This window comes from Quercus lobata, chromosome 1 (assembly GCF_001633185.2).
Source record: "Quercus lobata isolate SW786 chromosome 1, ValleyOak3.0 Primary Assembly, whole genome shotgun sequence".
Taxonomy (NCBI): Eukaryota; Viridiplantae; Streptophyta; class Magnoliopsida; order Fagales; family Fagaceae; genus Quercus; species Quercus lobata.
The window spans coordinates 53,276,899-53,344,570 of record NC_044904.1 but is presented as its reverse complement, the minus strand read 5'-3'; the positions used below and the strand labels follow the sequence as shown (position 1 = coordinate 53,344,570).

The 67,672-nt window shown below is 37.6% G+C and overlaps 1 protein-coding gene and 1 long non-coding RNA gene across 5 annotated transcripts; both read left to right on the top strand.

Moving 5' to 3' along the window:
* The first annotated feature begins 7,322 nt into the window (after positions 1 to 7,322).
* LOC115992267 lies at positions 7,323 to 12,243 on the top strand. 4 transcript variants are annotated; one of them, XR_004092463.1, is made up of 4 exons: positions 7,323 to 7,621; positions 8,043 to 8,092; positions 8,644 to 8,717; positions 11,930 to 12,243. It is a non-coding gene; the product is annotated as an uncharacterized LOC115992267 (long non-coding RNA). The 4 variants fall into 4 exon arrangements; XR_004092461.1 differs by having other exon boundaries at positions 7,323 to 7,633; XR_004092462.1 differs by having other exon boundaries at positions 7,323 to 7,633; positions 8,022 to 8,092.
* A 17,275-nt stretch (positions 12,244 to 29,518) lies between these two features.
* LOC115992260 lies at positions 29,519 to 37,912 on the top strand. The gene is made up of 3 exons (XM_031116361.1): positions 29,519 to 29,647; positions 36,669 to 36,986; positions 37,089 to 37,912. Exons 2-3 carry the CDS (start codon positions 36,675 to 36,677, stop codon positions 37,668 to 37,670), a joined length of 894 nt encoding a protein of 297 aa, XP_030972221.1. The 5' UTR covers positions 29,519 to 29,647; positions 36,669 to 36,674; the 3' UTR covers positions 37,671 to 37,912.
* The last annotated feature ends 29,760 nt before the right edge of the window (positions 37,913 to 67,672 follow it).

Genomic DNA, 67,672 nt, shown 5'->3' with positions numbered 1-67,672 from the left:
CATTGACCCAAAATATTTCTTGCCAATTCTTAGCCTTGACCGAATTCTTCTAGAACTTGAAAGGTGACAATTTTTTGTTGCCCACGTGGATCATGCTCAATGGGCTTCCACGAATTTGCTTGAGCCCATAACTCTTGGATGTGTCCGTTAAGTATATCATTGAACTTCTTTGCTCGTGCTCTTGTAACTGGTCCAAATGGTACTTGAACGAGATCCTTCGAAGCGATGCCTTGATCTCCATCATTCCCTTCCTCTTGAAAAGGATTTTCCCTCAAATCATCACCTACATCAAAAGGACTCAAATCAGTAACATTAAAAGTGGCACTTACATCACACTTACCAAGTAAATTTAGCTTGTAAGCGTTGTCATTGATACGCTCGAGGACTTGGAAAGGACCATCTCCTCTTAGGAGAAATTTGGAACACCTTTTCACCTGGAATCTTTCTTTTCTCATATGCAGCCAAACCCAATCTCCGGGCTTAAAAACCAGTTTATGTCGTCCTTTCTTGGCTTGTGTGGCATATTGCTCCGTTCTTCGCTCAATGTTGAGTCTTGCTTTCTCATGAATCTGCTTCACAAAGTCAGCTTTCTTTTTGCCATCTAAATTAACGTGCTCCATCAAAGGTAAAGGAGATAAATCCTATGGAGTTAAAGGATTAAACCCATACACAATTTCAAATGGCGAAAATTTGGTAGCAGAATGAACAGCTCTATTATATGCAAACTCAATATGTGGTAAACATTCTTCCCATGTTTTGATGTTCTTTCTAATGATTGCCCTCAATAGAGTAGACAAAGTCCTATTTACTATTTCAATTTGACCATCAGTTTGTGGATGACAAGTAGTGAAAAACAATAGCTTAGTACCTAGCTTATACCATAAAGTCTTCCAAAAATAACTCAAAAACTTAGCATCTCTATCCAAAACAATTGTCCTAGGCAATCCTAACACAAAATCCATTGAAATATCAATCCAAGGCTCACTAGGAATTGGTAAAGGAGTATACAAACCGTTGGGCTGCACTTTGGATTTAGCTTGCCTACATGTGACATATCTACCACAAATCCGTTCGACATCTCGTTTCATGTGAGGCCAATAGAAGTGTTACTGCAAAATAGCTAAAGTCTTTGCAACTCCAAAATGTCCCATTAATCCCCCACCATGTGATTCCTGCACTAATAACTCTCTCATAGAACAATTAGGCACGCATAACTTATTTTCTTGAAATAGGAATCCATTAAGGTTAAAGAACTTACCAGAGGCGATTTTCTCACAAGCTCGATATTCCTCACAAAATTCATGGTCTTCAGCATATAATTCTTTAATGTGTTCAAAACCAAGCAATTTTGCATCAAGTGTGGAGAGTAAGGCATACCTGCGGGAAAGTGCATCGATGACTACATTCTCCTTACCTTGCTTGTACCGAATGACGTATAGAAACATCTCTATGAATTCCATCCATCGCGCATGCCTTTTGTTTAGCTTGTGTTGGCCCTTCAAGTGTTTCAAGGACTCATGATCGGTGTGAATCATGAACTCCTTAGGCCATAGGTAGTGCTACCACGTCTCTAAAGCCTAAATCAATGCATACAACTCCTTGTCATAAGTTGGGTAATTTAAGGCTGCCCTGCTGAGTTTCTCGCTGAAGTAAGCAATTGGTCATCCTTCTTACATAAGAACGGCTTCTATACCAATACCTGAAGCATCACATTCAATTTCAAACGTTTTAGAAAAGTTGGGCAAAGACAACAAAGGTGCGTTAGTCAACTTCTCTTTGATTAATTGAAATGCCTTCTCTTGTTCTTCTCCCCATCGAAATCCAACGTTCTTTTTGATCACTTCAGTAAGCGGTCTGGCTAAGCTACTGAAGTCTTTCACGAACAGCCGGTAGAAACTAGCAAGTCCATGAAAACTACGAACATTACCTACATTTGTGGGGCTCGACCAATCTTGGATTGCACGTACCTTCTCTTCATCAACCTATATACCTTGTGCACTAACAACAAATCCCAAAAATATAAGCTTATCGGTGAAAAAAGTGCACTTCTTTAAATTAGCAAACAACCTTTCTTTTCTTAGCACATTTAAAACGGATTTCAAATGTACTACATGATCATCTATATTTTCGCTATAAATGAATATATCATCAAAATAGACAACAACAAATCTGCCTATAAATGCACGTAAAACATGGTTTATAAGTCTCATAAAGGTGCTCGGAGCATTAGTCAAACCAAAAGGCATAACTAACCATTCATACAAACCATATTTTGTTTTAAAGGTGGTTTTCTATTCATCTCCTTTTTTAATCCTAATTTGATGATAACCATTTTTTAAATCAATCTTAGAAAATATGCAAGAACCATGCAGCTCATCTAACATATCATCTAAGCATGGGATAGGATGATAATACTTTACCGTTATGTTGTTGATAGCTCGACAATCAACACAGATTCTCCATGTCCCATCCTTCTTTCGTACAAGTAAGACCGGAACTACACATGGGCTCATGCTCTCCCTCACGTGCCCTTTCTCCAACAATTCACTTACCCACCATTGAAGCTCTTTTGTCTCATCGGGATTGCTCATATAATCTGGTTGGTTTGGAATGGTTGCACCGGAAACAAAATCAATTTGATGTTCAATCCCTCAGATTGGAGGTAACCCATATGGTGTTTCCTCGGGGAAGACATCCTCGTACTCCTACAAAAGAGAAACAATAGAACTAGGCAAAGCAAGGTCAAGTTCATTAGTGTTTAAAAGTGCCTCTTTGTACAAAAGTACAATCATCGGCTTATTTGAAAACATTGCTCGCATAATCTCACTCACTTTTGCATAGAAATTCTTTTGTTTTCTCTCTAATTTTCTCTCAAGGGCCAAACTTTGATTTTCTTTTTCTCCCTCATTTTTCTCGGCCTCTCTCTGATTTTCACTCTTTTTCTTTTACTCACTCTCTTTCTTTTGATCACTCTCCTTTTGTAATCTTACTTGATCCTCATATATTTGTTATGGTGTCAATGGTACAAGAGTGATTGATCATTGATTAAGTACAAAAGAGTACTTGTTTGTAAAGCCATCACGCTTCACTTGCCTATCAAACTGTCATGGACGCCCTAGCAGTAAGTGTCCCGCTTGCATCAGTACTACATCACACAACACTTCATCTTCGTATTTACCGATTCGAGATGCAACTAACACTTGCTTGTTCACCCTGATCTCACCACTATCATTTAGCCATTGCAACTTGTACGGTCTAGGGTGCTTTACCATGGGCAATCCCAATTTATCCACCATAATTGTGCTTGCAACATTAGTACAACTACCACCATCAATAATCACACTACATACCTTGTCTTTAATGTAACACCTAGTGTGAAAGATGTTCTCCCGCTGTATTTCATCAACTCCTTTTGCTTGCAAGCTCAATGCTCTCCTCGCTACTAATGTCAATGTGCCAGGGGCTAAATACTCCTCCTCGGAAATATCCTCTAATGGTGGCATGTCGTCAGAGTCAGAATCTTCATCATCGATCACAATTTTACCATTGGCTTGCAACACCATGACTTGCTTGTTTGGACATTGACTTGCTATGTGGCCCTTGCCTTGATATCTAAAACATTTAATATGATGATTCCTAGAGGTAAAGGCTTCGGTTTTACCTTGAGTAACGTGGGTGGTGGACGAGGACTTGGGCTCGAGTTTGGGCATTTGTGACTTGTCTAGCGGCTTCGTATGACTCGATTTCCAAGAGGTAGAACTAGAGTTATGGCCTGCACTTGCTCCATTCCCTCTCTTCAGTTGTTGCTCCACTTTGATAGCCATATGCACCATATCTTCCAATTCCACATAATGCTGCATCTCTACCTTATCATGGATCTCCTGGTTTAAGCCAAGCAAAAATCTAGCCATTGTAGCCTCCCGATCCTCCTCTACATTAGCGCGGATCATAGCAATCTCCATCTCCTTGTAATAGTCCTCTATGCTTCGACTCCCTTATCTAAGACCTTGTAGCTTTTTGTACAACTCTCGGTAGTAGTAACTTGGAACGAATCACTTTCTCATTACTACTTTTATCTCCTCCCATGTGTGTATTATGTGTTTTCTATTCCGCCTCCTGTTTATCACAAGCTGATCCCACCAAGTAATAGCATATTCAGAAAATTCAATCACGGCTAATTTTACCTTCTTTGTCTCGGAGTAATTGTGGTAATCAAACACGAACTCCATCTTCTTCTCCCACTCAATATATGCCTCAGGATTAGACCTACCTTGAAAGGATGGAATCTTCATCTTAATACCACCCAAGTTGTTATCTTCGTAATTCCTAGCTTCTCTAAATCTTCCTCCAGGTATCCTATTACTAACAATGGAATCCCGATCTTCTTCTTCGTCAAAACTAGACCCATAACGCTCTTCATCCTCTTCCTTCGGTGGAACTCTTTCCCTTCTACGCAAATTATGACCGTTTTGTGGTTGCTCCTCACATCTATTCTCCATCTGATCTATCCTTTTGAGAACCTGTGCCATCTCCATCTTCATCACACGCCTCATCTCACTCATCATGGCCTCCAAAGACACTTTCGAATCAGCCAATTTTGTATCATCTTCGACAATGCTCTTACCACTATCATGAGACATGATTGCTGCAAAACAAAGGTTAGAAGAAAAAAAAAAAAAAACCTCACGAATCACTCCCTTACGTGTTTACACTCAAGAATGTGAATCACTCTCCACTCGTGTTTCACTCAAAATAATATGGCTTTTACCCTCTGATGTTCTCACCACTCTTGCCTTTTTCTACTCGATAATTCTCTTTCAGTTCTTTTGAAACTAAACAAACAACCCAAAATTTCCAGCAACAATTCACCAAGAACTAATCAAGGAATCTCAAATTTGAACGTAAGGAATATGGAAATTTTCAAATTAGAATTAGAAGGAATATGGTAGTTTTGGAATTTTGGAAGCACAGAATAGTGAATTTTTTTTTTTTTTTTTCGGACTCCTTTCTGTCTTCTTTTTTGAGTCTCTTTTTCTTTTTTCTTTTTTTTTTCTTTTTTTTTTCCTTTTTTTATTTTTTTTATTTTTTATGATCAGCAACTAGCTTTTGAGAATAATGAAATAAGATTTCAAAATAACTAAGAGATGTGAGACCAGACCAATAGTTTAGACATCAACAAGACAAACAAAGATTGAATAGATAGGGTAAAAGAAATTCGGCTAAGAAGAGATAAATATGTTAAAGGATAGGCAAACCTGAACTAGAAACCTGCTCTAATACCAAATGATGTGAACCCCGTCAAGAATAACGAGACCCAACAACAAAAGGGAACTCAAGATTGTTCTATGGACAGATTCAAATGGGAGACCTCGACCCGTTGTTTATGACAAATAAGAACCTCGGTATAAGGAAGACGCCACAAACGTTGGTGAAAACTCCGTTTGATAAGTCGAGATGAACGCCACGAGAATTCCCGATAAGTTCGAGTAGTTCTTCAAAGAACCAAAGAGAATAAACTTCACAAGTTTTATCAATAAAATCTCTAAAAAAACGTTTACAGACTTAGATGACTATTTAAGGGCTCCTTAAAACTTGACAAATAATAAAATATATTCTAAAATAACTCCTAATTGATACCTAACTATATTAGGAATAAAGTTTGACCTAAAAAGCATTAAATGCACCTAAAAACAAGGAAATAAATCACCTAAACCTAAAATAACGTTTTTTTACATTGACCCAAAATATTTCTTGTCAATTCTTAGCCTTGACCATATCCTTCTAGAACTTGAATCAAGGTGACGATTTTTTGTTACCCACGTGGATCATGCTCAATGGGTCTCCACGAATTTGCTTGAGCCCATAACTCTTGGATGAGTCCGTTAAGTACATCCTTGAACTTCTTTGCTCGTGCTCTTGTAACCGGCCCAATTGGTACTTGAACGAGACCCTTTGAAGCGGTGCCTTGATCTCCATCACTAAATTTCTACACACACATACAGAGATCGACGGAGAGAATGGAGAATCAAACTCAAACTCAACCTCAACCTCATATCCTAGTACTTCCTTATCCTATCCAAGGTCACATAAACCCAATGCTCCAATTCTCAAAGCGCCTGGCCTCAAAGGGTGCTAGAGTCACATTAGTAGCTACCACCTCTATTAGTGAGTCAGTGAAAGCCATAGCCAGCCACACTATCAACGTAGAAATCATCTCTGATGGCTCTACAGAAAGTAAAACTTTTGACTCCAGTGACAGTGATGAATACTTTGAATACTTCATAGTGACAGTCTCTCAAAGCATGACAAAGCTGATTGAAACCCAATAAAGTTCCAAACACCCACCCAAATTTGTTGTGTATGACTCAGTCATGCCATGGGCTCTAAACATAGCTCGGGAACAAGGCTTAGATGGTGCTCTATTTTTCACTCAGTCTGGTGCTGTTAATGCAATCTATTATCATGGATATAAAGGAACACTAAAGCTGCCCTTAGAAGAGCCTACGGTATCACTGCCCTCGATGCCATTACTAGGAGCCAATGATCTACCTTCTTTCATGGCTGATACTGGCACGTACCGAGCTTTATTTAGCAAGATATTGAATCAATTATCGAATATTGATGAAGCAAATTGGATCTTTTGTAACACCGTCTATGAGTTGGAAAATGAGGTAGGCTAAGAAATTCCTTTCATATTGATACATAATTGCTTAAGTTTCTCCAATAAGCCTGCACGAACACAAATATATAGGCTCAAATTATGTACATATGATGAAAACTTAAACACATAACAAAAAAGTCATTAAAAAGTTATTTGATTATGGTATTATGGTAGCACCAATTATATTTCTGACATCAATTAATAAATTCTTCTTCATCTTCTTCTCAAAAAAAAGTTAATAAATTTTCTATAGCAAAATTAGTAATAGTATCTTCAACATTTTTCTTTCCATTTTTAGCTTTACTTAATTTACAGAGCACATTCCTTACGTATTCTCTTTCAATATCCTAGATTTCATCCTATAATTGCTATCTTCTCTATCTTTACTAATTTACAAGCTTTTATAATTGAAAGTTGATTTTGTTGTTGTTATTATCTATATATCTAATCTAATCTAATACTATATATAATAGCAGAAGCCTTTAACCACGTGCTGCCACGTTAGGAAAAATGGCTGTCTAAAATTCTGACACGTATGACTTAAAAAAGCGATACATTATATTGTTTGGTAACGCTACAACACCGTTTAAAAGCCTCACATTATAAGTAAAAAATAAAAATTAACCGGTTAAACTTAAATGTACACCACGATAGAGACAGAGAGAGGCGATGAGTACATGGAGACAGAAGCAAAGAAAGAGAGAGGCGATGAAATCAAAAGCCTAGGCAGAACGGTAAAAGGCACGGAGTGGGGACTGGGGAGAGAGTAAATCTGCCACCATCATCCGTTTTTCTTCACGCTGCCACTCTCTAATACGCAAACCCAAATCGTGAGATAGAGTTCGTAAGAGGGATAATCGTTTCGGTACAAATCAAAAGAAAAAAGACTGGGATAGAGAGAGGGAGTTCACTAAGCCGTATGCCCGCAAAAGTCCGATCTTCCACCACCATCAGACTCCTGTAACTCCACAGGTAAATTTTTTTTTTTTTTCATTGTTAAAATTTATGGATTAATTATTATTTAGATTTGATTATTTTGGTCGGATTGATATCGATTTAGGTGTTTGGATTAAATTTGATTTTGATTAAGGTATCTGGGTAAGAATGCTTTAGTTTGGGGTATTGGAGTTAAATTAGGGATTGGGTTTTTATTTTTATTTTTTTCCTCTTTTTCTTTTCTTAGGTCTAAACGTGGGAATTGGAGTCTATTTTTTGGGTGGGAGTGTAGAATTGTGGCAGTGTGGGAGTGCTTTTTTTTGTTTAAAAATAAATTCTAAACGTGTTAGTGTTTTGATATAATTATATTCCATCTTCCCAATTAAATTTTTCGTTTCTCTTCCATCTTTTTCTCCAATAGCAGAATACTATTTTTTTGTGCCAGATAAAACCGTTGGGTCTTCTGCAAAAAGAATTACTCAATCAAGGTTTAAGGTTTGGCCACCTATTACCCTAATTTCCCTTTTTTTTTTTTTCAAATTCTTGAGTTATGTTTTGTCAACTATTGTATTGGTTAGATTTTGTTTTTGTTTGGAAGATTTTTGTTAGATTTGTACTTTTTTGTTTGCCCCTGAAATTTGAATTGATTTATGTTTTATTGATTTTTGTATTTAGGTTACATTTGATTTTTATTTGGCATTTTTTTTGTTAGATTTGTATTTCTTTTTTTGCTTTCCCCTGAATTTTGAATTCATAGGAAAAAACATAGAAATTCTTTTTTCGCTTTCCTACAATTAATGATGTTGTGACACATAGGAAAAAACACCGATCTAAAAATTTGTCATGTTCACAATTAAAAAGTGAAACATTAATTAAAAAAATTCCAAATTAAAATTTTTTTTTTTGGTTGATGAATGGCTTTGATTATCCGTTAAAGCATAGAGGGTCACCACACGTTCAATTCCATTGCTAAGGACAGCTTAGTGGTTCAACATTCCCTGGTGGTTAGTCAGCTAACTTTTTCTTGACCTGTCTATATTTGATAGATGATGGTAACTTGGTAAAGAAGTGGACTACTAAGGAAAATCTCTACCCAATCCGCAAGCTTGATCAGTCTAAAGTAAGTATTGATAGTGTATTATTATTATTATTATTACTACTACTACTATGAGAAAGGGACTACTTTTTATTGTTTGAAATTTCCCCTTCTCTAAAATCTTTCTCATGTGGTTTTTTTAGCTCACATTAGAAGAAAAGAACTCTGACAGGGTTTTAGTGGTTATAAGTAATGAAGATTCAAGTGATTGTATGAACTTTTCTAAAAAGTGATTTGGGTTTTGAAAGATTGGATCTTGAGGGCAAAGAGTAGCTGGAATCAGATCTTTAAGTTGCAGGACTAAATTTAATGGTTGGTGTTTGATAGTTATTTGGACTGCAGTTTAATTATATATTGGAGGGTTTAATTTGAGAGATTATATAAGTTTACCACAATATTTATGTTTATTGTGCGTGAGTTCATATTAGTAGGTTTTTAAAATTTTGCTCAAGTTTTATTGACAAAAAAGTATTAAAACTATTGATTTTCATATACATATTTTGTGGCCTTTGGTGAACTTGCATTGGGTTAGTGATGTGAAATTAAGTTAAATAAGACCATTTGGTGTCAAAGCATATGAGAAAGTTGATTATTGATATATGGATGCATTTACAATTTCTTATAGCATTATTCTTGACAAATCAAAAGTAATCTATTACTCCTTTATGCAAAGCTTTTTTGTGCAATTGGCCTTATACTATTAGAATGGTAAGCTTTGATTTAGAACCATTAGATTTTCCCCATGAGGATCTTCACTTGGAAATCAGATTGAATTGCATATTTGAGGTTTGAACTTGAAGTTACAAAATTAGTCAAGATTGATAGATAAGTTTTGAAGACAAGATAAAAATCAGATTATAGACAGATGTGCTCTAGGATTTCCGAATTTTTTTATTTGCTAGCCTTGCATTGGATTGGTTTTTTTGGGATAGTGCTTTGAGATTCCTTTACATAGTGGTTTGTGGAAAATGAGCTTCCACAGCTTTTAGGGTAGTTTTAGGAAACTTCAGTAAGTGTCAATCAAGTTGCAAAACTTTGGCTTTCTAGGTATTTTAAAATAAATATTAAAAATGCTTTGTGTTTTCTTTCCCTTTTTATTTTGCTTTTCTATTCATCAACTCTATGTGTGTATATATATATATATATATCAAACCATGGAATTTTGAGTTTTAGTTCACAATTTTACATTTTTTTAAAAAACCTAATGAGAAAGCTAATGAAACAAGCCGGACTGCTCTCAGCTTTTTTTCTGGAGCCAAAACCACATAAACCTTAAACTAGAGAGAGAGAGAGAGAAAATAAGAATAGGAGGTTGTGGGTTATTACTTATTAGCAAAAAATAACATTGAAGTTATGCCTGAATTTGTATGCAGGAACTCACACTGTTTTTAATTGTCCATGATTGGTTTTTGTTTTTGGTTGAAGAAGCATTGGAAACGTGAATTGCAGAATTTTGTCACCACAAAAGACAAATTTGGATTTGGATCTTATTGTCATACAATATTTGTTTAGTTAAGGAGAAAAAAGTGGATTCAGTTTTAAAGTTCAAAGTAAAGTTTATTTCCCTGTAACATTGAATTGTTCATATTGTAATTTGATTCACTTTGTCAATTTGGTGATGCCCAAGAAACTTGAGGAGATTGCATTTGGATGTCTCATACCTAATTACTCAGGAGGCAAGTAATCTCTTCACTTATTATGACAGGAAAAGTCCACAGCAACCGCGAGGGTCAAATAGCCAAATTGTTTTCCTTCCCTAAATGTGCTACTCTTTCGTCAGACTCTTCTTTTACATGAAACCTTCATCTCTTGGTTTCATGACCACCACATCAGACCCTTTCTCCCTTCTATTCCTAAATTTGCAACCCCTCTGATCCTTATATTTCTTATGATTCTTGAAGATTACAAACCTCTCCAACACTGTAACTATTTAGTCAAAACCTCTCTAATTTGTGACATTATAATATAATCTCAAGTATTTGTTTTGCTATGACCCAATTACAATGTCGTAAACACTCTGCTTATATATGTAAGGAGGTCAGTTTTTTTTTTTGGGTATTTTCTGATTATTTTTGAGAGTTTTTTCTACATATGATTGTGTAGATTGGATTTCTATGTGGGTTATGTTCTGTGTAAGTTTGTCCTTCTTGGGAAATTTCAGTTCCTTTTTTTTTCCTTAAACTTGTCTTTGCGATTTATCAGTTTTGAAAGATTTAAGTTTTGAAGACAAGCAATGAGTTTCACATTTTAAAAAAATATTTAATTTTGACCAAAACGTTGAAGCAAACAGAATTTGTACTGCTTTATTTAATTAATTGGGTTGGTAGAGGAATTCTGTTGATGGGCTTTGTTGGTGATAGAATGAGATATTTGAAAGATCATTTTGAACAATTTAGAAACTACAAGATGGGAACAACCTAGATTTTGTGGTTTTGTCTATTTTAGAAGCTATGCCTAGAGCACTGTGACTCATGAGTATTTGTAATCTATGTAGTTAATTTAGGAAAAAGTTTGTTTATTGATTTATTTTTTGTTTATGGGTAAAAGGAAATACTTTACTAATAGGAAAGACGTTTACTAATTTATTTATATATTTCACTTCTGTAGAGAACAGAAAATTGAGGCTTTAAAATAGGTAGATGTCCATGTTCATCAGTTTGATTAGTAATACTAATGCCAAATATTTACCCTTTTTTCTCCTTTATTCTCTATTGTCTTTTTCTGCATCATTATTGGTAGTATGTCTTGAGAAAGAATAAACTCTTTCAAACAATCCTGTGACCCTTTCACTTTGAGAGAGATAAATGTACACACATGGAAATGAATATTTCATTTTTTATGTTTTCTAGCAAACATAGTTTTAACTTTTAATGAGCATTTTGCCTCATAAAACTTTTGTTTTTCATGTAGGCACTAAATACCGAATATTAAATTTGATGTTTGTGATGTTCTTTCGTGATCAGATTTGTATTCTAGAAGGGTCATTTTTTAGTGTATGTTTCTTGAAGTTGTTCTCTTTGAATTTTGGAACTGTCTTTGTATTTAATTTAGTTTAGTGTAGTTGTTCATCTTTTCTTTGCGGGATCTCTTATTGTCACTCTCATATATAACAAATTTTTGGAGATAACATCATTGTCTGATCCTTTAAGCAAAAATATAGATACTAATATAAAAGTGATTTGCACAATGAATGCACCATTGTCATCTTTTATTCATGATGAGTTTCACTTTCACAGTTACAGAACCTATTCACAATTATGGGGTGCTAATGCTGGATGGCACAATGGCAAAACAATAAGCCACATAGAGCAAACGGACGGAAGTCTATATACTTGAGGGTGGCCGATGCAATAATAGATTTGCCACAAGTGTTCATAAAAGAAATGTTCAACCTGTGTTGATGCAAAGGATAACTTCCACTCGCAAAATTTTATGTATTACTTTTGTGATCTATTGCCTTTATGAAATTGTAGATATGTTTCTGCAAATATTGTGGTTTAAAATGTGACAAAATGTATTGTTTTAAATGTTGTAAACTAAACAAAAAATGAGAAACCTTTAAATATTTGAATCCTTATTTTCAAATATGCCTTAGTGTTTTGCAAAAAAGTCCTACGCTTCTTTATAATAAAGGCGTTCTCTTTGTTGGTGTAAAAGTAAAGCCTTTTTGGTTGCTATGCTAATCCAAAAGTATGCATTTATAGTCTTTCAATTGCTATTAAAAGTGTGAGGAAAATTATTAAAATATAACAAGATGCTAACTTTTGTTTTTTGCTTCACTTTGTGATTCATTAGATGGATTAGAAAAGCTTTAAGAAATTAAAAAGATTTTGTTGGTTTTTGAAGTGGTGCTTCAATTTTATTTGTGTCTACATAATTTCAAAATCATACAATTATGATACAATTTTGTCTCTGTTTTGATGAAATAACTTAAATTGAAGTATTTCACTATAGGTGCTAGAAAGCCATCTTCACATGGAATTGAAGTTGGTATTGTTATTGCAATTTTATCATGTTCTATAATGTCTGATACTTTGTACCTGTTGGATGACATTTGGTGAGTTTGGATGGTTGTTTATGACGCAATCTAATGTTAAAAAATTTTGAGGAACTACCACACATTATATTTTTATCTTAGTATTAAAATTGAATTTTTAAATTCTAATTCAGATCTCAAACTTCAGAGAATACACTTGAATTAATTTTATTTTTACACCAAATTTCATGATTTTAACGTATTTAGCACACCCACTCCTATTCTTGCGTTTGTTTTTTTTCTTCTTGGTATTTAATTTTACTATTATTTCTCTTTTGATTTATGGCTCTGATTTATTGGAATGCTTTTTTTTTTTCCTCTTGATATTTAATTAAAAATTGTTCTATTAGACTTGGTATCTATTAATTTTTGTACTGCTCAGGCTATTAGGTTTATTTTATTGGCAAGGTTTTTAAATATGTTGTTGTTGTTGTTAGCTTTGCTTATTTTGTTTATTCATTTGTTTTTTATTGTGTATGTCACATTCTTAGTATTAAACAGAGGCAAACCAGGTCATATGGTGCCAATGTTGTTGAATAGTAGTTAACCTCCTAACTTCTAAAATTCTTATTCCTTTTAAGTTTGACATTAATTATGATTGAATTATAGTCAAAGCTGACAGTATTTTTTTTTTTTTTAATAAATAGTTGCATTTTCTATTGATTTAGGAATTACTACTATTCTGACAAGTAATAACGTAATAACTCAATTGTTACACAAACACATAAAAAAGAAAAAAGAAAAAAAAAAGAGACTATTGTGAAAAATATGTTATAGATGATGAATGATTTATTTATTGTGAAAAAGAGACTATTCATTCTAAATAAACAAATGGATTACTTTACTTTAACTTGGTTGATTCAAGCAAATTTAAAAATTGATCATCCTTATGTTTAGTTTATTGCTTTACCATCAACCTACAATTCTTTCATATGACTTCTAATTTTACTTCATATCATGAACTTTCGAATTTTATATATGCAGTTATAGAATACAATTTTTGTGATCTGCACAATTACTTACTTTAATAATGATATCTTGATTGTGGATGCAAGCTAATGATAATTTGGTATTGCATGCTTTCTTGACATTTGGTACCATGATAGCCTTTTTTCTCATAGCAAGGAAGTACACACAAGAAGTGATTTGAAGAAACAAATTTTTAGTTGGTTATAATATTGAAACTTCACTCTAGACATTAGTTTTGGTGAATGACTTTCATAAACCTGTAGCCACTATTTCCATTTAAACATTTTTGGTTGTAATTTAGTTCGGTCTGATTCATTGGGGTTCCTAGGAATAGTAGATTTGCTATTGGAAATTGTCATGTAAGTTCTAATTGCTTAAAGTTAGATTTTTTTTTTTTTTTGTTTAGTCTTTCATGGCAGGGAAGTTCACACAAGAAGCGATTTGGAGAAACTAATTTTTAAAATTTTGTAAATTTTGACTTTTAACCACAATAGATAAGGACAAAATCCCTAATGTTACCAAAAATTAAAGAAGACAAAGGGATAATTTGAAACCAAAGCATCCAAAGAAGGGGATCAACCCATCTATTTTTTTTAAAAGGGGTAAAAGAACAACCCTAGAAAATTATGCAAGGGGAACTACCAGTTTTGAATTCAAAATTGAAGATTTAAGATTCTAATTTGAATAGAGAAGGCAATGGTGAGAAGTTTCAATCTGTCTTCTAAACAACAAAACAGTATTTGAAGAGGAAAGGAGTATGCTAACCTTCAGTACAAAAAAACAGAGACTATACCGGTGGAGGCTAAGAAAACTTACTTTGTTTTGTATAACCAAATTTGTAGTCCAACTTGCAATAGATTTTGATTGCAAGGAGATATGGGTACACTTTTTACAAATTTCATATTCTGCCCTGCTGTTACAACTACCCATACACTTTCAATAATACAATGAAAATAAAAAAAAAAAAAAAAATTGGTGTACTGTTTATTGTAGATTATGATCAAACTTTGTGATTTATATGCATTTATGATTTTTTTTTTTTAATTGTATAGTTTCTTATCAAGCTTCTAAGATACATTTACTTTGTGCAATATATAAATGTTGGGGTTGAACAGAATCTGCGTAGATCTATATTTATTCCTCACAAAAAGGACATGATAGGCGGAAAATAAGAAGGGGAAACGATATTTGGTCGATTGGAAAGGAGCAAGAACAAAAAGGACAACTGAGATATGAAATGAACATTAAGCACATAACCACACAAAAAGCAATGCAGAGGCACATTGGAATTCAAAAGAAAAAAAAGTTAGCTGATGCTGAATCATCATCTTCAAATTGTTTTAGATTTAGATATTTGAGTTAGATTTGATTTTAATTATTGTATTGGGTTTAAAATAAATTTTGTTTTAAGTATTTTGTATTAGATTTGGGTTAAATTAGCTTTTGGTATCTACCTATGGTGTTTCTAATTAGATTTGTAAATGGAGATGTGTGTTGGGTGTTTAGTATGTTGGAAAAGTGTATTTAAATATTATTAAAAAAAAATTCTTTCTAATAAATATAAATAAAAGGTTCCCGCACATAGTGCGGGTTAAAAAGCTAGTTGTGATAATTACAAAATTTAAAGGATTAGACAACCCCACCTCAAACAGTTTTTACCTCACAAGACCTTTGTTTTGCTCACTATAATTGAGGAACACAATATATCCATCATATCCAAATTCAATTCAACATAATTCAGTAAAATCTGTCACAAATTCATGAGTAATTAAACTACACCCAATCAACTAAAACTAACAGTACAAATTCACGAATGAAACTAATAATAAGCTACGGAGAATTTGGTATTAGCTTAAAAATCACACTCAAAATACCCTCAAATTTCAAACAGCAAGCAAGATAAGATTCAATTTGGTTGCTGTGAAGCCCTACGGAAAACCACAACAAATTATTAATATATAGAGTTGGCAGATTTGTTAGATTTTTTTAACCCTCCTGTTTAATCTTCCGACACTTTCCCGGCAACCAAACGGAGTGTTAAGAAAAATGGAAATCGACTGGGTTGTGAATCAAAACAAATTTACAACAGCAACAGATTTTGAGGAAACCCTTCTACATTTCAATGCAGTATGGCATGTATATTTGGATTGTAAATCAACTATTCTCTCAACAGCAAACAAAGAACTGGAAAAATGGGTTTTCCCGATTGGTGAGGAAAAACAAGGGAGAAAACCCAAAAACAAAAAACACAAACAAGTGGACACATCTGAGTGAGGAAGGGAATATTCAATCTTTACACAAAAACCCATTGAGAAGCAAGGTGAAAGAGATTCGAACCTGGATCTTCGAGTGATGGGTCGGCGGCGACAAAAGCTCGATCTCGGGCTCGATCTTCGAATGTTGACGGTGGAGATGAGATACGACGACCGTGAAGCCCAGCCGTGGATCTTCTTTGGCGTCAATGGAGATGAGAGGGCGTGGGTTTGGCTTTTTCGTGGAGATGAGACGGCGTGGGTTTGCTATTTGGGAACCCCTGAGCTCTGAGGAAAGACTGAAGAGAAAGGGGTAAAGACGGAAAGATATTGGATAAAGCAGGGATAAAAATGGGATTACAAGTTGTTATTTAATACGGGTCAGCTTTTTTTTATCAAACAAAACATACATACCAAACACATATTTTACATTTTTTGAACATTGAAAAACATTGTTTAAACTATAATACCAAACACATTTTTTTGTTTTATTCACACTAAAAACACGTTGTTCAACAACACTTTTTAAACCACAATTTTCACATCTTTTTAAACAACAATTTTTGAAAACTATAACCAAACGGGCCCTAAATCTCCTCATTTCTTTTAAAAATAAATGGTTGAAGTAGTTACATATCATCAACCCATTAATGCACTCTTAAATTTGTCTTTCTAAAGGTAAAAGAAAGTACTACTATCAATGTAGGATTACTAAACGAGTCTAATCAAATCTCCATCTTTTTTCATTTATTTATTTTTATTTAAATCATCAAACACAAAAGCTCTCATACAGCCTACCTGAATCGAGGGCAAAATCAAATCATCCACGTATGTTTATTGGAAGAGCAAATAAACCATATGACTATATAAGTAAAAATCAAATCATTCATGGCTGTTGGTCAAAACAGCAAAGAAACCCATATGTGGGGGCTCTTGATTCATTTTCCCTTCTCTTGAAATCAAGAGATGGACCGGTAACCGTAATATTTTTTTTTTTTTTTTTTAAAGGTTGATTCTTGAGAGCCAGGTTCATCAAAGCAACAATTGCTTTACAACTATCCACGTACGATTTAATTTTGAAGAGAAACTTTGATGAATCAGGATTCAAGGAGTGCTTAAGCGTTGATGAATTTTGAGTTTTTGCGGCACTTTAATAGGAGTTTTTTTTTTTTTTGAGAAATGATATGTCTACAACATTTTTATAACAAATCTTAAGTGGCAGGTTGTTATTATTAGGGCAAAAAAGTAATCTTAGTGTTAGTTTCAAATTTGAACCAATAACAACTAACCATCTGTAATTTGTTGTAAAAATGTTGTAGACGTAGTATTTTTTTTTCCTTCTTGAAAAATAAATTTAGAGATTTATTAATGAGTTAATGGTGTGGCAACATCATAGCTATTTATTTTTAAAAGAATGGTGGAGATTTAAAAAACTCTACTTGAGTACTCTAGAAGATCTGAGTCTACCAAAACTCACAAACACACATTATGCCCGAGTTATATATTTTTAAATTGAGATAATCTATGATGATCTCTTTTTGAGAGACTATCATCTTTAATTAAATAACATTATATTATGGGTCGCCAGCATCTTTTAATTCTTGTGGACCCATGATTGCATCTGAATTATTGTTTCACATTTAAGTGGGAATTCGTGATTTCGGATTAAGGAAACTATTTAGGGATTAATGGAAATTAAATTATATAGTGGTTCAAGAAACAAAAGAAAAAATCTTTTGCAAGAAAAGCCAAAAAAAAAAAAATTATGTTAAATTTTGTTCCATAATGTCCGGAGGTCTTCTTGGCGAAGAATTTTGAACGGAATATATTGCATTAATTTGTTTGAAAATGCCCCCAGGATTTGCTAGCTAAGAATTTTTTTCAGAACACAATGTTGATGTTTTTTCACGAAAACTTGTAGATAAATTTGTTGAGTTGACACGAAAACCTGTAGATAAACTTGTAGAGTTAAGAACAGGATGTTGTGGTTGGTCAACTGTTCTCCAACCCTTGCACCAACCTTAACATTCTCAACATCTTCCTCTTCATCATTTTCAACATTTTCTTTTTCCTCCAATACAACTTCATCATAATCACTCTTCAAATATATTTCATTCACCCCTCCATCACCATCTGCATTACAACCTATTTCTGCCACTACCCCTCCATCACCACCTACTCCATCAGGATGCTCAACTGTCAGTGGCTTCGCATCTATGTTAGTATAGATTATGATTTTATCAGCTGACCATGCCATATGAAGGGTAGTCATGTTCACCACATATAGCACATACAAAACCAGATTCCCAACAAATTCATGAGGACCACACTACCCACAGTTCACAAACAAGTGTAATCATTGACAAATAAATTTGATTCTTTCAAGGGTATGCACTATATAAACAACCATGGTAATACATTAGCTACATCAAAAGCGATTCTACATATAAATAGCAAAATGCACATTTAACATACACCAATTTTGAGAAAATTTTACAAACCATAACTACGTGGGTGGGTTGCGATATAAAAATGCCATCAAGAACCCAAATGCAGATCAACAGCAGTCACACATACCTTCCCTAGCTTCTATGTTGCGAAACTTGTGTTTTCTCTCCCTCCAGACACTCCAAACCACGAAGAACACGTTGATCTTACCACAGGTCTCTCTTTTGAAAAGTTTCCGAGTTTTGGATGTTTTGATTCGCATTATGTTGTTTTTAGGGGTTAAGAGATGTTTTTGTAACAGCTAGGCTTGAGGTGGGTTACGGAGATTAACGGAAACATACCACAGGTGGGTTAAGTAACAATTTTCAAACCACGGATAGATAAAGTGATTTTCGCCCAAACCATAGATGAGTTATGTATAATTACCCCCAAAAAGAAAAGAAAGAAGAGTGTATAGGAATCCATTGAATCCAAGTAGACATAACTAAAATTCTCATTAGATTGATTAATAGCCAAATAATTAATTAATTCTTTTTATCCCAATGTAAAATTTAAAACAAATGGTCCTTAAAAAAAAAAAATATTCTAACTCTCACATTCTGTACTTCTTTGAAAACTTTCTAAGAAGCACTAAAAATCGTAGGGAACTTCTCTAAAATAGTTGTATTTAGAACGTAATTAAATATGGTTGTGTCCTAGGGATAAATTTGCAGTAATATTTTAGCAACTCCTGTGTGGGTGCATATAGTGTCTAAGGATAACGTTTGGTTGTGGTTCCAAATTGTCAAGTGTTTTGTTTAATTATTAAATCACTATAATTTTTAATAATTTTTGGAGGTGGAAATTTGATAAGTAGTTACCTTCTTTTTTTTTATAAATGTGATAGGTGTAACCTCCTCTTTGGTAGAAGTAATCTAAAAGAAACCGTGGCGGTGAAATTAGTTCCCCGCACTCTTGTCTCAGCTAATGGACACCAATTTGATAGCAATGCCTTTAGGGAATATTGTTCAGAACTGGGTATAAGAAACAGGTATTCCACTCCAGCTTATCCTCAAGGCAATGGGCAGGCTGAAGCTGTTAACAAAGTAATAGTCAATGGGCTTAAGAAGAGACTGGATGACGCGAAAGGAAAGTGGGTGGAAGAATTGCCACATGTTCTATGGACATATCGGACAACACCCCGACGTTCAATGGGGGAAACTCCCTTTTCCATGACATATGGGGCCGAGGCCGTCATCCCCCTGGAAACTGGATTCCCAACGTTAAGGACCAATACATTCTCTTCGGATAGTAACGATGCGATGTTGGAGAAAAGTTTGGACCTGATTGAAGAGTGAAGGGAGAGCGCGATGGTTCAACTAGCTTACTACCAACATAAACTCAAGCAGGGCTATGATAGTAATGTGAAGATGAGGCCGTTAGCCGTAGGAGATCTGATGCTGAGGAAAGTTCTGGGGGCCACCAAGAATCCAAATTGGGAAGGGCCATATCGGATCACTTTTGTAGCGGGAATAGGAGCCTATTATCTAGAAGACCTAGATGAAAAAGCTGTACTTCATCCTTGGAATGTAAATAATCTCAAGAGGTATTATTATTAATAAAAGTATTTCAATTCAAATATTTCTTTTAATTTACGTCAGCCATACATCCTGTGCTCCTGCGTCCTATGATATATATTGAAATGTTAAACAGAAACTAAGTTATGTCAGGTTTTCGGATCGCAAACTTGGTGGAAATTAACGTCCTATGATGTATATTGGAATGTTAAACAGAAACTAAGTTATGTCAGGTCCTCGGATCGCAAACTTGGTGGAAATTAACGTCCTATGGTGTATATTGGAATGTTAAACAGAAACTAAGTTATGTCAGGTCCTCGGATCGCAAACTTAGTGGAAATTAACGTCCAATGATGTATATTGAAATGTTAAATAGAAACTAAGTTATGTCAGATCCTCGGATCGCAAACTTAGTGGAAATTAACGTCCTATGATGTGTATTGAAATGTTAAACAGAAACTAAGTTATGTCAGGTCCTCAGATCGCAAACTTAGTGGAAATTAACGTCCTATGATTTATGTTGAAATGTTAAACAGGAGCTAAGTTGTGTCAGGTCCTCAGACCACGAACCTAGTGGAAATTAATACTCTATGATGTGTATTGAAGTATTGAACAGGAATTGAGTTGTGATAGATCTTCTGATCACAAACTTAATTGGAATTAATGCCCCATAACACTTATTGGAGAATTAGAGAGAAATCTATGGACGTCACTTGGCGTACAATCAAGGTACTGAAGGCATAATTTTATTTAGTTTATGAACTTTCAAAAAGAATTGCAATTGATTGGAAAGAATACGTGCATATCTAAAACGTCTCCCTAAGACCCCGTTGTATTAATGCTTATTGCCTATTGCTAATTATCAATTGACGATGTGTGTAAGCAGAATTGCCCCATACAAACAAAAGATAGTTGAAATGAACCTATCCAAGTTACAATAACTCAGTGAACGAGTACAGAAATAACATAAAACAGTAAGAGCGGTAAGAAAATGAGCAAGGGGGTCCCCTACTAAATGCCTAGTTACACTACAAAACAAGTTCTACTTTTTCAATTTCAATTGGATCTTTGGGTTCTGGCCGGCAGATATGTCTGCCTCCGAAGTGGTGATTCCCTCTTTGGCTTTAGTAACGCCCCCAGTTGGTAAGATTGTGGAGGCCAAATCCTATTGAAAACCTTGGGAAGCCGTCTCTGCCTCCGAAGCGGTGGTAGTCTTGTCTGGGGAAGCTCCTGGAGGAGCAAGTCCCCCTTTAGCTGATTCCGACTGGCCAAGGGGAGGAAAACTGTGAGGCGAAACCTCCTCGTTGAGGTTAATGACTGAAGAAGGAGCATCTGCCTGATGGGGTAGAAGAACTGAGGGGCGGATTGCCTCAGGATAGAATATGTTCTTTGGCTTACGTAACTCAGATGAAGCTTCAACCCCCGCACGGTTAAGGGCCTCATTCCAAGTTTTTGCGCAGTAGATACGGCACACTGCCGGAACCTCGGCTCTCAAAACCTTCTCAGTTTCAGCTATACCAACCTCGTAGCCTCTCTGCTCAGCTTCATTCATTGCCCATTCGGCATCGATTTTTGCTTTCTCGGCTTGCTCCCTGGACTTTTCAGCTCGCTCCTTTAGCTTTTGAGTTTCCTCCAAATGCTTCCTAAGAACTAGGACTTGTTCCTGAGCCTTCTTCAATTCGGCATTTGCCTCACGCAGACGGTTCCCTTGGTCCTCGGCCTGCTTTTTGGTAGCCCTCTAATGCCGACTCGGCGCTCTTGCGAGCTTGCTCTTCGACCTATAACTTTTTCCTTACATCGGCCAAGTCCTGTTCAAATTTGGACAAGGTCTGTACAGCCGTTGTCCGTCTTTTCCTTTCATCGTCTAGCTGATCGAAACAAGCATTGAGCATCTCATCTAGCTTGAAAGTATTTTGGATGATCTGTAGGAAAAAGGTTAACACTATAGTCAGTGAAAAGTGCATATTGGTAAGTAATAATCATAGAATGAAAAAGACAAAGTGTTAGCTCCTTACCATGCCCAAGTATTGTTTATTGTCGAGGACGAGTTCATTCTTCCTCATATTCTTTATTTCGGCCATATCTTTCGGGAGCAATAAGGCTTCCTCTATGGCCGAGGCTACATGACACCCTATGCCGCCGTTGAAGTCCCTTATAGATGCATCATCTCGCAGGGGCTCCCCACCGTGCATAGGTGCTGGCAACCATGCTTGTGGTTCAGAATGTTGGGAATCAGATCTCCCTTGGCCCCGCACGATTTGGTGCTTGGTTTTCTGTTGCTTTGCAACTCATTGGGCATCCTCCTCGCGAGTAGAATGAGACTTGCTCGTGTCTGCCACCTTCTTGCCCTTCTGTTCCCTGCGCCTTTTTAGCTCGGCAGCATTAGGAAGCGCTGGCTGTGATGATGGCCGAGGAGGTTGACGAGGAGCAGGAGGAGGAGACCTAGCGGGAAGAGATGAAGCCTGGGATGGTGTTGATTTTGCAGGCGCACTCTTTCCCGGCTGACCTTCCATCAGCTCCAGCAAACTTCTCTGGGGTTTTCTTTGTATCCCCATCTCGTCAGGATTTTCCCCGAGGTTTATGGGTTGATAAAAAATCCCAAAGTCGTCCGAGGACTCAGAGACCTCTACAACCTCTTCCTTGTCTTTCTCCTCTTCTTTTCTCCCTTTTATTTCCTTTTCCCTGAGGGTAGGTAGGGATGAAGAAGTTCCTGTCGAGACGCTGGCTACGAAAAGAGGCTTTGTGCAAGATGTGTACTGGGGAAGCGGAATGCCCTCTGGAACAATGAACCCTTCGTAGGCAACACTGATACGGTGAAGCCGAGGGTCGCGGGCTCTAATCACGCACTTCGGTGCCTGAAAAGCAAAAGACAGGAGGGTATAGCTGAGAATTAAGTGTGCTGCCCGGAGCTGACCGTCAGCTTCGTTCACGTATATCTCGGCTTTCAGTAACTTATCCAAGTTCGCCTTATTAACTAACTTAAGATTGGGCTTTGTATAGCATCTATCTGCAAAATCGTTGAGTCGAAAATGAAAATTGTTAGAGATAAAAAGAATTAAAAAAAAAAAAGAGAAAAAGTAAATAAAATGTGCTTGCAAACTAAATATTATAGATCTATGACTACGCTCCCACCTGGTGTTCCCTCTACTGTCGGGCAAGGCAGACCATCATGCCATTCCCCAGAAAGAATAAGGAAATCCTCCTTCAGGTTCTTGTTTGAAGTGGGAAGGCACTGAATCAGCCTTACCTCAGGATATCTCGACTTGAGATAATACCCCTGACCGGTTAAGTGATGGAGGTTGTACACCCAATTCACATCATGATGAGTTAACTTTAGGTCCATTCTCTTATTCAAAGCATCTATACTTCCCAGGACCCTAAATATATTTGGAGCACACTGGGTGGGGGATAGCCTAAAGAAGTTGAGGTAACTCCTAGTGATACTACCCATGGGGATAGTCATCCCGCCTTCTATAAAGGCAATCTTGGGCATAACTACTTCCTCAGTTTGTTTAGCATTAACCCATTTCCCTTGGGCTGCGTACCTCGTCCCCACCGTTGAGGGGATTTTATACTTAGAGCAAAAGTTTCTAATACCTTCCTCGGATTCAACTAGACATCGAAATGGATTCTTTTGTTTCCCCATTTTTCTAAAAGACTTAGCAGAAAAATTGTTGGGTTTAAAATAAAAGTGGTAAAAACTTCGAGAAGACTTACAGGTTTAAAGGAAGGACCTCGGACAAAGTACGATTATTTGTAGTCACCAGGAAAATAACGAAAATAGAGAAAGACAGGTTCAATGTATGAGCTCTGGAACCACGTAATCATCGAAGGTAAGATACATAGTTAATTTGAGAACGCCTGTATAGTCATATGAGGATTGTGAGCGGTAAAGTTCTCGCTCACAAAACAAGGGAGGCCCTCTGCCGTCTGATTTACATCTCACCGTCGAACGTGGGAGACAAGGGTGTTGCCAAAATTTAATGTTGCCAAAATCGGGATGTTGAAGCGTCAGGGGCATGCTTCAAAACACACATAGGTACGGGCTTATGACGTCAAAATCCACCTTCTCTCCCGAGGAGTCGAAAAGCAGGATTTTGAGGGGCTATTGTGGGGGCCCGTCAATCAACAGACCCATTAAGGTCAAGATCGTTGGGCCTACGGCCCATCCAAGGATGCAAATCCGTCCGAGGAGGCTCAAGTCAGGTCGTAAGGGTAACCACCGAGGGGGGGGGGGGGTAGTCAATATCACGAAAATAGAGTTCCGTATTCATCCGAGGACACCATACTCCTCGGCAGAATGAGTCCGAGGACGATCAGGACGCGGTCTTGTTACAATCGGACCTCAGAACTACGTTACCACTGAAGAGGGAATAATAGACCAAGGGTAAGAAAAAAAAGGCAAACAAATATCTATAACTACAGCTGCCTCCGCATTAATTGCCTCTCAACCAACTCTCTGGCCGCATTAATGTGGAGGTGATACCTGAACAGTAATGAAGCAGCCTTACAGTTGCCCATAGGAGGTTCCAGGAGGTTCCAGAAAGAAATCCCTCGAACCCAACCTACACGTGTGTGGTGAGGATGGAACACAGAGGGTGGTATATAATTTGAAAGAAGAACATGCAAAAGGGGGGGGGTATCAGAACAGAAAAAAAAAGAGAAAAAAGAAAAGTAAAGACTCAAGAAGAAAAACGTGAAAAACAAAAAAACTGTATCTATTTCAACGAAAAACCGATTGTTGTGCCAGCTCTGAACCTTCAATAAACGTGAGGGTGAATCTTTTCCTTCTACGAAAATTAATCTAGTTCTTAATACACACGCTCTACAAATTATATTGTTTGGGCATTTTTACGTGCGAACCCAATATCATTTTGGGTCGTTAAAAATTGAGTCCTTACAATAATAATAATAAAAAAACAATTTAAATTGAATTAAATTTGTTAAAAATATTTTTTTTTAAACTAAGTTTCACCCAGATGTTGTTGTCGCGTGAGAGAGGGGAAAAAAAAAAAAAAGAATGAATGAAGAAGCTATAGGATGTGGTAGAGATAAAAAAAAAAATGGTAAAAATGGTTGAAAGGGTATTTAAGTAAAAGTAAACAATACTTGCTCTTTTCTATGCTCTGACAGTGACAAGCATCAATAAAGTGGTGTTATTTTTCTTCATTTTCGAATTAAAGAGGGCTATTTTTGTGAACAGCTAAACTTCTTGTTTTTTTTTTACACGGTTTAGCTGTTTTATTTTTTACACGGCCCATGTACCTTGCCCATAGCCAACAGGACATCCTCGAACCGCTTTGAACGCCTAAACGAACTAAACTTTTTTTTTTTTTTTTGTGAGAAGGAGCTAAACTAACTATACTAAGTCTGTTTTACTTACATTTTACTAGTCACGTCAGTCATGGTATCTGGCTTCGATACCTGTCTCACTTTTTCAGTACTGTCCCACTCCCAGTTCTGCCTAGGGCTGTCCACGGGTCGGTCCGGGTCGGGTTTGTGCCCAACCCGGAACCGACCCGCCGGAATCGGGTGAACGACTTAACGACCCGCTGCCGACCGTCGACGACCTCAGGTCGAGTCGGATCGGTCTCTGGTGGACAACGGTCGGGTCGGTCGGCTTCGGTCTGAGTTTGAATCACCGGATCTTCACCGGATCAAGCTCCAAATCACCACAAAAATCACCGGATCTAAGCAAAAATCACCGAATCTAAGCAAAAATCAAAGAAAAACCACAACATCAAGCTCAGATTTGAGCGAAAATCACCCGATCTAAACAAAAATCGAAGCAAAAATCCCCACATCAAGTTCAGATTTGAGCAAAAATTTCTTCTCATCGCCGGATCTAAGAAAAATCGAAGCAAAAGCACGCGCAAATCCGAGCAAAATCTTCATCTCACTGCCGGATCTTAGCAAGAAAACCTAGATCTTCACCGGATCTAACCAAAAACTACCAAACCTTCACCGGAATACTGATGAATCTGAACGGATCTAGGAACTCTGGCCTTCTCTCATGGGTTTCGTCGGTCGGATCGGGTATATCGGGTTTTGATGAAGAAAACCCGCCATCCGACCTGCCTAAGTCGGTTTTTGGTGACGGAGACCCGTTTCCGACCGTCACCGACGTCGGGTCGGCCAGTTTTCGGGTCGGCCCGGGCGGTTTGGACGGGTGGGTCGGTTCCCGGGTCCCCGTGGACACCCCTAGTTCTGCCTATATATGGTGCCAAACTTCACCTTATCAGCACCGCCATATATTCAGCAAACAAAAAAAAGAGAAAGACACAGCTACATAAAATTTTCGAAAATTCTCAGTGAAAATGGAAACAGCACTGCCAATTTCATCGAAAGTGAGCTTGAAGCTCTTTATGCATAAAAGCACTAACCGAGTGCTATTCGCAGAAGCCGGCAAAGATTTCGTCGACTTCTTCGTCAACATTCTCCGCATACCCGTTGGAAATCTCATTACGATTCTCAAGCCGGACATAATGCTTGGTAGCTTAGTAAAGATTCACGACAGCATTATAAATTTAAGTCCATCGATTGGGTCTCTTATGCATTCCGGACTGCACTGCCACCCATCCAATGGAGTGAAAGAAGCTCCATACTTGGTGATGGATGATCTGGAGGTGAAACCCCTGTCCACAGTTTCTCTATTAACGCTGTTTAACGAGTTTCATGTCAAAGACAGGGATCTTGAGGAGAAAGTAGTCGAGATGGGCAGGGATGAGGCATATATATTTGTAAAATTATAGTTATGAAAAATAGGGAAGAGCACCGTACATAAAAAAATAAAGTATGAAGTTTTTCTCCTTTATTTTTCGTCTTCTATTATCTTCAAAAGAAGGAAAAGAAATAAAGTTATTGGAAATTTGAAATTGTGATTTTTTTTCTTCCAGATAGTGGTAAAATAACTATTTTTTCTCCTGTGTCTGGTTTATTGTTAGGGTTTGAAGCTGCTCAAGGCTTCTCTGCTGTCGAAAGATGTGCTGACTCAAGTTTTCCTGCCGACGGTGAAAGAGGAAGTTTAGATGAAGTACTGCTAATTTGGTTTATAGTTTTGTTTTGTGGCAAATAAGCCCAAGTCGGGCTTGACAATGTATTTGACAATTTGCTAACACTTCTCTCTTCTAAACTGTCTGTGTACGTGTGTTTTTGCTAATTTTCACTTTATAATAGCTGGCTTTAAAAGTAGCATCATTTTTCTTCTAGAGATATGACTCCGTAGTCCGTATGAGAAAAAATTGCATTTGCTTTTATTTACTTGAATTAAAAAAAAAAAAAAATTAACGTGTCAGGAGTCAAAAGAACGTGTCAGGAGGAATAGTTACATCACTGAGTGTCTTGCCTAGTAACTCTAGTTTTGCCATATGGGTTACAGTCTTGCAACTTGTGTCTTTCGAAGAAAAAAATAATGCCGTATAAAAAAAATGTTTAAAAAAATAGATACTTGAAGTCTTTTTTAAGTAACTGTAGTCTGTCGTAGAAGTCCTCTAAGCCTTTATTTGAAGTGTTTTTAAGCCTGATGTAGATACTTTTTATTATATAAATGGGAAGCTACATAACCTACTAAAACCCATAAAAAATTGATAAGTTGATAACAATACAAAACTCTAAAAGCTAGTATCGGCTTTACAACTTATATAAGGCTGGACAAAAATCTGAATGAAAGGTAAAAGTCGTTGGACTCGGATTCAAATTTTTTAGAGTTTTAAGGTGACTCTGTCAAGGAAGAGTATTTTTTTTTTTTTTTTTGAGAATCCGCCCCGAAAGATGGGGGGAGGAGAAAATAGTTACACATCATCAATCCATGAATGCACTCTTAAATTTGTCTATCTAAAGGAAAAAAAAAAGTACTACTATCAATGTAGGATTACTAAACGAGTCTAATCAAATCTCCATCTTTTTTCATTTATTTATTTTTATTTAAATCATCAAACACAAAAGCTCTCCTGCAGTCCTACCTGAATCGAGGGCAAAATCAAATCATCCACGTATGTTTATTGGAAGATCCCAAAATTTGCTACTTGTAATGAATCTCTCTATATTTGTTCACAACATCTACCAACCTAAAATCGAAGTTAAACTTCTTATCCCATCCCTTCTTAAGATATTTAAACCCCCTTTCTTGATTCTCGCGCACCCAACCACAACCACAATCTCCAGGTCTGGGTTTTTAGAGCATTTGTAGCAGTGGAGCTAAAAAGCTATAATGCTATTTTAGCTCCACTAATATAGCAAAAGAGGCTTGCAGCAGTGGAGCCATACCCAAAAAATTTAGCTGATTTGCTACAGTGCACATCTATCTATAGATGTGCACTGTAGCACTCATCTATAAAAAAAAATAATTTTTTAATTCAACACCGGATTAAAATAATAAAAACACACTTTACTTCTCTCTTCAGGCACTCTGTTTTTCATTCTCTCTCCAGGCACTCTGTTTTCTCAAGCTCTCATCTCTCTCAAGCTCTCATCTCCCAGCCAACTCTACGCCATCGCCGTCGCCGTCTTAGCCGAGCCTACGCCGTCGAAGTCTCAACCCACGCCGTCGCCGTCGCTCCTTACCAGCCTCACGAAATGCCTATCCTCCTTCACCAGCCTCTCGTTCACGTCCTCGCCTCCGGCGAACGACACCAAAGGGCACCGCAGGAACACGAACCGGCTAAACGGCGTCGGACTGGTGAAGAAAATCCACTCCCCGACATCGGAATCGCCTCGATGTCTCAGCCGATCCTTGGAGTGGCGGTGGAGAGCGAAAGCGCCGGAGCGATGAATCCAAGGAATTGACGGAAGGGAACCGAGAAACTAGGGATTGGAAGAGGTCTTCGAACTCGAACTGGGAACAACGGAGGAGCGAACTATCATCGTTTGCTTGAGCCTTGATTTGGGGTTTTTTTTTTTTTTTTTTTTTTTTTTTTTTTTTTTTTTTTTTTATCTGCTGTGTACTGCTGCTGCTGTTGGTGGTGGTTGAGGGTGTTTGTGTTGAGTGGTGGTGGTGGAGGATGTTTGTGCTGTATCGTCGTTTGCTTGAGCCTTGATTTGGGTTTGTTTTGTTTTTTTTTTTTTTTTTTTTTTTTTTTATCTGCTGTGGACTGCTGGTGGTGGTGGTGGTGGTGGTGGCGGTGGTGGTGGTGGTGGTGGTGGTCGAGGATGTTTGTGTTGAGTGGTGGTGGTGGAGGATGTTTGTGCTGTGTGATGGTGGTGATATGTTATTTTATTATTGTAAAAATATTATTATTTTATTAGAGTAGAAATATTATTTTATTGTGATGAATATATTATTTTATTACGTTGAAAGCTAAAATAGATCCACTGCTGTAGTATATGTGTAGATAAAATAGATAAAGTACCTTTTGGTGGAGCTAAATTGCTAAAAATTTAGCTCCACTGCTGTGGATTCATATTGTTATTCAAAAACAATTCAAGAGAAAAAAAGAAAAAAACAGTCAGATATTTTAAAGAGCCACGTGTGACCCCACCAACCCCACTCCACTCAACCACACATCTCACAAGAATCCTCACTCTCTTGGCCGGCCACTCATTTGCTTCTTTCCTTTTTGATTTATTTATCATTTTCTCTCCATACATCAAACACTCTCTGTCACTCTCTCATCTCCTTCCACGGTTCCCACTTCATAGCACCACCTCCATCATCATTTTTCGGCAAGGATCACCGGAAAACTCTAGAGAAAAAAGGTAAGGCTCACTAATCTCTGAAGGAGTTTATTTCAGATCGGGATGATTCACCTATTATTTTCTGTGTTTGTCATTTCACCAGAAAACTCCTCTCTATCACTCTCTCATCTCCTATTATTTTCGGTGCTTGGCATTTCAGTTTTTAGTGTATTTTGTGGTTAGTGGGATGAGGGTAATTTGGCTCATTCCTTGCATTTCCAACGGTAATATTGATCAAAATTGCTTTTGCTTTTGCAAAAGCTCGAGAAACCTATCTACACGTTTTGGATGAATTAATTCATCCAAAACATTACCAAATGTCTGATTTATTTTTTTGGTTTCAAAAAGTGCTTTTTGCCGTCTGAAAGCTGAAACAAACGGGCACGTTATTCTGTTTTGGCTTTGCTTTGGCTTTTTGTTGTTCTATTCGGAGATGTTGAGACGTGCACATTTACAAGAAGATATATTGAACTTGTAAGGACACGATTCCTGCGCGGCCCAGTGACATTTTTGGGTTCACGCGGGAGAGATCCCTCACAATACAATTTGTAGAGAGTGGGCTTGAAAAGCTTGGGCTTGGTCACGGGACGATGGTCCGGTCTGGATTTCAGAGAGGTCCCTGTGGAAAGTGGACTGGGCCTAAACGTTTAAAGCCCCGCCGTGCTGCCACTTCTGAGAATGGGCTCCTCGGACTTGATCCGAGGACCCTTGTGGTCCTTTCCGGCTGTCCAACGGAGGACCTTCTCTATTCTCTGCATGGATCGTTCCGGCGATCTTATTCATGAAGTCTTTCTCTTTTCCCCCCCCCCACTAGATTCACTTACTTCTCCTTTTATACTAGCGTGCGTTCGATGTCCTTCGTCCACGTGTAGGGTCAGTCTTTACAAATACTGACATTGGTCCCATCAGTCTAATCCCGGAATTGTTGGGGATGACTTGATAAAGCTGCAGAGTACGGTTCTGTCAGGCATTGGGCCTTATCCAGAAGGGTATTTAGGGTAATCGCCCCAAGGTATTTTGGATTTCCTCCCGAATTTGTCCCTTTATTCTGGGGGATTATGGGCCTGCCGAGGACTAGACTGTCCTCGGCTGCCTCCCAAAATTGGTCTGTGCTCTGCGTCATGGAGCTTGGGCTACAATTCTCCTCGGATTGGGCCCTCGGACTCTCTAAGGGTGAATGGGCCTGGTCCACGAATTGTTGGGCCCCACAATAGCCCCTCAAAACCCTTCTATCCGAATTCCGGATTGGAAAGGAGGGTTTTGGCAAACCCGGGCCCTTAATATGGCCCATTTAGCTTGATCCCGCATTTATGTGAGCGGTTTCCCAGGAAGTTAGGCGGTTTTTGAGGGATTCCTTTTAATCCGCTCGGAATCTGCTCCTGCCGCTTGGATGTCCCAGACGCGCCCTTAATGAATCCCCTTAACGAGGCTCATTTATATCCGGCGGCTCATTTGATAAGGTGGAGAAGTGAAACAGACGCCTCTTTTTTCTTCAGATTCTTTGGGAAAGTTGAATACATTTAATGCCATCCGTTCTGCTCTTCCTATAAGTAGGCAAGCAGGAGGCCATCACTTTCGTACTAACCCCCTTCCCTTCTTATGAGATCACGACAAATGATGAAGAAATCATGCCCCTCCTCTAGACACCATATTCTGATAAAACTTGAAATGGCTCGATCAGGGCAAGGGTGGCGCAGACTTAAGATCCGTCCCGCCTCTCTTTTAGCCAAAATCCGAAGCAGGGGCTCATCACGCCGAACTCTTGGCGTGACTGAGTCGAGAATACCCAATATCAGCACCACCCGGCTCCTCATGAGCGTACCTAATATGGCACCAACGTGTTAGGAGTCAGGGCTGAGGCAGGGGCTAAGTGCTTCTGCTTCTCCCTCTTTTGCTCCTCGGTGCCCTCCTCCACCTTCTTCTTATAGTCTTCCCAGCACCAGTTCCGTCTTGGTGCCTTCCCTTTTCCCTCTTTTGTTCCTTTTCTTTCTTTTCATCCCTACTCTCTTCTTCTCCTCCTTCTTTACTCATGTCCTCCATCTTCCTCATTCATCTCCTCCATCTTCTTCAATTCTTCTTCCTTCTCCTTCAATTCTTCTTCCTTCTCCTTCAGTTCTTCTCCCTTGTTCTTCATCCTTTTCCGAAGGAGGTTCTTGTCACGATATGAGCAATGTTGAGACAGAGACTGAAGAGACCTTGAAGATGAGTTTAGAAGAAGCCTGACTGTTTACTTCTCTGTACTGCGAGTGTTATCGTTGCTTTAGCAGTTCTTCTTTTGTATAGGCTTGTTTGAGCCCTTTTTCGTACATTTTAATAATCTCTTATATTAATAAAAGTGTTTACTATTTCATTTTGCATATTCCGTTTATGTTTTTGTATATTGGTAAACGCTGCTCGGCTCAATGAGAAAGTATCTAAAACCGATGACAACTAAGACCAAAATACTTGATAATAAAAAGATGTTGCCATAACTTTAATATAAGTGTTTGGCCCAATAAGGCCGACCAGTGAAAAGTAATAATTACCATGCTGGCCGAGGAGAGAACTGGAGGTTTGATGCCGTGTTTGGGTCCGAGGACCATGCAAGGCCTTGACTCTATCCAAAACTCGTAATAATAATAGTTTTTATACTTGGTTTCCCCATAGGCTTGAGTCCGAGGACCATGCAAGGCCTTGGTTCAGTCCAAAACTCGTAATAATAATAGTTTTTATACTTGGTTTCCCCATAGGCTTGAGTCCGAGGACCATGCAAGGCCTTGGTTCAGTCCAAAACTTATAATAATAATAGTTTTTATACTTGGTTTCCCCATAGGCTTGAGTCCGAGGACCATGCAAGGCCTTGGTTCAGTCCAAAACTTGTAATAATAATAGTTTTTATACTTGGTTTCCCCATAGGCTTGAGTCCGAGGACCATGCAAGGCCTTGGTTCTGTTTCATTCCCTCTCCTTAGGTACCCCGTACGCAGCCGGGCAGGAGGTTGTCCCTGGCATTAGTTATTACCCGGCGTGGGCCGTAGTCCGTGGGCTATCATGTAGCAGGGGCATGGGCCGCGAATTTTCTAGGCCCACAGATCAGGAGATATTTCCATAGTCTTTGGCCACGCGGCACTTTTGGGTGTCCCGATGTTCGAGGTGCACCTCCACGAGGCTCCTTTAGTCTTGTCGTTGCAGAGGTTTGTTGGAAGTCGAGCTGGAGACGTTTTGTCTGTAGCGTTCCTTGGGAAGCTGCGCTAATTAAATGCCACCACCCTATCTCCTCAAATAAATAAGAGAGCAAGTTTCTTTGCCTAGGCACCAGCTCCTTAGTCTCCTCCTTCAGCTCCCTTCCGCAGTAAGTCATGTTTGAGACGAGGGTCGGGGAAGAAAAACTCTCTCCGCCGCAAAGGCGCCACGTTCTCCTAAGGCTCAGAAGAGTGATATACGGGCAACGAAGGCGTAGATTCAAAGAGATATTCCCTTATGACAGAGGGGAGAGGGTGTTTCCCACGCTTTTAGTCAAAATCCGAAGCAGGTTCTGGTCATGCCAGATTTTTGGTATGTCCGAAGAAGGAATTTCCACCATCAGCACTGTCTACCTTGTAGCCGGCAAATTTCTGCGGGGGCTCCCCAACTTCCGGCTCCCTGCACCTTCTTTGTAGATGGTGTTAGCCTGAGGTCAGGTTCTTTTGCTGCCTGAGTTTCGGGCACGTGAAAGCGTAGAGGATGAAACGAGGTCTTGAGGCAGTAGCCAACCTCTCCTCTGTGCTACCTGCATCCTCCCACTGCGGCGTGAGGCTCAAGTTGGGCTCCTTTGCTGCCGGAGCTATGGGCATGCGAAAGCATGGGGGAAGGGACAAGGCCTCGAAGCAGTAGCCAACCTCTCGTCTGTGCTACCTCCTCGGCCTTCTCTTGCTTTCTTGCAACTTTCCTTTCTATCATGTAGCAAGTTTTATCACAAGTTGATTTCAGCTTCTGTTGTATGCTGTACTGTTTCTTTGTTTTAATAAAAAAGGAAATTTTGCCTACTTATTTTGAATACTGCTCTTTTGGCAACATTATTTTGTGGAAGGGTGTGCTCCCTGTGTTTGTTTCTTCAATGATACTTAGAGCAGGAAGTTTTGAAACATAATCCAATCAATTCTAATGTACCAACACTACCAAACATTACGGCAATAATTCATAGCAAGTTTAACTCAGGAAACTAGCAAAGATAACAATTGAATATTCTGTGATAAATATGAGTACCGTCCGAGGAGTTGACGGAGGGTAAAGAACTCAAATCGTTTCTCAGAGGACGTATTGCCCTACGTCGCGTCGATTCCCTTGGTGCTGCAGATATAAGAGCAGACTTGCGAATCCCCGCAATTTGGGAACTGACCCAATGGCGAGTGGAGAGCTTTCCTCAGATGAATCCAAATTCTACGTAATGTAGTTTTTCCTTACGAGTAGTTGGTTTTCCCATAGGTTTGAGTCCGAAGACCATACAAGACCTTGGTTCTGTCCACAACTCGTGATATTTATCTCTTGCACTTGGTTTCCCCATAGGTTTGAGTCCGAGGACCATGCAAGACCTTGGTTCTGTCCAGAGTTTATGAGATTTGTTTTTCGTGTTTGGTTTCCCCACAGGCTTGAGTCCGTGGACCATGCAAGGCCTTGGTTCTGTCCAAAACTTTTGATATTGATCTCTTGTACTTGGTTTCCCCATAGGTTTGAGTCCGAGGACCATGCAAGACCTTGGTTCTGTCCAAAGTTTATGAGATTTGTTTTTCGTGTTTGGTTTCCCCACAGGCTTGAGTCCGTGGACCATGCAAGGCCTTGGTTCTGTCCAAAACTTTTGATATTGATCTCTTGTACTTGGTTTCCCCATAGGTTTGAGTCCGAGGACCATGCAAGACCTTGGTTCTGTCCAAAGTTTGAGATTTGTTTTTCGTGTTTGGTTTCCCACAGGCTTGAGTCCGTGGACCATGCAAGGCCTTGGTTCTGTCCAAAACTTTGATATTGATCTCTTGTACTTGGTTTCCCCATAGGTTTGAGTCCGAGGACCATGCAAGACCTTGGTTCTGTCCAAATTTTGAGATTTGTTTTTCGTGTTTGGTTTCCCCACAGGCTTGAGTCCGTGGACCATGCAAGGCCTTGGTTCTGTCCAAAACTTTTGATATTGATCTCTTGTACTTGGTTTCCCCATAGGTTTGAGTCCGAGGACCATGCAAGACCTTGGTTCTGTCCAAAGTTTGAGATTTGTTTTCGTGTTTGGTTTCCCCACAGGCTTGAGTCCGTGGACCATGCAAGGCCTTGGTTCTGTCCAAAACTTTTGATATTGATTTTGTACTTGGTTTCCCCATAGGTTTGAGTCCGAGGACCATTGGTTCTGTCCAAAGTTTGAGATTTGTTTTTTGTGTTTGGTTTCCCCACAGGCTTGAGTCCGTGGACCATGCAAGGCCTTGGTTCTGTCCAAAACTTTTGATATTGATCTCTTGTACTTGGTTTCCCCATAGGTTTGAGTCCGAGGACCATGCAAGACCTTGGTTCTGTCCAAAGTTTGAGATTTGTTTTTTGTGTTTGGTTTCCCCACAGGCTTGAGTCCGTGGACCATGCAAGGCCTTGGTTCTGTCCAAAACTTTTGATATTGATCTCTTGTACTTGGTTTCCCCATAGGTTTGAGTCCGAGGACCATGCAAGACCTTGGTTCTGTCCAAAGTTTGAGATTTGTTTTTTGTATTTGTTTGTTTTTCGGATGTAAGCCCCTAGATCAGGGCGGGGAGAGCCGGCTTGAGGCCAAGAGCCCCTAGGGCGGCCTACGCCATGGGCGCTGCAAGGAGTAGCCCCTAGCAGAAGTTTATGTCGGAACAACAGCTGCACGTCAAAAGAGACGGCGGAAGCTCCGTGAATTTTTGCTTAGTAGAGAGTTGACTCCACCGCCACCTGCGCCAAGCGCGCATGCTTCCCCACAGACGGCGCCAATTGTAAGGACACGATTCCTGCGCGGCCCAGTGACATTTTTGGGTTCACGCGGGAGAGATCCCTCACAATACAATTTGTAGAGAGTGGGCTTGAAAAGCTTGGGCTTGGTCACGGGACGATGGTCCGGTCTGGATTTCAGAGAGGTCCCTGTGGAAAGTGGACTGGGCCTAAACGTTTAAAGCCCCGCCGTGCTGCCACTTCTGAGAATGGGCTCCTCGGACTTGATCCGAGGACCCTTGTGGTCCTTTCCGGCTGTCCAACGGAGGACCTTCTCTATTCTCTGCATGGATCGTTCCGGCGATCTTATTCATGAAGTCTTTCTCTTTTCCCCCCCCCACTAGATTCACTTACTTCTCCTTTTATACTAGCGTGCGTTCGATGTCCTTCGTCCACGTGTAGGGTCAGTCTTTACAAATACTGACATTGGTCCCATCAGTCTAATCCCGGAATTGTTGGGGATGACTTGATAAAGCTGCAGAGTACGGTTCTGTCAGGCATTGGGCCTTATCCAGAAGGGTATTTAGGGTAATCGCCCCAAGGTATTTTGGATTTCCTCCCGAATTTGTCCCTTTATTCTGGGGGGATTATGGGCCTGCCGAGGACTAGACTGTCCTCGGCTGCCTCCCAAAATTGGTCTGTGCTCTGCGTCATGGAGCTTGGGCTACAATTCTCCTCGGATTGGGCCCTCGGACTCTCTAAGGGTGAATGGGCCTGGTCCACGAATTGTTGGGCCCCACAGAACTAGTAGCTTTTCACTCTTTTTTTGCTGAAACTAGTAGCTTTTAATTATTCTGATTACAATAACTCATTACCCTGATTACAATATAATTTATCCTGATTACTATCTCATTTATTTTATTCCTTATTTATAAATTTCCATACTTATTCGCAAAAACACTCTCTGTCTACCCTGCTTCATCTGCTCCTTTCTTATTTTTGGCTAATTAATCTAATCTTATGGATTCCAAAGTATGTTGACTACCAACTTTCTTATTATTAAAATCTAGATTACTACACTTCAATTTACGCTATGATCATGTTATTAGTGCACTTTTTGTTAGGACAGAGATAATATATTCTATTTTTGTTTTTTTTCCGTCTAGCAAAATATGGATAATGGTAAACGACCCCAGATGGAAGAAGCCGATTTGACTAATCCGGAAATCTTGAAATATTATTTTTTGTTGTGCAATGAAATATTCCCAGACGCCAAAAAAATGGGTATACAGGAGTTTAAATGTATTAAGAAGGAACTGAATGAGAGATTTAACTTGGATTTTAGGATAGTAGATGTTGTGAACAAATATAGAGATATTTATTACAAGTGGCAAATTTGGGAAAATTTTGTTAATAATAAGGAATTCGTCTTAGCCCACGCCTCCTGTACAGCGGACGTATCATGGCTGCAAAGTAAGTCCGAGGTAAGTATGAGTTGAGAGAGTCAAGAGTGTTGCTTTTATTCCAGTTCCAGCGGACGTATAATTTCTAACTGTTGTACGTTTTCTATTAATTCATATATATAGGAATGTCTTGATACAATTTCTGTAGACAAAGAAGGTCAGCCAAGTATAGGCCTCTTGAAATTTGTATTTGGAAGCTCAGCAAATGGCAGCAAAGGAAGTGATTCTTTGAAGCCAACGGCAACAGTACATGAGCATGTTGGGGACTCTTCAAGGGACTTGGAATTCCATGAGCCAAAAACCAACTCCTCCAATGACCGCCACAATATTTCTGAAAGTAGCAAATGTGTAAGATTAGGCGGCTACTGTCCAAAGAGAATAAAAATGAATGGTAGTCGTTGGACACGGACTGCTTTAGAGGATGACGTGTTTCAGGTGAGAAAAACAATGAGGTTGGTCTCAAAAACTTGTGGCTTGATGTCAAATAAACATTTCTATTTGTTCACGGGGAGATTATTGATGAATCCACGTGAAAGATCGTGGTTTTATTTTGTCAAGCCCTCATTGCGTTTGAGATATCTAGAAAAACAGTTTAAAAAGTTTAGTGCAGACAGAGTGATACCAGAGCCGACCCAACCGACCGGCGCCGACCCTACCGTACAGCCTCTGGCTCCGACCGAGGCCAGCGGCCAAGAACTCAAATGAGTGATTGAAAGTAAGGGTGTGCATGCATGGGTAGGGTTGGAAATTTACTTCAGAATATGCAGGATTGAACAAAAGTTCAGAAGTATGTTGGAATACTCAAAATTAGACGAGTCCCAATGGTGTGAATTTTAAAGCGCACCACCCTGTTAAAATCCATCCACTTGAGTATGTAAGTATTTCAGACCCACTTGCAAGAGAGTCTATGTATGAATTGAATAAAGTTTGAGCAAACATTCGATTTACATGTGTAAGCACATCAAATCTTTATATATTAACATACTTTAAACACTTAAAATGTAATTAGTTATTATTTACTACCTCATTCCACCCACAAGATTATATAAATCCATTGGATTGCCTCTCAAGGCCATAGATGTTGCAATGCATTAACACCAAATTTTCATATAAATTATATAGCCTCCCCAAATCTCACGCCCGTCCACCATTTAAATACGGATTTGAAATCCATAACTAAATGGGAAGATACAGATTAAATACATATATATTTTCTTTTGGTTCGAAGGAAATTATATTTAACTAAATACCCAAAGTATTAGCACTGCCACGGCAAAGCCTAAAGTACACATAATTAGAAGCATCCTGAGCAAGTAAGGATAAAACATAAACAGATGGGTTATCTAAAACAACAAAACCATCCTCCATCTTTGCTCCACAACTAGCTAGCGCATCAGCGACACTATTAGCTTCCCTGTAGCAATGCTTGACTTGGTGATGGAGAATCCTGTTGAGCAAAGCCCTACAATCATCAACCAAAGGCGATAAATGTCTAGCAAAAGAATAATTCCCAGAAAGCATATTGACAATCAAAAGAGCTTCTAATTCTCAATGATTTGGCATGAAAACTTGTAGATAGCATATATAGAGGTCCAAGAAACAAATGGAAAAATCTTTAGAAAGAAAAAAAAAAAATTAGGGTAAATTTTGTTTGAAAATGCCCCTAGGTCTTATTGGTCAATAATTTTGACCGAAATACAGTGAAGACATTTTTTGCATGAAAACATGTAGATAGTATATGTAGTGGTCCAAGAAACAAATGGAAAAATCTTTTGCAAGAAAAAAAAACTCGGGTAAATTTTGTTCAAAAATGCCCCTAGGTCTTATTGGCCAAGAATTTTGACCGGAATACAATTTCAGCATTCTTGCACAAAAACTTGTAGATAGCATATTTAGTGGTTCGAGAAACAAATGGATCAGAAAAATATTTTGCAAGAAAAAAAATACTCGGTTAAATTTTGTTCAATAATGCTTCTAGGTCCTACTAGCCAAGAATTTTGATGGAATACAATTTCGACATTTTTGCACGAAAACTTGTAGATGGCATATATAGTGGTCTGAGAAACAAATGGAAAAATCTTTGGTAAGAAAAAAAAAAACGCCGTTAAATTTTGTTTTGTAATGCCTCGAGGTACTTCTGGCCAAGAATTTTTACTGGAATACAATGTTGGCATTTTTGCACGAAAACTTGTAGATAGCATATATAGAGGTCCAAGAAAGAAAGAAAAAAAAGAAAAAAAAAACCTTGGGTAAATTTTGTTTGAAAATGCCCCTAGGTTCCACTAGTCAAGAATTTCGACCAGAATACAATTCTGGTGTTCTTGCACGAAAACTTGTAGATAGCATATATAGTGTTTCGAGAAATAAATGGAAAAACCTTTTGCAAGAAAATAAAAAACTCGGTTAAATTTTGTTCAATAATGCCCCTAGGTCCAACTGGCCAAGAATTTTGACTAGAATACAATTTCGGTGTTTTTGCACGAAAACTTGTAGGTGGCATATGCAGTGGTTTGAGAAATAAATGGAAAAGCCTTTGGCAAGAAAAAAAAAACTTGGTTAAATTTTGTTCCGTAATGCCCTAAGGTACTGTAATAATCCAAGGAAAAGCGCTAGCTATATCTGCGCTATACCTCAAAAGGATTAGTCATAATTGAGATTCCTTGTAGTTGTTAATAAAGCCCAGGTCTATTCAGTGAATACTCAATGTGGGACTCATCATACACCTACACACATCACACAATCAATCATATTGGGGCATCACAATCTCCCTTACTTAAATCCCTAACGTCCTCGATAAGGCCCATTTTGTGGGGTAATGTTTTCGAACTCATACAAGGTTACTGGGCCGGCTCTGATACCAATACTCTCATGACCCAAATCCATGGAATATGAATTTAGATGCATGACTAACTTGCTGAATTTATATAACTCCATAAACAGAACTAATTCGAAATAAATTAAAACTCCAAAGATACAATACTCTTAAAAAAAACCTCTTACAAAAATCTAAACTCTACAAATTGGAAATAATCTCCACTATATAAAATATGAATTACAAAATAAGGGTAACTAAAATTCTACAAGTCTTCAAGTAATACTGAAGTTGCCTACAACTTCCACACTCTACCTTGCCCCTTACAAAGCGATTCAATGGTTCTATATTCCCAACTACACTTTAATCTGAAAACAGCAATTGATGGGGTGAGCCACACATCTAGTAAGTAATTATACAGAATACACAACGGAATAGAGTCAAGCAAAGCACGAGTTTGATTTCACAATTTCACTCAAAATATCAAAAATAGTTTTCCAAACATATAAAGAACCACTTAATACATATATAATCAAATCTTAAAGTCATTTGAAAACACATATAGATAATTGATCAGAGCACAGTATCACATATACACATCACATATTCTCATATACAATCCTGTGAGTGGATATCAACATCTAACCCTTGCTGGTGAGGGATCAACACATATTCTCACATACAATCCTGTGAGCGGATTTACACATATATCTAATCAATTCTAAAAACACTCATTTTGAGTCACATATCACAAAACAAAATGTATACAAAATAGAATAATTTTCTTAATTTTAATAATTATTCCAACAATAAAGGCATATCAAATATCACAACATCAAATTGAAACATAAATCAAAAGATGCTTAACTCTCTTAGGGAACGAATAGGAACTAAGGAGTTTATATAAATATTTTTACAATTCTTGAGTAAGTTTGAAAACCCAATTTGCTAAAAGAAACATCTTAAATACCATTTGAAAAATAAGAATATGACTTTGAAATCATTTGGTTTTAAACAAACTTAAAGAACAAGAACCTTTTTAGAAAACTTACTTTGAAACTCAATTATTTTCTGAAAAATAGTTTAGTTTAGAAACCATCTTTTAATTGAGGTTCGGGCATTTAAAACGTTATTTAAAATTCGAAGTTTCTCTTTCAATGATGTAAAAATACTTTCAATAAACTTTAGAAAACGTAAGCTTAAAAATATGACTTTTGAAAACCTTTGACATCTAAGAACCTAAATGACAAAACTTGTGTATATTATACATAATTACTTACCTCTCTTGCTAATACTTTTGAACACAGCTGAACACTTTAATCTTCCCTAAGCTCTTGAACAAATTGTTTGTATCTTCAATTGTATTGTTCTAAACTCCAAGGGAAAAGTACACCTCCTAGTCTCCTAAGTGATAAAACTCTTTCTATGAAAAACCCTAATTTATCTTTTCATCTACCTTATATTTGACGCATCAAAGATGTGGGCTTAGTGGGGTAGTGGGCTGTAGATTAAAACCCACTTAAACTTATCTCTTTAGTCTTCAAGAAGCCCATAAAACATCTTTCTCTTTTATTTATTTATTATTTTAATTACCGCACTAAATTGTATGCACTAAAACTTTAATCTTCTCACTTATTTTGTAATACCACAAAATTGTCTACTCCCATCCTACTATGCACACACATATAGTACCTCAACTCTATATTGATAATGACGACGACGGTGATGATCATAAAATCAAATCGGGGTATTACACTCTTCCCCCCTTAAAATAAGTTTAGTCCTCTAAACTTGACGTACCTTAGTCCTTGAATAGAGAGAGATATTAGCCCACCAAATTAGCATCACTAAAACTCAATACTAGCCATAACATGTATGGATGACAATCTTAAGAAATATTCCTTCTTAACTTTGAGTTGATGGTAACCTGATTTAAGGACAATCTTGGGTTATCGATATTTATTCCTCACAATCATCTTATTCAATAGCCTATTGTCTATGCATAATATCTTTTCCACATGGAAATACATTGTTGAATATAACCCCTATTTAGAACTCAAAAGTATCATGATAACCAATCTACATAATATCATATCAAAATCTCAAATCTTAAAGAGAATTAAGTCAGCCATTACTTCCTTGTCTACTATCATAACCATACAATACTTACATAAACTCAGCAACCATTGTTTCACTTAATAAGAGAAAATAAGGAGATGGTAATTGACTTAGTTTCCTCATCACTTTGCCCAGTAATAGATAACACTCGTCCTTGGATTTTTGGCAGTTGATTTACATTATTAGGCTTAACCATCGGCTCATTCTTCAAAGCTGGGCAATCTTTGATATGATGACCCATTTTTCCACACTTACAACATGCCCCACTTTCACAATAGCAAACACCATTATGCTTTTTACCACACTTTGAACAATTCTCTATTACTTGTTGCACCACCTTAGGCTCTAGTTCTATTGTAGTCTTCTTTTTGAATAGTTTGTCATTTTCATTTTCTTTTTGATATTCTTCAGGCTTGGATCTCTTTTTATTTTGATCTCAAATTTTCTGAGTCTTCACATTCCTTCTCAACAACTTTTGCCATCTCCACTACCTCAGAGTAAGCCTTCAATCGTAAGGCTACCATCCTAGTTCTGATACTTGGTCGTAGTCCCCTTTGAAATTTCTTAGCCTTCCTAACATCATCAGACACAACATGAGGGGCAAATCAAGCCAACTCAGTAAATTTAGCCTTATACTGTAACACCGTTTTATTCCCTTGAATGAGCTCCATAAACTCTACTTCTTTCTCATCCTGTACACTTTGTGGAAAATATTTCTCATAAAAAGCATCAAGGAAAATAGCCCAAGTCAATATCTCATCTTCCTCAAGTGGCAAAGTCTTTTTAGTGGATCTCCACCAATGCTCTACTTCCCCTTTTAGCATAAATGAAGCAAAAGAGACTTTTTGTACCTCTGTACAACCAACCACATCAAATGTTTTCTCCATTTGCATTATCCAAGTCTTTGCTTCTATAGGATCAGGGTTTCCCAAAAATGAAGGAGGACCCATTTTCCTGAATTACTCAATGGTACATCCTTCAATCTTAGCATCTTTAGGCTTAGCTGTTCCACTAGTACTAACATGTTTTTCCACCACCTCAGCAAGACTTCTAATAGCATTAAAAACACCCTCAAGGTTTTCAGGATTTCGCTCAGAACTAGAAGGGGTAGAATTGCGGGGTGGCATTTTCCTATAACCAAACGAACAACACTTTAGAGTTGGATAAACCTCAAAGAAAAATCATAGTATACAAGAGATACTAAAGCTTTTACTATTCTTATGATCCTAAGCATACAGGCACATAGCTTCTAACAATTATCAAACCCATAAAATACCCATTGATTATCCAATGATTCAAGCCTATTCTTCCACATCCTATACAAAAACATCAGAAGTCCTAATTGCCTACAAAATCATAACTTAGAGCTCTAATACCAACACTGTCACAACCTAAGGAAAAAAGCTAGCCACATCTGCGCTATACCTCAAAAGAATTAGTCACAATTGAGACTCCTTGTAGTTGTTAATAAAACCTAGATCTACTCAGTAAATACCCGATGTAGGACTCATCACACACTCATACACATTACACAAGTAATCAAGTTGGGGCATCACAAGTACTCCTGACCAAGAATTTTTATCGGAAAACAATGTCGATGTTTTGCATATAAATTTGTAGATAGCATATATAGAGGTCTAAGAAACTAATAAGGAATCTTACCAAACCCTTTGGCCTATCTCGAAATACCAACCTACAATTGAACCCTTACCATAATACCCAACTGGACTTGTATTGTAGCGGTAATCTTTCCCTTGATGCATGAATCCCAGTACGTGACTAACCAATGTGCACGAATCCCAGTACATGACTAACTTCAGCAATTTGAAGAGGTTATTGGCTGCAAAGTTTTTCAATTCATCAATGATGAAGATCAGGAAACTCCTTGGCCACAAAACCCTTGGCGTAAAGATGCAGTAGCATCTTTAGAGAGAATAATGAACTGGGTCACTGTTGACATAAATGACGGCCTTTAAAATAAGCCTTATATATGTCTAAGGTTGTGAGAAAAGGAACCCAACACATACACATCAGCTTGGGCCGAAAATCAGATCTGGAAATTCTAATTCCGTAAGTCTTGACAGAAATAACTTGTGTCGAGTTTCGACTATAAACCTCAATTGAAGTCTTTCTATCGAGATTTAATGAACAACTTTTCTTCACTTGTTTCTTGATTAGATCTTCATGGCTTTAACACTTGACTTGAACAATATGTTTCTTAAAGTCCTAAACTCATCTTAGAACTACTCAATTACAAGTAAAATGCATTTTGTCAAAAGATTAGCCAATTACATAAAATATGTCTCTAACAATCTTCCCATTTGGAAATCCGTGACAAAACCACAACAAAACAAATAATCATGAGAGAAGTCTTAAATCACTAAACTCATAACCACTTGTTATATTACATAAGAATTTATCCCTACTACAAACTCTTGAAAAACTTTGCAAGACGAGAGTTCATGGCATGATAGACTTTCATAACCTGTCTTTCAGAAACATTTAAACAAAACTCATCAAGGCATCGTGTGTGAAATAGAGATAAAGATTGCGTACATAAAGAAACATTCGTATAAAGAGAGAAAAGAACCAACACATGCAGAGGAAGGTGAAAAAAACATACATCATCATCTTATATATGAAAATAAAGTACATGTATGTAAAAATGGTCATAAGGCTGGTATACAAGAGGCTAATGTAAAAAAAAGAAGAAAAAAAAAAACATAAAGTCCTCACTACATCCCTCAATACCATGTACACCCCCCCCATAAAAAATGTCCTATACTAACTCTCCCCCTAAGCACAAGACTACTCTCAAACCCAAAACTACTCCCCCCTTTTGTCACGAATGACAAAGGGCAAGTCATTAAGAGGTCATCATCTCGTTATTACCAGGAGAGCCAGCATCATCCTCATCATCCTCAGAAGGAGAAACTACAGGATGCTCTGGAGAAGGAGAGGGAGAAGGTCCATAACCACTGATGTGAGCCTGTCGGCGTGCAATGCATCCTATCCTAGTGTTCATCTGACACATCTCATCAGTGAGATAGTCAAGACAACCACCAAAATCAGCATGCATCTGCTGTAGTTGCTCCATGATGGCATCGAGAGTGACACTAGCGATAGAGGAGGTAGGAGTGGAGGTAGAAGGAGTTGAGGATGAGGGTGGAATAGCAGAAGCTACAGGATCATCTTCACACGTGGTCGCTTCGGTTGAAGCTAGGCCTCGCTCCACCGGACAGAACCAGCGCATATGGCACCCATGATGGTGAAGAGAGGAGAGAGAGGAGAGAGAGGAATGGGAATGGAGAAGTGCTGAAGGGTTCACATGATAGCTCAAGGAAAGATAAGTTTATCACGAGCTAAGGTATCCAAATACACATCTAGAATAGATGTGATGAAGTGAGAGGGAAAATCAATGGTGAGACCTTCTATCAAAGACAAAAGAAAATAAGCACGAGGCTCAGTGATGGAGTTATAGTAAGACAACGATGTGAGAGTGAATGTCATCACCATGTTAAGGAATCTCAGGCCTTTTGCAAAACCCGAGCATGGAGTGTTTAACTTGCTACCCTATATGGAAGGAGTCTCATAAAAGTGAGAGATAAGCATGTCTCAGGACACAGTCCGTAGACGATCACAACTAGGGTAGTTAGCATGCAATACCCTGGGGACACGTAGTACCTCGGCAACAAAATCGGGGGAACTACTATACGTGTACCTCTGAATCGCGTAGCAAATCGATGCACAGGGGTATCGATGCCATGTATGTTGAAGTAGAATTGTTGTATAAACACGACAAGACAACGCACGGGTTTCTCACATAGAGATTCCCATCCCCGAGTCCAAATGACATTAGGTAGCGTAGTGTCAGAGAAATTCGACAGAATGACTTGGCATTTCAGATGAACGCCACGGGCCTGGAAGTTCTCAAAGAAGTCCTTCTTGGCCTTCTCATCATGGACCTGAAGATGAGATGGAACAGAAGAGGATGACTTGGAACCATGATGAAGGTTTCAAGCCAGAATGAATTTGCGCTATTTGGGTGCCATACCGCAGTCTATCATAGAGACAGAGAGAGAGAGAGAGAGAGAGAGAATAGAAGGAAAAACATGTTTAGAGTAGATAAGAAAAGAACGTATGCATGAAAAATGCATAAACATGTGACATGAGAATTTAAGAGCATCATAGGGATCACCCAATCCAAACTTAACAGCACTCAACAACAATAATAAATCACACACATCTAAATATGCATGAAACATTGTTATAATGCAATGAGGATGCAATGCATAGCCATATAAGACCAGATTCACATATTCCAACCCACAATATTCACAAAAATCTCAAAAACCCAAAAATATAGCAAAAACCCCAAAACCTAGGTCTAATGCGTGAAATGCATGAGAGAGAGAGGAAGGGTTTAAAGTTCATACCACAAGATTGAAGCTTGATTAGGCCGAAATCTTGAAAGGAGTGGAGATTAGAGTGAGAGGAGAGTGTTTGGGTCGAGAGAGAAGTGGATCTATCGAGAAAGAGTGAGAGAAATGAAATCTGAATAGTGCCTCTCCTTTAAATAGAAATCGCGGCCCGATGGATCGAGATTCTTATTAAGGATCTGTCGAGTTTTAAATCTCGACAGAAATGAATTTGTCGAGGTGCTATCAAGGATCTGTCGATGGAAAAAATCACCTCAATGGATCGAACAATCTGTCAAGAATCTACCGAGCAGACAAGGAGCCAAGAAATTTGGCTCGATGGATCGAAGAAGCTGTCAAGATGAAACCTAGAAACTTCGTTAGATAGAGAAACTTTTGAACTTCTATTGAGGAGAAACCCAAAAATCTCGATGGATCAAGTATCTGTCGAGAAATGCAACAAGCAAGATACTCAACCAAAGATCTAATTAGTATGTTAAGCTCTCAAAACATCTCTCAACATATAAGCACAGCATCCATGGCCAAAATGGGCAAATGCCCCTTTCACATAAAAAATCCAGCATTTTGCCTCATTTCTCAAACTAATTAGGGAAATGCCCCTATTTTGAAATTTGATTTTCTAAAAATCAAGTTTCAAATATATAATTCGATTTTTGGAACATCGAGTTATAGTGAACGTGGACTTAGAATTTTTTTTTTTTTTTTTTGGAACTCAAGTTCCATGAACTCGAGTTCCAGAAATTTTTTTTTTTTAATTTTTAATTTTCAATTTGTTATAACTCGATTGTCCAAAAATCGAGTTTTAAATTGAAACTCGATTTTATAAAAGTCGAATTTCAAAATAGGGGGTTTTTCCCTAATTAGTTTGGGAAATAGGGCAAAATGCTGGATTTTTGAAAAAAAGAAGGGCAAAAGCCCATTTTCTCCCAGCATCCATAGATCCAAACACACACACACACACATACACACAAAACAAGTCTAACCAATTTTATATTTCAAAACGAGTTAAGACAGTTTAGTGAGCATATATTAACACATGTATTCCTTGTGATAGTCATATTACATTGTACCTGCACATGTATCAAAAGTAGCAAAGAATTTGCCTATTGTGTGTGAAACATAGCAAGAGTGCATAAGTGTCTCAGGTTATGATGATTTGAGACTAGAGAAAAACAAATACACTCACACACAATCATAACTATTTGATGTGGACTATTACTTTCGAGGGACATCCTATAACTCCCACATCTCCTAGAAAAACACTTGCAACCATATTAAAAGCACTTTGATCTTTTTGCTTTTATTCTTTGCATATTCTTCTTTTTGAGCATAGCATGCATTGGCATATAAGAGAGAGAAAAGAAAATACCCAATTATGTATATTTAACATCCCAATTTTATTGTGCTAAAGCACATAAATGTTATAAATGATTGGCGGGTTTTAGTAGTGAGATGGTTATTTATGCCTTTCTCTTAGGATTTTATAGTCCTTCTAGTCAAAAAGAGTGATATGAGTATGAGATATAAGAGACAATCTTAATCGTATTCATCACAAACACGAGCCACAGAACTGATTTGCTTAGTTGTGCATTGAGATGCTCATCTAAACTACAAGAGATACAAAGTTTAGAAAACTTTGTTGCATATCATAAAAATGATCTTGAGATTCTAACGGTCATAATGGTGTGTTCGGTTTCCAAATGGACCATCTGATCGAAAGATATCGCATGATCAAGTTGCACGGTCAACATGCATTGTGTCTATGTAGAGTCAACCACACATGATCAATTTAAATTAATTCTGATTTATTAAGCAATTAAAATTAATTAATTAATTTTGTGATTTGTTGATAATTAGTGTTTAAAATAGGGATGCATGCATAGGAATAAAAGAGATGATTGGATAACAATAAAATTGTGGATAATCTGAATTTTATCAAGATTTATTTTAGTGTATTTATCTACAAGATAATTGTTCCTGAAAAAGCTTAAGTTATCCAGAAAAGAGATAAAAAATCATAGACTAAGGATGAAAACACGTCTAGGTGCAAGGACTGGATAAAAAAACCCTAGAAGGAGAGTCCAAAATGCACCCAAACACGGAAGAACGTTCGGTGTCCAAGAGCCCATTCGGCACTTTAAAAGGGTCGAATTTCCCTCTTTTGGGCTTTGGCCCAATGCCCTTCGGGTGACGATAAGGCATACCCTTTTCGATATTTTCGCAAAAGGATGAGTCCCAATTCGTGTTCTACACATCGGAGCTATTTTTTAGAGTCTTTTGGCTTTTATAAATAGAGACTGGGTCTTATAATTCAGCACATTTTTTTCGACGCTCTAAGAGGTGTACGTTTTGAGGCTCTCAAATTGCTAATATTTGCTAACCCTCTCTGAAATTTGTTGCTTAAATTAGGGTTTTTAGGTTTCAAATATAACTAAATAAGTTTCTTGCTCATGCAAGAGGTTGTTTTCAATTACCCTATCTTTTTATGCTTCTTTTTTGTGTTGATGAATGTTTTTATCCATAACATGAATGGTTTATCATTGTTTTGTTTAAAACATGATTGTTTTTTATGTAATTGTTATAATCTCTTTCTTGAATGTCAATAATCTGCATATGAATAATTCTTTTTCTCAAAAATAAAAACAGATCTGCATCTTTATTAGATGTAGATCTGACTTGTTCTTAAAATAAAAAATAGATCTGCATCCTTATTAGATGTAGATCTAACTTTTTCTTAAAATAAAAAACAGATCTACATTTTTATTAGTTATAGATTTGACTTGTTCTTAAAATAAAAAAACAGATTTGCATCTTTTCTTAAAATAAAAACAGATCTACATCTTTCTTAGACATAGATCTGAGTTTTTTTATTTTATTTTTTAATTTTAATTTTAATTTTAATTTTTATAATAAAAATGGATCTGCATCTTTGTTAGATGCAGATCTAAATTTTTCTCAATATAAAAACTGATTTGTATCCTTTTTAGATACAAATCTAATTTTTTAATATATGTAGATTTTGAAATAAAGAAAAAGATTAAACATGATTGTATTTGTGTTTGTTTTATTCATGTTGCATAAATTTAAATTATGAGTGAAACTCTCTTCTTAAAAAATCTTTTCCATATTTTTTAAAACATATAAAAAACAGATCTGATTTTTCTGTTATCAAACAACCATTTTTTTTCTATTATTACAAAACAGATTTGATCTTTTACAATGTTAAAACCACTTTTTTCTACATACTACAAAACAGATCTGGTATTTTGACAAATAAAAAATCAATTTTTTTACCAACTAAAATAGAACTGATTATTTTTAAAAGAAGAGACTTCATTCATAAATAAATTTATGTGATTTAATCTTTATTTAACATGTTTGACATATCATTCATGACATGCATAAAAAGGTACATAGGTCATAAGAGTCTAGAAGACTAGACTCTATCTGGGCAGAATGGGTGCCCAACACCTTCCCTTTCCGTAACCTAGCCTCTGAATTTAGGTCTTTGGTTAAATAGATCTAGCATTTTCTTTATTTTATTTTGGGTAGAATGTAACTAGGACAAAAAGCCATGTAATTATTTGGTAGTTTGTAATTAGGACCCAAAGCCATATAATTTTTCAATTTTTACAATTATGTAATTTTTTATTCAATCAATGAAGAGAATAATTTAGTCATGTATTTAGTTTTTCTTATTTTTTGTATAAAAAATAAGTGGTGACTCCATACCACTTACCCAAAAAGAGAGGTGCTCTAAAAAGCACTCCAAAAAAATCTTTTTTTTTTTTTGAGAGGTAACTTTTGAGGTCTCTCACACGGAGAAAGGTGTGTATCAAGCACATCAACACTACGGAGGTGTATCTCACAAGTGGTTACATCCTAACAAGCCCTAGGAGGGACGAATGCAACCACACAAAGCAAGTGGCCCTAAGGACTGACAAGCACAAGCCCATGGAGGGCGCAAAGTATGACAAATCCTAGATCTAGACAGGCAAACATAGGCATAAAGCATAAAAACAAGCAAGCAAACATGGATATGCATAAAGGAAATTATCCAAATCCTTTAATATAGGCTTAGGTGTGCAGATGTAGGCCTAGACCACAGGATCTAGATCTACACTCCACCAAAAAGGGCCAGACACAAGAAAGAGAGACATCAAGGAACAAAAGGGTTATAGAAGCACATAGCATAGCAACCAACATATAGATCTAAGCACACAAAGAGACATAGATCTAAACATAGGCATGTAGATCTAAGCAAAAGCATGGCATAGAAAGCATAGGCATGTATATTTAAGCATAAACATGGCAAAGAACACATAAGCATGTAGATCTAAGCACAACATGGCAAGGAGCCTAAAAGCTTGTGGATATAAGTACAAACATTAAATTTAGACATATCCCAGCCCAAGAAGGCTAGGCCAACAATATCAAAGCGATAAATCATGGCATAAGCAAGGAAACATGCTAGAAAAACCATAAAGACATGCTAGAAAGCAAGAATATGCTAGGAAAAGAAATAAATCATATTATTGAACAAGAAAAAGCTATAAAAAGAAAAAGTTGTGGATTGTAGCTAAAAAGCTACATCCACACCCCTAAACCTCAAATCCAAGGTATGGAACCAAGAAGAGGAAGATTGGATGCAAGAAAACTACCTTGTGATTGTGGAGAAAAGAGAAGAATCAAAGGTGTTTGGATGAGTTTAGGAGAGAAATTAGAAAGAGGATAGAGAGAATCTGCCCAAGAAACTACTTTTTTTTTTTTTTTTTTGGAAAATGAGGGGCTTGAAAGCTTTTATTGTGGAAAATTGACCTTTTGGCTTCCAACACACCTTCTATGGCCGCCGGCCACCTCTACTGACATTAGCAGTTTTGACTTTTTTTGATCAAGCTTCAGACACGTATTTGAAGGTCTTTCCAGACTTGGATTGAGCTGCTCTTGGTGTCCCTGGAAAACTCTGGATGTCCAGTTTCCAGAACACTAAAAAAATTGAAAATTTGATGGCCAGATTAAAAGTTATGGGCTTGGGAAGTGTGTTGATGCGCTTTGCAAGGTTTTCTAGTTATCTTAACCGTTTTAACTCTGATTTCAACCCATGAATAGTCGTTGGAAAGGGAATTTGATAATCTTTGCAATGGTACTAGTTCCAACCCATTCTTATAGTTAGATGAAAATTAAGGTTTCTGGTGTCCTTAAGAGACAACATTGGGTCAAACTTGGTTAAAGTTGACAAAAGTCTTTGAGTGGCTCGAATTTGATGTAAAAGCATGAAAAATATTGTTTCGGGAGGACTTTGACCTCATTTGACTTTCAGTCAACCCAGGTTTGACTAAAGGCATTTTGTTTAATTTGATCTGAAATGACACTTTGAGTGCTTTGATGCCTTAATGGGTTGCGTTATGTCAATATAAATGTTTCCATGGCCCCTTGGAGAAAAGATAATATTTTTGGAATTTTCAGGGTCTGGCACGCAAATCGCTTGCAGACAAAATACGGTGTCTACATCGACCTATCTCTCGATTATAAGCATGAGGGGATTCGATTGTCCCCTGGGTACAAACGTTCATGGAATCTTTCGCGCTGTCTCCTCCTAGTTTCCAATTCCATCTATTTGACATAAGCTTGCAAGGCTTCCAATTCTCTATCCCTTTCATTGACATATGATTCCTCTAGTCTGTTAGACACAGATCTCTCTCCTTGTGAGGATGCAGGTGAGCACTCATTTGCAACTCGATAAGCTCTTGAACATCTCTCCCTTCTGCGTCCTTCTTGAATCAATTGATAGGCACGTGAAGAGGCTTGAAGAGACTGACACCAAGCTAGTTGAGACCTTGGGTCCTTGGCTGACAAAACTGCCAAGCTGGAGATAGCGCTAAAGAGCAAAGAGGATGAGCAGCAGGCCTTCTATAACATGGGCTTTGCCGATGCCACAGGATCAATCAAGGCTGTGGTAAAAAAAGGCTAGCCTTGGCAATTTCACTAATTGCTGGGTTGCAACTTTTAATGCACTCCTAGTATTGACCTCCTCTACTTTTCGTTGCCTCGAGAACGTTCCCTATCAGGCTCATCTACTTGAGTCCCCAGAGGATGCTATAGCTGTAATACCCTGATTTTATCATCATTATTAATATTATTATTTTAGCTTTGAAAGGTGATGTGGATAAACACGTAGTGTCATGATAGGATTATTTACATAGTTAGTTTTTGGATATGCTACATATGAGGTGTAATTTTGTGGCCAAACAAAGATTACTACCCAAAGTAAGAGATGAAACAATAGAGTGCACAATTAGGTAACGTGTAGTCCTCATTTATTTTGTTTTAGTTACAGAAAGATTAAGGAATTAAATCATTTAGTATCCTTATCAGTTAAAGAAAAGGATGAGAGAATAAAAACCTATTTGGATAAGAAGTCTAAGAGTTATTGGAATCCCTTGGAGTTCTATTTTAACTAAATAGGTCAGCAGTTAATAATACCTTAAATTAAGGTTAATTAGAAGCTATAAAATCTTGGAAGGCTCTAGGGTTTCTTCATTATACACATTAACCGAAAGTCGAAAAAAAGAAAATAGAAAAAGAAAAGAGCATGGATGGTTGGAGGCATCATCTATAGACTATAGTTAGTGCTCAAAGATTGATCTCTCTCATCAGGTAATCATTCCCTAGTCTTGGCAAGGGCAGATCTATAATTTTTATTAAAACTATTGTCATATAATATTGGCCTGTGATTAAAGATTAATAGAATTTCTGTTTAAGTGTATCGCTGCAATGATTAATTTGGTTATTAAACTTTGAAGCGTGAAAGATTTTGGTATGAAGGACTAGACTAGACTTTGAATACTTTGATTATATTACTAGTTTAGAATTGACACTAAAGAGAAGGTGGCGTTCAATAATAACATGAAGTCTTGTAGTTGGTTTAATTTGATATTTGATATATTGGTCGATTGTTTTAGAATAACTGATAGGTATATTCGGATTTGATGTTTCTATGTATGGGAAATAGTTCTGCCTATATTATGACTCTAGGAAAAAGAGATGGTTGTGGAGGATTACAGTGTTTTTAGGATGTAGTTTATAATCATGAAATTTCATGCTTATTGATTAAAGTAATTTTCTATTTAGAGCTTATGAAAGACTAAAAGTGCTCGGCTGTGTTCGGATATATTAGCAAGAGAGGTAAGTAATTATGCATAATATGCACAAGTTTTGTCCATTAGGTTCTTAGAATTTAAAAGTTTTCAAAAATTTTGTATTTGAAACTTATATTTTCTAAAGTTGGTCAAAAGTATTTTTGTATCATTGAAAGAGAAATTTCGACTATTAAATAATGTTTTAAAGAGATACTTCGAATTTTAAATAACGTTTTGAATGTTCAAATCTCATTTAAAAGATGATTTCTAAACTAAACTATTTTCTGTAAATAATTGAGTTTCAATGTAAGTTTTCTAAAAAGGTTCTTGTTCTTTAAATTTGTTAAAACCAAGTGATTTCAAAGTCTTATTCCTATTCTCCAAATGGTATTTAAAATGTTTCTTTTAGCAAATTTAATTTTCAGATTTACTCAAGAATTGTAATATATTTGTATAAACTCCTCAGTTTCTATTCGTTCCCCAAGAGAGTCAAGCATCCTTTGATTTATGTTCTATTCGATATTGGGATCTTTGATATGCCTTTGTATTTGGAAAAAAAAATTGTTAATATCGAGTAAATTATTATATTTTGTATAAACTTTACTTTTGTGATATGTGACTCAAAATAAGTGTTTTTAGAATTGATCAGATATGTGTGTAAATCCGCTCACAGGATTGTATGTGAGAAATATGTGTTGATCCCTCACTAGCAGGGGTTAGATGTTGGTATCCGCTCACAGGATTGTATGTGAGAATATGTGATGTGTATATGTGACATTGTGCTCTGATCAATTATATGTATGTGATTTCAAATGGTTTTAAGATGTGATTACATATGTATTAAGTGATTCATTATATGTTTTGTGGAATAATTATTTTTGATATCATTGAATGAGTTTGTAAAAAAGTGTATTCTATATAATTGCTTACTTGATGTGTGACTCACCCCATCAATTACTATTTTCATATTAAAGTGTAGTTGGGAATATAGAACCTTTGAATCGCTTTGTAAGGTGCAAGGTAGAGCATGGAAGTTGTAGGCGACTTCAGTATTACTTGAAGACTAATAGAATTTCAGTTACCTTTATTTTGTGATTCATGTTTTATGTAGTGGAGATTATTTTCACTTTGTGGAATTTAGATTTTTGTAGAGGTTTTTAAGAGTACTTGTTTCTTTGGAGTTTTAAGTAATTCTGATCAATTATGTTTATTGAGTTATATAAGTTCAGCAGGTTAGTCATGCATCTAAATTCATATTCCATGGATTTGGATTTTTGTAAGAGGTTTTTAAGAGTACTAGTTTCTTTGGGGTTTTAAGTAATTTTGATCAATTATGTTTATTGAGTTTGATGAAGGCTAAAATTTCACAAGAAAGTCCATTCCATGAAAAGTAAAGAAGGCCCAATTCAAGCAACAAGAAGAATCAACATTAAGGCCCTATTTATGTTTAGATTTCCAGCAAAAAGGTCATTAAAAAGTCCAGCAAAATCCAGTGAAAGAACTGGGCCGGGATACCCAGAGGCTGCCAGAGGCCTGGGATCCTCAGGTAATGCAGCATAGCTACTGTGGGATTGAGACAACTCAAGAAAGGTACCACGAAATACAAGAAATGAAGAACAGAGATGTCCTTCTTAAGTACCCAGTGGTGCAGCAAAGAATCAGAAAGTATAAAGCAAACATTCATGAACAAAGGAGCTGTACCACAAGGAACCAAGAATGAGAAAATCATAAGTAGAAGCGACTGGAGGGGAACTTTCAACCCAGCAATAAAAGATTCCAGCTATTTGGGAATAATGATAGCAAAGAAATAACACCGACAGCTAAGTCTGAAAAATGAGAAACCTTGAAAGAAGAGAGATTGAAGGCTAATTGCCAAGGACGCCCTAGAATGGAAAGTCAACAAGTGGCTTTTAGAGAAACAGCAATAAAAGATGAAAACTATGAGAAAAAAGGGAAGAGACCAACCCTTGGGCAACTGTCACAGCACGAGCTCTGAGGGGCAAAAGAGAGAAATCACTAGTACCATGGAGCCCTAAAAAACACACTATAAAAGGAAGAGAAAACCCATGTTGAAAGGGGGGGATTTTTCAGTAGGAAGAATATCATAACAGAGCTATTAGAACTCTGTAAAATTTAAGAAAAACAGAAGAATGTCTCCCGGTATCCCAGAAACAGCCACTATAGCACATACTTGGATTCAAAAGGATTCAAACTTTGCAAGTCTTAGAGGCTTGGATAGCCATCGAAGTCTGTAATTTTTGAGCTTATTTGAACCTTGAATCACGTCTTAGTGAGCACATTTGTAATCCACAATCAAGAAAAATAATGAAATATCTCATATTGATTTGAGGATTTCTAACAATTACTTTGCATATTTCTTTATTATATTATCTTCCTTTACTGCTTCTTGCTGCTCAATACATATATTCTTGCTTGTAAAGCTGAGTCCTTGCCCAAGCAAAGCCACTCAGACTTGAGTTCCAAATCCCACAAGTCTTGTGCAAAAGCACTAAGTCTGTGAGAATTGGGGCCAGGATCCTTGTGGCTGAATCATTCTCATGAAATTCATTTACATATATGTATATGTATTAATATATATATATATATATATCATAATCTAAGAAACTAACAATTATTTGAAGATATGTGCATTGTATAGTTGTTCTTGTGTAGGACCTATAGAGGTAAAAGGAAAGGACAAAACTCCATTGCATAACAAGCATAGAGAAAGATTGTATAGTGCACAGAACCAGAGATTCTGGGTTCTTACAGGCCTAATACGCCCCGGGATCCCACGACAGTACGTCCCGGGATCCCACGAAAGTACGCCCGGGGTACCAAGTGAAGGAATTCTTTAAAATGTTTATACGATAAAAGATAAGCCTTAAATATTCTATTTCAATCTCTTTCTCATTGTGAATATTATGAACATCTATTTTACTTATTTTGTAAGAGTAAAGGGTCATTTTATGATACTAAAACACTTATAATGATATTTTATTGCTTAGGAGGAATCGCATTTTTGCCTTGAGGAGATTTATGTGACTTGTGCACAACTTGGTTCGTAATCAGCCCCCATTTAGCTGCGGTAAACCAAGCCCAGTCCACCAAAATAAACTATTTGGCCCAGAATCCTTGGGCCGGTGTGCTAAAAGAAAAAAGCACTCTCACATTTTGGCGACTCCACTGGGGACTGGGAAAAAGGAGAGGGAAAAAAAGCAGTCCCTTCGCAAGCATGGCTCCAAAGCTAGGAAACACTTAGAGGAAGGAAAGTTCCTCTTGGTGCGTTCAACATCAAGATCCCAAAAGTGTGCGTTCCTCCAACAAACGTTCTACCGAGAGACTCTATATGGAATTTTGGGGAATTTCCCAACACAAGATAAGTTTTACGTATCATTATTTTCTCCATTTTATATTTTGAACATAATGGATTGAAATCTATGGTTTTCAAATGGATAACTATCATTGTTGCATGAAAGCAAAAGCATTGTATTGTTTAGTAATAGAAGTAGACACTTGTTCTACACAATATAGAATCATAGATAAGTTTGGTTGTCATACTCATCCTCCAACTAAATGGACATCATTTAAAGATATTCATAGAAGATAACTGCCCAGCTGAATTAATTGGTTTTGAAAAATAATAAATAAATAATTTTTCATGTTTTAAAAATTATTTTGGCTTGGATAATTCCTTTGCTCCACAAGGACTTGGAATCTCTAGTAGCCAAGCCCTTAGCTCAGCTCAACTTCTTCTTCAACCTGATGTTGGAGGTGGGGTACTGCAATAATGTTTTATTTCAGCTTATTGGTGGTTGAGACCATGTTGCTAAATGATTTTGACTTTGATCAAAAGATCACAATGTTTTGAACATGGCATGGGATTGGCTGTTGATGACTCCACACCCTGAGCAATAGAAAGGGTAGGAGGGAGTGATGAGAAGAAAGTTGGTCAATTTGATTAGCATTTATGCAGTTAGTTTAGTCCTAAACTTTGAAGTCCAAAACTTGAACATGCTTGTTAAATGAGGTATTGGTGGTGTGAAACTACTTTGTACCATTGGTCTCCAAAGGCAACTCACTGGTTTCATAAAAACTTAACTAATACTAAAGGTGTTTTAAGAGTACAGCCAACCTATAGAGTACAACCAAAAGGTTGAAAAAAATAAATAAATAAATATTAAACTCAGCTAGAAGAAGCAAAATCATTTTTTCTCATGAGGATCTACTCTTTACAAAAAGGGGGTAAGAGGGGTCATGTAATAATATTTTAACAATCAAAACATTGTCTCATTATTAAAAAAAAAAATGGAGAAGTGTGCCAAAAAAAAAATAGAGATTGATGAAATGAAGATTGTATAAGCTACATAATAGAGAAATGGCCCCACATTTGGGGGCTAATGTATTCTTTCTTTAAAAAAAAAAAAAAATTCATGATATTGTTTCATTTGTTTAAAATGAAAAAGAAGAAAGAGAAGTAAGTGAATCAAAGAGATTTGATGAAATGTAAATTACATAGCAAAGCAATTTCCTCACGCTGTGGGGCTAAATAATTTTGCAGCAACTTGATAATAATATCATATGGCGCAGGTTAACAAAATGGACAAGTTCCTTGGCTCCACCCATGGGTTTAGCAAAATGGAGTAGTTCAATGATCCCAGCAAAGCCTTGGAGATCCTTGATCCCAGCAAAGTCTAAGAAATCCTTGGTCCCAACAAATCTGAGGAGATCCTTTATTCCAGCAAGGCTGAGTACATCCTTAATTTCAGCAAAGTCTAGGAGATCCTTGACTCTAGGAAAGCAAAACTTGGGAGATCCTTGATCCCAACAAAATTAAGGAGATCATTTATTCCAGCAAGGCTGAGTACATTCTTAATTCCAGCAAAGTCTAAGAAATCCTTGACTCCAGGAAAGTAAAGCTTGGGAGATCCTTAATCCCAGCAAGGCCTAAGAAATCCTTGGTCCCAACAAATCTGAGGAGATCCTTTATTCCAGCAAGGCTGAGTACATCCTTAATTCTAGTAAAGTCTAGGAGATCCTTGACTCCAGGAAAGCAAAGCTTGGGAGATCCTTGATCCCAACAAAGCTAAGGAGATCATTTATTCCAGCAAGGCTGAGTACATTCTTAATTCCAGCAAAATCTAAGAGATCCTTGACTCCAGGAAAGTAAAGCCTGGGAGATCCTTGATCCCAGCAAAGCCTAAGAAATCCTTGGTCCCAACAAATCTGAGGAGATCCTTTATTCCAGCAAGGCTGAGTACATCCTTAATTCCAGCAAAGTCTAAGAGATCCTTGACTCCAGGAAAGCAAAGCCTGGGAGATCCTTGATCCCAACAAAGCTGAGGAGATCCTTGATCCCAACAAGGCTGAAGAGATCCTTAATCCCAACAAAGCTAAGGAGATCATTTATTCCAGCAAGGCTGAGTACATCCTTAATTCTAGCAAAGTCTAGGAGATCCTTAACTCTAGGAAAGCAAAGCCTGGGAGATCCTTGATCCCAGCAAAGCCTAAGAAATCCTTGGTCCCAACAAATCTGAGGAGATCTTTTATTCCAGCAAGGCTGAGTACATCCTTAATTCCAGTAAAGTCTAAGAGATCCTTGACTCCAGGAAAGCAAAGCCTGGGAGATCCTTGATCCCAACAAAGCTAAGAAGATCATTTATTCCAGCAAGGCTGAGTACATCCTTAATTCCAGCAAAGTCTAGGAGATCCTTAACTCTAGGAAAACAAAGCCTGGGAGATCCTTGATCCCAACAAAGCTGAGGAGATCCTTTATTCCAGCAAGGCTGAGTACATCCTTAATTCCAGCAAAGTCTAAGAGATCCTTAACTCCAGGAAAGTAAAGCCTGGGAGATCCTTAATCCCAACAAAGTTGAGGAGATCCTTAATTCCAACAAGGCTAAGTACACCCTCAATTTCAGCAAAGCCTAAAAGATCGTGAGTTCCAGCAAAGGCGAAGTATTTCCACGAATCCAGTAAAGTAAAATGGTTGTGAAAAAAAAAAATGGAGGCATCCGGAAAATGGATAGAAGTTCCATAATAGCATCAAGAGAAGGTGGATCAAGCGTGATTCAACAACCGCCTCATGTCTTGGGAGCTAAAACCTATTATGCAGTGGACCTTAAATATATTTTGAAGAAAATCAATAGAAACACTATATTGCAAGTCAGCAGCAAAATCAACATTATTGAAAGCTCAACAACCATACAATGCATCTATCATTTCTTACAGCTTAATAATTGGGCTTACCTATGGAAATAACAAGATTTGGAGGAGATACAGAGACCACTGGAAGACACCTACAACTAGCTCTAAAGGCCAACCATGACATCACAACTATTGCCTAATCCTCTCAATGTATCACTAGTACGTGAAAGAGGGATTGAATGGAAAGCCCACAAAAGTCACTGCCAATCTTAGTCATTTCATCCAGCACAAAGTAAACTTTGTGGAAAATATACTTTATGGTGAATCAGCTCCAACTGAAGAATATCCCATTGTTAGGATCCCGGGGGGCTCCCATCTCTAGGATCCCGGGGGGCTCCTATCCCAGAAGAAAGAAGCAATACTCATGGTTTGAGAGATGCCTTGGACAGAAAAAGACAGAAGGAGGAAGGTTAATATACTGCTTATGAAGGTCATGGAGAAACTTACGGATATGGAAAGGAAGGCATAAATCCTACCAAAGAAAAACTAGAAGAGGTGAACTTGGGGGCTGACCTAAGGAACCCAGGGCCTATCCTAATCAGCAGTCAGTTATCAGTACAAAAAAAAAAAAGAAAAAAAGAAAAAAGAAAAAAAAGATCATTTTGGTGGGGCTTCTGGCCACCAGTTCACCAGTGAGAGCAACTTTAGATGACTCATAAAAGAAGATTCTTTCCATAAAGAATTTGTTCACAGCCAAGAAAGGATATTTTAGAAGATCCTCGGAGAAGAAAACAAATCCTCATCCCTTTAAAGAAAAGAAAAGAAATCAGTTCATTAAGCCCACTTGAAAATGAGGGGCTACGAAGAAACTTTTTCTGAAGATTGAAAAATTCAATGGTCATGAAAAAATTTTCCAAGTGGCATGGCCTAAGACTTGGGAAAAGGCAAATTTTTCATGTACCTAATCCAGAACTTGAGCAGAACATAATTTTTTCCAAGTGGCATGGCCTAGGACTTGGGAAAGAGCAAACTTTCCATGTACCTAGCCCAGGACTTGACCAAAATAGATTTTCCAAGTGGCATGGCCTAGGACTTGGGAAAGAGCAAACTTTCCATGTATCTAGCCCAGGACTTGACCAAAATAGATTTTCCCAAGTGACATGGCCTAGGACTTGGTAAGAGCAAACTTTCCATGTACCTAGCCCAGGACTTAACCAAAATAGATTTTCCAAGTGGCATGGCCTAGGACTTGGGAAAAGGCAAATTTTCCATGTACCTAGCCCAGAACTTGAGCAGAGCAAAAGTTTTTCCAAGTGGCGTGGCCTAGGACTTGGGAAAGAGCAGACTTTCCATGTACCTAACCCAGGACTTGACCAAAATAGATTTTCCCAAGTGACATGGCCTAGGACTTGGTAAGAGCAAACTTTCCATGTACCTAGCCCAGGACTTGACCAAAATAGATTTTCCAAGTGGCATGGCCTAGGACTTGGGAAAAGGCAAATTTTCCATGTACCTAGCCCAGAACTTGAGCAGAACAAAATTTTTTCCAAGTGGCGTGGCCTAAGACTTGGGAAAGAGCAGACTCTCCATGTACCTAGCCCAGGACTTGACCAAAATAGATTTTCCCAAGTGACATGGCCTAGGACTTGGTAAGAGCAAACTTTCCATGTACCTAGCCCAGGACTTGACCAAAATAGATTTTCCCAAGTGACATGGCCTAGGACTTGGTAAGAGCAAACTTTCCATATACCTAGCCCAGGACTTGACCAAAATAGATTTTCCAAGTGGCATGGCCTAGGACTTGGGAAAAGGCAAATTTTCCATGTACCTAGCCCAGAACTTGAGCAGAACAGAATTTTTTCCAAGTGGCATGGCCTAGGACTTGGGAAAGAGCAAACTTTCCATGTACCTAGCCCAGGACTTGACCAAAATAGATTTTCCCAAGTGACATGGCCTAGGACTTGGTAAGAGCAAACTTTCCACGTACCTAGCCCAGGACTTGACCAAAATAGATTTTCCAAGAGACATGGCTTAGGACTTGGGAAAAGGCAAATTTTCCATGTACCTAGCCCAGAACTTGAGTAGAACAAAATTTTTTCCAAGTGGCGTGGCCTAGGACTTGGGAAAGAGCAGACTTTCCATGTACCTAGCCCAGGACTTGACCAAAATAGATTTTCCCAAGTGACATGGCCTAGACTTGGTAAAAGCAAACTTTCCATGTACCTAACCCAGGACTTGAGCAAAACAGATTTTCCAAGTGACATGGCCTAGGACTTGGGAAAAGGAAAATTTTCCATGTACCTAGCCTAGGACTTGAGCAAAAAGAAATTTTCTAAGTGGCATGGCCTAGGACTTGGAAAAGGGAAAATTTTCCATGTACTTAGCCCAGGACTTGACCAAAACAGATTTTTCCAAGTGACATGGCCTAGGACTTGGTAAGAGCAAACTTTCCATGTACCTGGCCCAAGACTTGGCCTAGAACAATTTTTTCTAAATACATGGCCCAGAAATTGGCCAAGAGCAAAAGTTTCCAAGTACGACCAAGAAAATGGTCAAAAGCAAAAGTTTATGGGTACAAGCTGTAGCACATACCAGCAATAGGTACAAGCCGTAGCACGTCCTAGCAAAGGATGCAAATTGTAAGCAAGGCCCAACGAGGGCTACAAAGAGAAAGAGCCTCGAATGGGTATGAAAACCCAAAAGTGGGTGTATAAAGTCCACAAGATTGACCTCCTTGAAAGGAATTGGTTCAAGGGAGCCTAAGGAAGCAAGGAAGGCATAACTTAACAAAAATTCTAAGAGTACATCACTTGAAGCCGCAAAAGCATGGATACTTTTGCAAGTCTCTATACAAAGAGATTAGTCAATGACATTGCAAACTAGCTAGCGACATTTCCCTCCTCCTTCAAGGTGCAAACTCACCAAAGGCTTGGAGGTATTTCGACTCAACAAAAGAAAGGTACCCTTTCGGTAAGCCCACTCATTAATGCCATGTTTGAATATATCAAAACACTGCAAAATGTTGTGCAAGAGGTATCACCCATGCACTAATATTTTATTCATAAAGATTAAAAAGAAAATTCTAAAATTTTGGTCTTCTTACTTGACCAATTATCAAAAATCAAATTTGGAATTCTTGTGTGGTTGAAATCCTCACATGGGTTCATATACATGAAATAATTTTTATTACTATATCTTATTTGGCAATTGGCTTTTCCAGTGCATACATTGGGGGCTAAGACAAGATTAAAAATCTTCCTTAGATATATCTTTCACTTGATGAAAATTAAGAAGTCTAGTGCAAACTTTACTGTACATAAGTTCAGCCACTGTTATTTTCTTTGGCTTATGAACTATATGGTATATAGCAATTCAAACAACAATATAATTGGTGGCATGGTATGTGAATAATTTGCTGCAATCTGAAATATTATACAATCTCTAACAATTTGGAAAAAGAATGAGGCAAAGATCAAGAGCATCCACCAGAAGAGCAAGATCTTTAGCTAAAGCAAGGCGTGGAGATGTTCTTAAGCCTTCTAAGTCATGTCCTCAGGGAAGTTTCTATCCCTTAATACATTTTGAGAAGAATAGCTAACCTTGATTAGACTCTAAATCAGTATGTTTTTATGATTCAATGATTTATGATATCATGGTCCCATTGGTAAGTCACTATTCATGGACTAAAAATCTCATGGGGCAAACATCTTGGTGTTATTCACCTTAGCCATAGCAAGCATGTACTACAATGCATAGAATATCTTTGGCAAAGTTCATGGGGGATCCCCTCATTCAACCTATTTTGTAAAACAAACAAAATCTTGTTGACAAAGCTGTGCTATCTTATATAAAGATTTAATATGCATTCAACACGATTTTTGTATGCTACTTTCAAAAAAGCATATCCTAGAATTGCTAGCAAAAAAAAAACGTTAGTGCTAGAAAAATACTCTTAGCATCCAATGCGATACCAATATAATTTGGTTATACATATATATCTGCATATATTATTGTTAGTTTGACAAAGTTGATTTATTGAATACCAATCTACAGCCTAATACTAATATGAAGGTGAATTTTAATCTTTTGCAACATGTTAGTTCATCCCATGAAGGAAGTGTAGCAATTCCTTTGGAGTTTCCCTCAAGAATTATTTGATCTACACATTGGTTCTACAAACCAGAAAAGTGTCCAAAAACAATTTATTTTCTCGCGCGTGGGCTACAGGTAATCCACGAGCTCGGAGGGCTAATGTTGAAGGCTAAAATTTCACAAGCCCATTCCATGAAAAGTAAAGAAGGCCCAATTCAAGCAGCAAGAAGAATCAACACTAAGGCCCTATTTATGTTCAGATTTCCAGCAAAAAGGTCATTAAAAAGTCCAGCAAAATCCAGTGAAAGAACTGGGCCGGGATACCCAGAGGCTGCCAGAGGCCCGGGATCCTCAGGTAATGCAGCACAGCTACTGTGGGATTGAGACAACTCAAGAAAGGTACCACGAAATACAAGAAATGAAGAACAAAGATGTCCTTCTCAAGTACCCAGTGGTGCAGCAAAGAATCAGAAAGTATAAAGCAAACATTCATGAACAAAGGAGCTGTACCACAAGGAACCAAGAATGAGAAAATCATAAGTAGAAGCGATTGGAGGGGAACTTTCAACCCAACAATAAAAGATTCCAGCTATTTGGGAATAATGACAGCAAGGAAATAACACCGACAGCCAAGTCTGAAAAATGAGAAACCTTGAAAGAAGAGAGATTGAAGGCTAATTGCCAAGGACGCCCCGGAATGGAAAGTCAGCAAGTGATTTTAGAGAAACAGCAATAAAAGATGAAAACTATGAGAAAAAAGGGAAGAGACCAGCCCTTGGGCAACTGTCACAGCACGAGCTCTGAGGGGCAAAAGAGAGAAATCACTAGTACCATGGAGCCCTAGAAAACACACTATAAAAAGAAGAGAAAACCCATGTTGAAAGGGGGGGGGGGATTTTCAGTAGGAAGAACATCATAACAGAGTTATTAGAACTCTGTAAAATTTAAGAAAAACAGAGGAATGTCTCCCGGTATCCCAGAAACAGCCACTAATGTCTCCCGGTATCCCAGAAACAGCCACTATAGCACATACTTGGATTCAAAAGGATTCAAACTTTGCAAGTCTTAGAGGCTTGGATAGCCATCGAAGTCTGTAATTTTTGAGCTTATTTGAACCTTGTATCACGTCTTAATGAGCACATTTGTAATCCAGAATCAAGAAAAATAATGAAATATCTCATATTGATTTGAGGATTTCTAACAATTACTTTGCATATTTATTTATCATATTATCTTCCTTTACTGCTTCTTGCTGCTCAATACATATATTCTTGCTTGTAAAGCTAAGTCTTTTGCCCAAGCAAAGCCACTCAGACTTGAGTTCCAAATCCCACAAGTCTTGTGCAAAAGCACTAAATCTGTGAGAATTGGGGCCAGGATCCTCGTGGCTGAATCATTCTTATGAAATTCATTTACATATATGTATATGTATTAATATATATATATATATATATATATCCTAATCTAAGAAACTAACAATTATTTGAAGATATGTGCATTGTATAGTTGTTCTTGTGTAGGACCTATAGAGGTAAAAGGAAATGACAAAACTCCATTGCATAACAAGCATGGAGAAAGATTGTATAGTGCACAGAACCAGAGATTCTGGGTTCTTACAGGCCTAATACGTCTCGGGATCCCGCGACAGTACGCCCGGGGTACCAAGTGAAGGAATTCTTTAAAATGTTTATACGATAAAAGATAAGTCTTAAATATTCTATTTCAATTTCTTTCTCATTGTGAATATTATGAACATCTATTTTACTTATTTTGTAAGAGTAAAGGGTCATTTTATGATACTAAAACACTTATAATAGTATTTTATTGCTTATGAGGAATCACATTTTTGCCTTGAGGAGATTTATGTGACTTGCGCACAACTTGGTTCGTAATCAGCCCCCATTTAGCTGCGGTGAACCAAGCCTAGTCCACCAAAATACAACTATTTGGCCCAGAATCCTTGGGCCTGTGTGCTAAAAGAAAAAAGCACTCTCACAGAGTTATATAAGTTCAGCAGGTTAGTCATGCATCTAAATTCATGTTCCATGGATTTGGGTCGTGACAGAGTCGTTACATATGGTATCAGAGTCGGCTCGGTAACGCCGTGTGGGCTCGGAAACACTACCCCACAAAGTGGGCCCTAACGAGGATGTTAGGGATTTAAGTGGGGGAGATTGTGATGTCCTAATTTGATTGATTGTGTGATGTGTGTGGGTGTGTGATGAGTCCTACATTAGGTATTTATTGGGTAGATCTGAGCTTTATTAACAACTACAAGGAGCCTCAATTGTGACTAGTCTTTTTGAGATATAGCACAGATGTGGCTAGCGCTTTTTCTTAATTTGTTACAATAACTCAGCTTTTAGATTTGGGTTGGAAACATAATTAATTTTTGGGTAAATGGGAATATAATCACAATGGGAGGCCCCATAAAGGATTGATCTAATGGTTGATACGTAGGTGCTTCCTTAAGACTATTTGGGACTGTTTATTAGGCCATCTGAGGAGATTCTCTGATGGTCGAGGTGCCTTATAATGGTTTCTGTTAGGTTTTTCCCTTTCCTAAAGACCTTGTTTTATACCCTCACTCTCTCGTGTTTCTTTCACCTCAAACGTCCCAACCCCCTTTCCTTTGAATTTAGCCCCTTTTATACTCTCTAGTTAGTGGATTAATAATGATGGGAATCTTCCACCTACACATGGGTCCCACCTCTTGCAAAATTTGGGTGACCTTTTGAGTTTGAGGTACTATTCCAACATGTCAAATGTGGGCCCTTCTAATACCGCCACTGTGATGATTCCTTTGTAACTTGCCCCATGCATTGAGACTTGTGTTCGAATGGTGAACTCCCCAAAGGGCATTATATCTTCTCGGCGCTACTATCCCTGCTCGGAGAATAAAGCAAATTGGTTGGCTCCCTTTTAACATGGTTGCTCATGTGGTGGGCCTATTTGGGGCCTCTCATACTTTATGGATTGGGCCGTTAGTTCTTGGGACATCGGTCCGAACTTGGTTTGGGCCAAATATCATCCACCCACGATATCAATCACAAATTGAAAGTTATAAAATTAACTTTTTCTCTTAGCTCTTAGATCTGAAAAGTTAAAAAAAATTCTTGATATTAAAAAAAAAATTATTAACTTTCAGGATCTTGATCATATCATATTGTGCTCTAGCACATTGGGGCTAACATGTGCATGATTTTTGCCACATGGCCAAATCCATTACTCCCATACTATTTGGTTGGGGGAGAAAAGTTGGATTTCCTTATCACATGGTTGGCTATTATTGGTGGGAAAACATAATGTCAAGGGTGGCCAAATTATAACCGGGAATAAAAAATGTTGTAAAATTTACTAAAATTAAAATAAAATAAAAAAATTACAGCCTCCTAATTTGTTTCTCTCTCTCATAGATGTATAAGGGCCTGATTGGTAAGATGATTTTTGTTTTTGTGTTTTTTTCAAAACTATGGGGTCAGAGAATTCGTGGCCCAGGCTCACTCTACATTAGGACCCAAGGCCTAAGCCGAAGAGAGCTATTGCCGAGGATGCCTAATGAAAGCCCAAAAAGGCACAAGGACATGGCCGATGACGATCTTATGCTCAGCACCTCACAAAACGCCTGGAGAAAAGGACAAACTCAGTACAGGGGCAGGACAAGGGAGAAAGCTACCAACATCGTAATACAGAATCCCGCACCTGACAGGCCCATACTCCAAACCATGCTATTTAACTTTTCCAACGACCCCCAACCACTCTAGGTATGGACTGACAGGACAGGTCTGCACCCCAGAAAGTAAAACTTACACGTGGACACTAAAAGGGAAAAGGAACACGAGTATAAAAGAAAAAGAAAGCGAAGGAGAAAGGGATCCCCCAGAAGGAGGGAAAAATCCTAAAAAAAGGGAGAAAGGGAGGGATACTATGCCCCTCGGACGCTGTCCGAGGACTTAAATC

Coding starts and splice junctions, on each gene's coding strand:
- LOC115992260 (XM_031116361.1), top strand. CDS start 36,675: ATGGATAATGGTAAACGACCCCAGATGGAAGAAGCCGATTTGACTAAT. Junction 36,987..37,088: donor GGCTGCAAAGTAAGTCCGAG/GTAAGTATGAGT, acceptor TCATATATATAG/GAATGTCTTGATACAATTTC.